At 35.4% G+C, this 72,089-nt stretch overlaps 2 protein-coding genes across 3 annotated transcripts; both read left to right on the top strand.

Annotated features, from left to right (window-relative positions):
- The first annotated feature begins 16,541 nt into the window (after nt 1-16,541).
- Nucleotides 16,542-68,075, top strand: Nle (notchless protein homolog 1). 2 transcript variants are annotated; one of them, XM_081771472.1, is made up of 12 exons: nt 16,542-16,676; nt 34,043-34,197; nt 36,482-36,642; nt 41,122-41,258; nt 42,435-42,609; nt 47,670-47,862; nt 51,079-51,211; nt 51,851-51,982; nt 57,772-57,889; nt 59,063-59,166; nt 61,293-61,419; nt 67,997-68,075. In XM_081771472.1, exons 2-12 carry the CDS (start codon nt 34,060-34,062, stop codon nt 68,007-68,009), a joined length of 1,431 nt encoding a protein of 476 aa, XP_081627598.1. In that variant the 5' UTR covers nt 16,542-16,676; nt 34,043-34,059; the 3' UTR covers nt 68,010-68,075. The 2 variants fall into 2 exon arrangements, with proteins under 2 accessions (XP_081627598.1, XP_081627599.1); XM_081771473.1 differs by lacking the exon at nt 67,997-68,075 and having other exon boundaries at nt 61,293-61,423.
- Nucleotides 68,076-71,109: 3,034 nt separating this feature from the next.
- On the top strand, nt 71,110-71,751 carry LOC145660925 (uncharacterized). The gene has a single exon (XM_081726361.1). The coding sequence runs from the start codon at nt 71,110-71,112 to the stop codon at nt 71,749-71,751; it is 642 nt and encodes a 213-aa protein (XP_081582487.1).
- Nucleotides 71,752-72,089: the final 338 nt, after the last annotated feature.

Genomic DNA, 72,089 nt, shown 5'->3' with positions numbered 1-72,089 from the left:
GGAATACTTTTAGTGTTGCTCACGAGGGTGCACATTGCTCGTTTCTCGTCTCGTCTCGATAGCGAGACCACAAGAGATTTTTTATAACAAGCTCAGCTCGGCTCGACTCAACTGAGAAGATGGCTCGAGCCGGCTCACTTGGGGTGAACCATCGGCTCGAGCTGGCTTGGTAGGGATGAACCATCTGCTCGGTTCGGCTCAACTGAGCCGACGGCTCTAGTCGAGGCGGTTGGGTGAACTGTTGGCTCGGCTCCCTTCTCGGTTCGGTGAATGAGCTGTGAGCCGAGCTGCTCGAGTCTTTGATAACTCTAAACCCCGGCCGAGCAGTTTTGAAGATATTTGGCCAGTGCTCTATATCTTTTAACAGTGTTTGGCTCGAGCCCAAATACTCAACCTAGATCCTCAACCCAAATTCAGAAGCTCGTGAACAATGTCCTTGACTCCTACACTGACAAGTAAACCTTACGTTTGAGTGAATCGAGTTGCTGACTGAGACACATATGAAAAAGTAGTACTAAATGTGGTTAGTATTTCAGTGAAGTTTTAGGTGCGAAGCTTCTGGGGTTTAGGAGATACAGCTACCAGAACATCACATGGAAGTACAGAATAGTCTTCATACAGTTGGAGGTAAACGCTCTGTAAGACCTCTTGTAACGACAAAAGATGAATAACAAATATATGGGTACATATTAGGACTAGGGGGAAGTCATATAGTAAGGGTATACCTGACGGCGGCCATCTTGAAATCCGCCATTTTGAATTAAGGTTAAGTTTTAAAATAGGAATAGGGTCATGTGATACATGATTTAAGACGCAAATTTAATCAGAAGAACAATGGTGATGTTAATTTTGATTTACGCGCAATTGGTAAAAAGTTACAGGGAAATTAAATATTGTTGCAGTATATGTATTAGTCCTTTACCCCACCTTGTAAATTTTGTGTTAATGATAATAATTAAATAAAAAGCAGATGGATAAATATTAGGTCTATGGTAAGAGTTGCCTTGATGGCGGCCATGTTCAAATCCGCCATTTTGAATCAGACAAAAGTTTTAAACAAAACGCATAACAGGGACACCTTATTAATAGCAAATTTTACCATAACTCCAACGGTATAACCATTTTTGCTTTATCATTAACCAGCACAAAGTTAAATGGATTGCTCCTTACGACTACTGCTTTGACGGAATTGTTAACGACAAATGTGTCAAGTGTAACTCGATTGCCTTTGTCAGGTGTGCTCACTGTGAGCAAAGCATTTGTGCAAGTCATGCACTCTTTTCTGAACTACATATTGATTGTACTAATTGAGGACTTTTCTGGAAGAAACACCCAAGTTCAATTATGACTCAATTCCATTTTGGTCATTTTTCCTTAAATTAGCAATCTGTTTATGCGATAACAAGTGCTGGTTAATGATAAAGCAAAAATGGTTATACCGTTGGATTTATGGTAAAAATTGCTATTAATAAGGTGTCCCTGTTATGCGTTTTGTTTAAAACTTTTGTCTGATCCAAAATGGCGGATTTGAACATGGCCGCCATCAAGGCAACTCTTACCATAGACCTAATATTTATCCATCTGCTTTTTATTTAATTATTATCATTAACACAAAATTTACAAGGTGGGGTAAAGGACTAATACATATACTGCAACAATATTTAATTTCCCTGTAACTTTTTACCAATTGCGCGTAAATCAAAATTAACGTCACCATTGTTCTTCTGATTAAATTTGCGTCTTAAATCATGTATCACATGACCCTATTCCTATTTTAAAACTTAACCTTAATTCAAAATGGCGGATTCCAAGATGGCCGCCGTCAGGTATACCCTTACTATATGACTTCCCCCTAGTCCTAATATGTACCCATATATTTGTTATTCATCTTTTGTCGTTACAAGAGGTCTTACAGAGCGTTTACCTCCAACTGTATGAAGACTATTCTGTACTTCCATGTGATGTTCTGGTAGCTGTATCTCCTAAACCCCTGGAGCTTCGCACCTAAAACTTCACTGAAATACTGACCACATTTAGTACTACTTTCTCATATGTGTCTCAGTCAGCAACTCGATTCACCCAAACGTAAGGTTTACTTGTGAGAAAAAAAATTGTAGGTGGCGTACTTAAAAAGATAGGTTACATGCGTAATTTCTGTAGTTTTTGGACTTAACGCACAGCAGACGTATAAGGGCCATTCCATCGTCACGGGCAGGACATTTACACTACATTTTTTATGCTTTAAAGTTGTATATTTCTAAAAGTACAACATAAATTCTGCTAATTGTATGATATATGAGCAGTACAGACTTAGGAGTATATGTAGTTGATGTGGCGACAAAAAAGAGAAGTGACTTTCGACACACCAAGTGAATCAGTGGCGTAGGGAAGGGGGGGCCCGGAGGGGCCGCCCCCCCCCCAAAGAGGTCCGACAATGTACTTTGGTACTTTGATGTTTGTAATTTTTTATATATTTTTATGTTTATAAATTTTTTTGTTTGTAATTTTTCTATATGTACCTATAACAGCACTTGGCCCCCCCCCCCAAACACACATCCTGGCTACGCTACTGAAGTGAATGTTACAAAACTCTGTGAATTCTTAGCTCAAAATGTTTTTATTTAAACGGAAATGTATAAATGGTGAATTTTTTTAACAAACTTCACATAAGAGAAATTTGCCAAATATTTATTTAATGAATAAACTAAACTTTACTGTGTCACGGGCAGGACACATGGTTGTCACGGGCAGGACAGCGTGTGAACCAACACACAACATCTCAATAAGAATGATTTCAAAAATGAAATAAAATCGAAAATAAGTCAATTTCTGCTGTTCTGTTATAGCATTTTACACAAATAATTATATTTACTTTACTTGAGGCTTGTTTTTATCACATAAAAATAATATGATGCCGTACACTTATTTCTCACCACATACAATTTAGAAAATGGTTTTATTTGACCATTTACACCCACCTTGTAGGGAAATTCGTACAAAACACTAACAGTATATAAAATAGGTGCTGGTATCCAGTGCCCGTGCCGTGGAAAATCAGTGCCCGGGGCGAGAGTATACGACGCATTGCGACAGCGCTCTTGCAAATATGAGTGAGGTCGACAGACCAGCCGCAAAGCGTCACCATGGTTGGCGCGATGCGTAAGAAAATTTTCAAAAATAAACCCTGCTTTTCATTGATTTTGAACACTTTGTAATACTGTTTTCCTTCCACTTTATATATATTCCACTTTATAGGAAAAAATTATATATATATAATTTTTCCTTCTGAATTTTGCGCCCCCTTACTTTGACGCCCGGGGCCGTAACCCCGCTCCCCCTCCTCCCATCCGGGGCACAGCACTGCTGGTATCAAAGGTATTATTTGATCGAAATGCACGTAAGACACATCTCCAACAGTCCTGAAAATTTTACCGCTTACGGTCTTCATACGAATTTCCTTGCCTTCTTCGTCCTCTTCCACTGGGCTTTGTGCAATAGTTGTATGTCTATGTTTTCTTTTTCTGTCCACTAGAGAAAAATTCCATCATCAAAAATGTTTTTTGTGTTATATCTTCAACAGCTTGTCTAACACAAGCCTTGTTAACATTCAAACCTAAGTCGTCGCTCAGGATAGCTTCATGGCTTTCGGAATCATCATTTTCAGAATCTGAATAAAAGTCTGTTAGAAATTTAAAGATTTTATACGGATGAAGCTCTGATTTAAAAGTTCGACTAACTACCAAATTTTCGCTGTCAAATTGCAGGAAAAACTGTTTTGATTGGGAACATTCAATTGACAAGAGCATTTCCCGTCTTTTATTCAAAACGTCGTTTTTTTTTTTTTTTTTTGTTTTTTTTTTTTCAATTTCTGCTGATGATAGTAGTAAAACAGATATATTTTGAAACGAAAAGCTTAAAGCTGCTACGAAGTCAGCAGCACATTCTACAATTACTATCTTTTGTTTCACAAAGTTCCATACTAGCCACTTTGTACGTACTCCAATCCCATCTACTGCTTCCTTGAAACTAACAGACAGGTGACGCTAATGATAATATTATATGACACTTATTTTAAGTTAAAACATCATACTGACAGTCATAGATAATCCTCTGTTTAAGTGTATAATGTTCATGCTTAAAAAACGTTATTTTAGTACACATGGAATAATTTTCTATCGTGAATAACCAATGTACACAAACTATCCCACCAGTGGCATGCCCACTGTCACGGGCAGGACAAGTTTTCAAATTGAAATAAATCGAAATATATTGTTAGCATTAGTCCAAAATTTGGTAAATGTGAAGTACACGTGCAAATTGTTACTTCTACTAAGTACGAACTACATTCAGAAATTTAGTAATTCAGTACAATAACTTTTAATTTAGTAATTCAGTACAATAACTTTTGGTAGTTTTCTGTCACGGGCAGGACACTCAAGTTGACGTTTATATCTATAATGATATTATAAACAATTTTTATCCTGTAAACACTTTCCAACTGCAGCTTGTAGCAAAAAGAAGCATCTTGAATAGCTCGAAGTTACTTCAGCCAAACATGCATAACATACCGTAAAATGTTGCCGATAATAAGAGTAAAAAAAATCCTCGCAGCTGACATGTTACAAATTCACAATTCAGACTTAAAATTTTACGTGAATTCTAAGTATAAATAAGTTTTTCTTTGTGAAAAAGTAAATTTCGTTCTATTTACTTCATATATACGTAAAAATGCATTCGGTTTTGACAGTTTTCGAAAATTTGAGTTCAGGCTCACTTTCGCGTGGAATGGCCCATAACTGAAAACACATGTTTTATAATACTTTCTGTATAGGTGTTCCATCTATACGTACTTTCGTATGAAACAATGTAGGCGGTCAGGATCTCACATACAAATGGACGTATATAGTCTAACATATAGCTGACGAAGGTAACATAAGTATATGCATGTGATATACGGAAAACTGTTGGATATCAGACATCCTGCAACGGCATGATGTAACGTCTAAGGGCAGTGCCTATGTAGCATACGGATAACGTATGCTCCGTATTGATTTCTATAGTAAGCAAGAGAATACCGTATATTTGTACAATATACCGCTGTCCGGAGAACAGATTTTTCTCTGTGTAGACTTCACGACTACCGAGGTTGGCAATCAACTAGGTATTTAGTATTCAAATACAAACCGCGTATCTTTCATTTTTGTATACAGTGTTGTTATAGTTATTATTATTATTATTATTAATAATAATAATAATAATAATAATAATAATAATAATAATAATAATAATAAGTTGTTGTAGTAGTAGTGTGATTGATAATAATTATACTGTCTATGTAATATGCTTGAAGAATGTACTCGAAACTACACACCGGATTTGGCTCGACTCGACTCGAAACTTGACCCCAATTCGAGTCGAGTTGGAGGAAATTTTTCGATTCGAGTTCTCGGGTTGAGCTCAAAGATATCTGTTTCTAGTCGAATCGAGTTTCAAAGAAAACTCGCTCGTGTCCATCTCTACGAGTATCGCAGTATGGCATTTTTTCAATGTTACATTATAAGGAAATGTTCATATATCAAGTAAAAATTTGTCCTTGCATTTACATAAAGAGATTCAGAACATGCAATAATAATAATAATAATAATAATAATAATAATAATAATAATAATAATAATAATAATAATAATAATAATAATAATAATAATAATAATAATAATAATAATAATAGCGGTAGTACGGAAAATTGAAGTCATAATTTTTTTTCACATTTTAAAGTTTAGGACCTAAAAGTAATTCGTTAGTAACGCGTTACTTTCGAAGTAAAGTAACAGTTACTCTTTGGGGGCAAGTAACGCGTTACTAACGCGTTACATTTTAAGAGAAAGTAAAGTAACCTGTAACGCGTTACATTTTTACAAGTAACTTACCCAACAGTGCTAGACATATATATAATTGCGACGAAATGAGCTCCCAATTAAACTCGACCAGAAACAGTAATTGCTGCAAAAGGGTTCGAAATGAGTAAATCAGGTAACCTCAGTTGAAAAAAGTGAAACTAGCTTGTTGATTGTGTGTTGCACGCAGAACGTCATTTTCTACCATTGAAGTATTTTGAAGGGAAAGAATAAAAATCTGAGTGGGAAGATGGTCTTACCATTGGTGCACAAATCGTTATGAATCAGATATCAGTGTATGTGAACTCTTGACATATCTATGCATAGGTTGCAAACACACTTCATTTCCAGAAATCCTCCCGGACGTATGATTTTGGTGTTGGAGGGCACTCGTCACATTGTACTGATCCAGACATGCTTCAAACAGCGTCAAACAATGATGCAATATTATTGTTTCTTTCGAGTTATAATACGCATTGGTTACAACAACTTAACCATTTACAGCCACAGGCAGGCCCGTGCTGGCCCACCGGGACACCGGGACATGTCTCGGTGCGCCCTCCGAAGCATCACAGTGTAAATAAAGGTACTAGTTTTTAATAATAAATTCTTACACTTTTATTGGTAAAGAACCCGTAAGAACCCTTTTACATTAGGTGCTCTTGCGAAACCACATCAAAGATGAACTATTTTATTTATTCTTCTGTATACCATAGTTCTGTATAATAAGTACATGCAGTTACTGTTGGTAAAGAACCCGTGAAAGGTACAGTGCGCCCTTTACAGAAGGCGCCCTGCTAAACATCACATTATACGTATATAAGTGATTTTAGTTGTTCTGTATACCAGGTTTGTATAATAAATTAAAATAGTGGCTGTTAATAAAGAACCTGTGAAGGGTACAAGGCGCCCTTCACATAAGGTGCCCTGCGAAGTATCACATTATAGATAAATGTTTCTTTAAAAAAAATATTCTGCTGTATAATACTCGTAGTTCTGTATTATAAATTCATACAGTTGCTATTGGGAGAGAACAGGTAAAGAGTATAATCACTTACAAAAATATGTATAAAGTTACTTATCTATAAAACAAACATTGTTCGAAATCAAGAATAGTCCGGATAGTCAAACGTATGATATGATGCATTCATTAAATGCTACATTGATACTAGACTTTGTTTCTAATTACGATTTTTACAGCATCGAAGCTTATACATCTTAATATGCATCTACTTATTCGTGCATACTGATTGTTCCGGTGTGTTTAAAAAACAGTGTTCGGGTAATCAGTGCCTATTGCATTGCTATTAAATATAGCTATATAAATTTCCGTGAAATACGGTCTTCCTGTTATCACGGCATGGCGCGTTCTCAGGTTGTGGATCGAGGAGAAGGCCTCTAGATCGCGGACAGCTGACGACAAGGGTGGTCCTCCAGCTTTTGGATTTGCTGTGAGGCTAACAACCTAATCATGTAAAAAAAATGTTCAGATACATTCGCAGAATCCTCGGATCAAGACTGATAACTTGGCACTAACTCAACAAAGTAAAATCGACATTAGAATTGTAACACAGAATATGAGAAGTCTCTATAGGGCAGGTGTGTTAAAATCTATAATGCCGAGTTACAGAAATAAAAGATGGATCTGGTAGGATATTAGGAAATTGGATAGGAATGAAATGGAGCAGCCAGATCCGGAAATTTTACGTTCTTTTATGGGGAAGGAATGAAAATTTATCAACTAGGAACAGGATTTTTAGTTCACAAACGAATATAATCAATTATATGTGTTGAATTTGTTAATGATAGATTTAATTTTATTTCTCTTAAGAGTCAGTAGTGTGATATTATTGTTTTAAATGTACATGTCCAACAGAAAATAAGGATGATGATATAAAAGACAGGTTTTACGTAGAAATAGAACGAGTATTTGACCGACTCCCACAATACCATATGAAAATTCTATTAGGGGATTTCAATGCGAAGGTAGGATGAGAGGGTATTTTCAAACCGATTATACGGAATAAAAATTTACATAAGGAAAGTTGTAAAGACGACGTTAGACTCGTGAACTTCGCAAATCCAAAAACCTTATCGTGATGGTTACAAAATTCCCACATCGCGACATTCATAAATATACTTGGATTTCACCAGATACAAAAACACATAATAAAATTATTCACGGTTTAGTAGACAAGAAAACAGTCTACCACAACTGATGTTCGGTCGTTCAGAGAAGTTGACTGTGATACTGATTAAAACCTAGTAGCAGCGATAATAAGAGAGAGACTATCGTTGAATAAAGGAAATATTCAATATCTGAAAACGAAGAGGTTTAAAGAAATTAGAGGAGAGCCAGATGAGAGGAGAATACCAGATTGAAGCGTCGAATAGATTCTCGGTTTTAGAAGGTTCGGAGTGCACTAGTGTTCAGAATACTTTGGTTGAAATTAGAGATAACATTAAAATTTCAGCAAAAGAAAAGATAAATGCATAGGAACAAACCATGGTTCGAACAGGGATGCATTAAACCAACAGAGAAGAGAAAGCAGACGAAACAGCGTTGGCTACAAAATGCGAACGAAATAACTACTGTACACAAAATTTCGTTGTCATCTGGCGGAAAACTTCCAAAATTTTTAGAGCAAAGAAACGTGCTTTTTTGAAAGCTAAAATTAAGTAACTTTAAGATAATAGTAGAAACAAAAAATTTCGGGGTATCTATAAGAGCATCAACGAAGTCAAGAAAGAACACCGACGGAACAATTATCACTTATACAGATAGCATCTTGAATAGATGGAAACATTTCCTTGGCGATTTGCTTAACACATAGCAAAAAAAAAACAATGTTCGTGGAGAAAGTGAAATGCATACAGCATGACCGTATATTCCAGAACCTAACCAAACAGAAATAGAAATCGCTATTTAAAAAATTAAAGAAACAAAAATCTACCGGGGTAGACGAAATTCTGGTTGATTTAATTTTAGCTGGATTGGAAAAATTGTGGAATAAGATACACGAACCCATTCTCCTTATCTGGAACACTGAGGAATTGCCACAAGAGTGAGAAGAACCAATCATTGTTCCAATTTACAAGAAAAGCAACAAAACTGTTTGTAATAGTTATTGAGCATTTCTCTTCTGTCAACATCCTATAAATCCTCTTAAACATTCTATTAGCAAGATTTACTTTATACGCAGATGAAATTATTGGAGATTATCAGTAAGGAATTAGGTGAAATCGATCAATTATCGACCAGATATTTTACCATTGGACTAATAGTCGAAAAGAAATGGGAATACAATATTCCGGCACATCAATTATTTATTGATTTTAGAAAGGCCTAGGACTCGATTAGGAAAAAAGCATTGTATAGCATCCTTACAGACTTTGGAATAGCGAAAAAGTTAGATAAATTAAGATATCTTTAAATGAATCCCAAAGTATGGTCCGAGAAGAGAAATCCTTGTTCACGCGATTTTACGTTGAGAATGGTCTGAAACAAGGAGATGCGTTGTAGCCATTATTATTTAACTTAGTTCTGGAGAATGCTATAAGGAAAATCAGACAGTAATCAGGTCCTACAACTAAATGATATTTACCAGGTTATGACGTATGCTGATGATGTAAATATAATAAGGGATGATAGAACAATAGAAAGAAATGCAGAAATCTTAATTAGCACTTGCAGGGATATGGGCTTAGAAGTAAATGCAGAGAAAGCTAAAAATGGAAGTTCGTTGGGATAGTAATACTGCAAACTATGGGTGCTTAAAATACCAAATAATAATTTCAACAAAGTGTATATTTTCGAATATCTAGGATCATTATTAACTGACTAAAACCATAATCACGAAGAAATTTGATGTCGATTGAAGGCAGGGATTTCGTGTTATTACTCAGTTAAATTTTTGTTTTGTCGTCGCGAACTCTGTCGAGGAATCTGGAACTTAAAATACATAAAACGATAGTCATGCCTGTTGTGCTACATTGTTGCGAAATAAAGCCGCTTACTCTGAGGGAAGAGTGTAAACTGAAAATATTTGAAAACAAGATTCAGAGACGAATATTCGGACTCCAAAGTGAACAGGAATGAGGAATGGCGGAAACTTCATAACTAGGAATTGCATTATTTATACAATTTACCAAACATTGTTAGGGTCATCAAGTCTAGGAGGCTCTTGATGGGAAGGTCATGTAGCCAGAATGGAAAAAAATAGGAATGTTTTAACAGTTTTAACTGGAAATCCAAATAGAAAAAAGACCATTAGGAAGACCGAGGTGCAGATGGGACGACAATATTAAGACGAATCTCGCAGAAATAGGAATATAAAGTAGAAACTGAATCCAGTTGGCTAAGGACAGAAATCAGTGGAAAACGTTGGTGAAGACGGCATTGAACTTCCTGTATCCATAGAACCCTTAGAGCTGAGAAAAATGTTATTTCTAGTAAGAAAGATTTCGAGGTTTTCACAGTTTAGCTATTTACGTTATTAAAACAATTTTGGTGATTTTGATATAAAATTGCACTCAAATATACAATATATATATATATATATATATATATATATATATATATATATATATATATATATATATATATATATATATATATATATATATATATAGAGAGAGAGAGAGAGAGAGAGAGAGAGAGAGATGTATTCGCGTTTGTATATGCGCCCTTTTAGTACACTTGTCCACCGCCCTCGTTAGTGTCCCAGCACGGGCCTGGCCACAGGTCGTTTCTCATACCTCTGAAGCACTTTTTTTTTTTTTTACAATTTTTTTGCGAAATTGGCAACGTACTCATTCCAACATGCAAGTCACTCCAGCGCAGTTTCCTTCACTTTTGAGGGAAGCATGGGTGAAGGCACTGCTTGTGGGATATATCCGTACAATCCTGAAGCTGTACCCGATGGAGCTTACACATTTGCAGACCTGATAATTCCTGAAGGGATGTCAATCATACAGAACCCGTTTACGTAATAAGAGATATCATTCTCAGCATCAGAGATATCGAGGAAAACAAATTAAACCGATTCCAAGCGTATCTTCAGGAGTTCCAGTGGGTACTACATCTATAGGCCTACGTACACCTTTACACTCTAGTAACCTTTATCTGCAAGTAGTAGCTCTTCAATTAGAACAAACATAGCTGTCTCTTCACGCGTGTACCTGAACCAACCTTCACTAATTCTCAGACAAACCGCAAACGCCAAGTTAAAATTCTTACGTTCTCAGATCACAGGAAAACATCTAAGCATTGTAAGGAAAGTAAGACGAAGAAATCATCTCGGCCTCAAACTAGAACAGACATTACCTATTTCCCTTGTGAAACTACAAGTAATGGAGATCAGTGTTCAAAAGAAATTACACCACCACGTGAACTTCAAGTACCTTCGGAAGAATACTGTACTTTCTACTGGCGATGCTATTATAATCCCAATGCTCCTTCGGTTGAGTGGCAACAATGCATTGGATGCAAAGTATGGTTACATGAAACATGCACCAAACAACCAGACATTTGCGATGTTTGTTTCAAGAATAAGAACGCTGAAAAACGTAGTGTAGAATGTTTGGCCAAAAGTTTCAACGGATTATATATTAATGTCATGGACATGAACAATAGACTCTAAAACTAAAATAACAAAACATTATGTCATCTATGCTACTTTATATGCTAATATGTTTCTAAGGAGTGTAGCGTACTTGTTCGGAACAACATAAATATGTATTTTTAGTTCAGTAGATATTTTCTATCATGTAATCTCTTACTGTAGTTCAACCTTACTTTGTATTTTACGTTTTTTTTTTAATTAAAGGAGAGTACAAACATTCATTAGTTTATTGTAAATAAGTGTTTGAATCATATATTTTTATATATTATATCTATTTATTTCCTAACGTTACACGATTCCAATTTCTGAGCCATTTTCCCCCGATTTATGAGGCATTTCCCCCGCATAGTTGGGGAAAGATGGCAAATTGTAATGTTGTGTTTGTCCTCTTTCAGCGTATTGACTATGCAATGTTCTGAAACGAAACTTTCTGTGAAGGTTATCAAAGGACCAACCTTCAAAGTTGTAACAATTGTTTTTTCTGTACATAAATTTCAACGAGCTATGACCTCTTAAACATAAAATTAGGGCGTCTTCCCCCGAAGCACTCTATGTATTAAGTGTGTAAACATGAAAGGCCCCCTAGACCCTCCTAACAATAATCCTAGCTGGGCTACCAACCACCAGAAACTCACATTTCATTTATCCTCCATTCTGTACCAACTTTGAAATAATTTGTCGATAATATATGGGATTAGTCATGTTTAATTGAAGCAGTATATACAGTATATTAAAAACATTTGTTAAATATTAATCATATATTTATACATTATAGTAGTTTGAAATATCATTATACCAATAATACAGCATACCTGATACATAAATGGACCTATCTTGTTAATTTACTATTACTAGTCTTATTTACATTGTGATTTTTTAATTGATTATATTCATCTGTTGTATGGAAGCAATGTGACAATAGGCAGTATTTTAATTTTCTTTTGAATGCAACATTAGACTTGATTTCCTTTAATTGTTTGATAACTTATTGTATATCATAATGCCAGTATATTTTACTCCCTTTTCGTACATTGCTGTTCTATGGTTTGGTGGATGTAAATAAGTCTCTTTTCTTGTGTTGTAACCATGCACGCCCCGATTTGTTGTGTACTCATTTATACTAGATCTTAAAAAATTCTGTTAAGCAATATGTATACAAACCTGGTAAAGACAGTATAGCTAGTTCTTTAAAATATTTCCTACAGGGCTCTCGCGCTCCTACACCAGCCAGAATTATCACAACTCTTTTTTGAAGAACAAATATATCTCTACTTTTTATAACATTTCTCCAAAATATTAAGTCATATCTTAGTATCGATTCAAATGAACAGTAATATCATATTTATGCTGTATTTCGGTTTATACTGTTTTTAATGGTTTGTAAGGCGAGACACATTTTTCTTAACTTATTCGCAAGTTTTTCTGTATGATAATCCCATTTTAAATTTTCTGACATATGAACACCTAAACATTAACTAACTTGTTTTATTTCGTTTTCTCTTATTTTTATACTTCCTTTATCTAGATTGTTGTTTGTTAATTTAAAGCTTATTGACAAGTTTTTTTCTGAATTTACTATTAATTTATTATGATCAAACCAGTTTGTTAGCTGTTTTACGGTATTTTTATGTTTGTAGCTAATTGTTGTTGGTTTTCGACTGTTGTTGGTTTTCGATTGCTACACTTGTGTCATCCGCGAATAATATGAGTTTGCGATGTTTCAATTATCCGGGAGATCGTTTATATATATCAAAACAGTAGTGGCCCAAGAATTGATCCCTGGTGGTGGCCCAAGAATTGATTGTGGTACGCTGCATTTTTTAAATTTTTGTTCATTGTAGATGTGAAAGTTGTTACTTTTGAATTTCTCTCATCTTCTCTAGTTATTTCTGCCACCTGCATTCTATCTGTCAGATTTGAATGAAACCAGTTTCCTATTACTCCTCTTATTCCACATTTCTCTATTGTATATAAACGTTCTCTATGAGGCACTAAGTCAAACGCTTTAGTAAGGTCTGAAAACAATCCTATTCACTTATTTCTTTTATTTAATAGTTCGCTTACGTAATTCAAATATTGTAAATAGCTGTTTTCATTGATTTTCCTTGAATAAGTTCATTTTGATCTTTTGAGATTGTTCCAGTACTTTGTAAATATGGTGTAACCTATTTGTTCATTGCTAATTTTAATATTTTCGCAAATGTTGTAATAAGAGAAATCGGTCTATAGTTACCTATATCCATTTTATCCCCTTTTTATAAATTGGTTTAACTTTGGTAGCTTATCAGAAATCTGTTTGAAAAGAACTCCTTTTAGGAAGAGAGAAGGGTTTATTAAATAGCATAATACTTCAGCTAGAGACCTGTTTACAATTTATTTTTATAAGCGAAGACGGTATTTCGTCAATACCTGCTCACCATTTATTTTCCATTTGATTGATAATTTTAATTACAAAGGTCACATTTATAGGATACATGTACATTGAATTTAGATTATTTTTTATGTTAACTTTCCCAAATTTGTTGTTATTTTTGTGTTCTCATATATTCTACCAGGGTGCGAAATCTCGGGGGGGGGGGGACGGGAGGGATTTCCCCCCCACCAAAAATTTTACACTTGCTTTTCCCCCTCACCAAAATCTGTAAGGGGGGACACCTTAATAGGAAAATATAACTAGGTCTATAAAGAAAATTTTCAGACAAACAATAATTTTAAATGCATGCGGTTTTAAAAAACGTTTATTTGTAAAAGGATCAAGTGTTTAACTTTTTCGGTTGTTCGGTTGTTGACGAGATGAGGATCTTTAGCTTCTCTAGCTTACCAGTTGCATGCAAAATTGGTAAAATTTCTCAAACAAACAGATTGTTTTTCAATTTCAGTGGACGAACCTACAAACAGGTTTGCGGATAAGCACTTGCTGTTATATGAACATATGTGGACGAAGAAAATAAACCTTGTTGTCGTTTTTATAAATTAGTGCCTGTAGAAAATGCCGATGCAAAATCCCTTAAAGAGAAAATTATTCAAGCATTTTCCGAAGATGGCATAGATATTTTTAATTTTAAGGAAAAACTGGTTGGATTTAGTTCGGACGGGGATGCAGTGCTTACTGGGAGAAACGAAGGTGTTGCTGCTCAAATTAGAAGAAATGTCAACCCGTGCCTAATTAGCTACACTGCATGGCACATCGAATTGATCTTGTTTCTGAAAGAGTTTTTGGTGTTGTGAGTGCTGTTCACAACTTTGCATATTTGTTAGGCGAACTTTACCAGGTGTTCAGTAAGTCATCTACAGCTGCAACACTTAAAAGTATCGCGACAGTCACAGATCCACAGGACAAAAATTTGAACGATTACAATGGTTCGGATTTCACCTTAAACTGTAAGTCCACATTTCATAGCCTCGCTGCTGAAAAGGGTCATTAAACTTAAATCAGCAAATCAATCGTATTATAGTGTTTGTGCTTTTATTTTCTAAAGTTTAACGTCCTATGAATATTCACCACGGCTAAGGAAGACGGTCATGATGAGATGAATTATAATGGTTGATTAGGATAGTGGAAGGAAGCGAGAGGACCCCGAGAAAACCCCCACACAATTGTTTGTATACCACAAGCAGAAGTTGGCGCGAGCTAGGATCCAGCCGATGATTCCACGCACCTGAGGTGAGCGCTCTACCACTGAGGCAACACGGCTTTTTGTTGTCTATCAAGTATTTGTATTGAAATCATTATTTATAATAATATATTCTTGCTAATAATACAATATAGATACATAGTATTATTTAGACTTACAAAGGTGACCGTATACCTGAACGACCAAACTAAAACACTACGTACGTAGCGAAGAAACGAGAATTTCATAAATAATAATAAAAACTATACTCTGACTCTACAGCTCATGAGGATGTATGGCTTGCCAGGTGGAGCGCTTCAAGTTAGTAGTTCTAATGCTTGGTTAGGACATCGGTTCTCAGGGACTATTATTTCTGACTTATATATCTCTACTGCTATTTTCGCGAATGCAATCTTCAATATAATGGTAAACACAAGGTACTGTGCTCCCACTAGAGTCTAACCCTGGACCATACGCACCGAAGTATATATTAAATGCAGTAGATAAGTTACCAATTTTGGTTAAATGAGTAAATAACATTAAAGCATTTTTAAATAACAATTACGACTAGTTTGAACATTTATTATTATTATTATTATTATTATTATTATTATTATTATTATTATTATTATTATTATTATTATTATTATTATTATTATTAATAATAATAATAATAATAATCCATTAATATTTCAATTTTTTGGAGGGTCCACGTAGCATTAGTGTGGATCACTGAACTTCTTCCCCCCCCCATTTTCAAATGATTTCGCACCCTGTATTCTACTTAAGTTTGTGTAATAAAATTTAGAGTGTCTGAAATTATTTGTGGGTTATGGATTACTTCGTCATTGTCTTTTAGTTCAGTAATATCCCAATCATATTATATGGCATTGAACCAGAGACTCCTATTTCCAGAAGTAAGTATTCTACTAATGACCTACCGTTCCTGTTATAACTGCTTGAATTGGAACTAATTCGATTTTCTGACACGTTGAAAATATATTTGGTTATTTGTAATATAAATGATAAAATCCTAGTGGTGAATAAATGTAGGTCTGGAGTTTATTAAGTTAATTTGTAGTTTAACGTCCCTTTCAGCATCGAGGATATATGAGACGAGATTAACATGGAATCCGAACCACATGTACTCCCGCCGGGAATCGAACCAGGGTCTCCCGCTAACCGCTTAGCCACAGGATCTCAGGCCTGGAGTTTTTTTTTTTTTTAATGTAGAGGTAAATCCTATCACAACGGCTTTAAAGGAATACTATGAAGCTATATTACCTGTTGACTTTCTAATTATAATGAAGAAATAGTTTCACGTGAAACAAAACAATTAAACCCGAAAAGCTTAAAAAATAAATTCGAATATGATTATGAGTTTCCATGATTCGCATTCTACAAAACCACAACTTTTCATGATCTGCCTCCTCTGATCAATATGAAACTAGAAACAACAGAAAGTTGCACATCGATTTGCGCCTCAATACTGACATGTGTTAGTATTATTGTTATACAAATGTAAAGCATAAATCATAGATAACGTAAGTATATATGTGGTGGTCAGTGGTCTTACGTGCAAGAAGTATGATTTAACACATATTTAGAAGTGATTGTTCGGAGTCAAATAGAATAAGTAATTAATTGGATCGATGAGTAAGAGTTCGCAGAATTCATTGCTCACAAAAAGCAGCCAATGTGCTCTAACAGTAAGGCAAATATGGGTATAAAAGTTTAGCATAATTATAAATTAGATGTAACAAGTAAGGGTAATAGTATACATGAAAACCCCCTGATCTTCGTTTCTTCTGTGTTCTATTACCACTTCTACATGAAATACCATAAATTTTCTACGTAGTGCAATAGTAAGAAGTATCCATGTGCACAAGACATGCGATATGCGTTGAACCCCCCCCCCCCACACACACACTTAGTCATAGATAAAGTACAAGGGCACTACACATGCACATATAAAGTACAGGTCGTTCTTTTTTATTTTCGTATCAGTCGATAAGTAAATAAAAGTCGCTTTGTTACCCCCTTTGTAAGTTCGTACATACTCAATGAATAATCCCTACAAGTATGAGCGTCCTGCGACTTCGGGAACTGATGCAGCTTCATGTATACTATATCCGCAAGGGCTTTACGACTAGTAAAGTAAGTGGAATCAGATAAAAAATGGCTCTATTAGATGCTTTTTTCCAACGGCGGCATATTTCTCCACAGAGCCTAAATGCCGCAGATGGCGGCCCTGGAGAATGCCGAAATGAAGCTGTTTTCAACGTTGTAATAGTTCTTATTTGTTGTTACTGTAATATCTGACTTAAAATTAACACTGTTTCATTTCAGACCTACATTGTTCTCTATTAATCAAAAATACGTGCAGGTATACTTTGGGCGCACCACCCGAAATAATTGCTCAAACATTAGAATTCTTTCACTAATTTCCTTCGTATTGTCTCCTAGAAGGGGTTAAGTTCCAAAGTTTGACGTTCGTTTCCAGCAAGTCGCAGAAAATTTACAGGGAAGATTTGGATAATTTGATCGTTTGTGTGCTTGATTATCAAGAAATCTGTTTACTTGTTATATATAAGCAGTTATAAACATGGGACTATACGGCGAGCGGAGGGAACTACTTGGCGCAAGGTAACCGAAGAGTTGCATTGTGGGAAAGTAACGAGCATTTATGTTATCAACATGGCGGATGTACAAGGACTGTGGACTAACAGTTTTAACATTTGTGAAGCAATACGTTGATAACGAGCAAAATCTTTAAAAGTTTGTGAAGAGCACGGATTAATGAACCTAATAACAAATTGCAGAAAATGTGGAAAGGAGATGACACCGAAAAAACGTGTCGAAAGCGGACGTCCAACTTAGGAATAAATGCCCCTCGAAGATTTACGCTGGGCGAAATGAAAATATCTCACTTAAAATCCAGGTGGGCCATGATAAGCAATTGTTGAAAAATTACAATCCTTTTACGATTTGTGTTTAAATACGGAGTCCGGATATATGTATAAAAACTGCAGGGTAAAGGACGCAAGAGAACCGGTGCTTACAATGGTAGAACGTTCACATGTGGTGCTAGTGGTCCCGGGTTCTATTCCAGCCCCCGCCAAGTGGACTTTGTGGTAGACAAACCGTGTGCGTGGGTTTCCTCGGGGTTCTCCCGTTTCTCCCCACTTTCTTCATTCCACCATTTCATTCACTTCTCATCATCACCGTCTCTTTCAGCCTACCCGGCAAAATCGTGGGATGTTAACCTCAAAAGTTTCATTTCATTTCAACGTGTGCCAGGTGGTGACTAAGAAGCACGAATGCCATCTAACCGAGTCAGGGCAGGAGCGCAGCAGGGGACCGAGCAGCAACAATGTTGTGCGTACGTAAGGAGCAGGCGTCAGCGAGCGTGGGTATATGCATAAATGAGGATAGTGAAAAACACTTTATACTGCATAAACCAATGTACTGCCTCACCTCATATCACATCAGTCCGCGAACACATACAGTCCACAATTTAACTTAAGTTTTCTCCCTTGTTACCCACCCTACAGTGATGAACTTTCTAACGTTTGTTGCTCTCATTATCACATTTCGTCTGATTCTGTTCATTTCTCCGTAAATATTGTATAGTGGCTGCGATCTGTGGCAGTTAAACCTTGCACAGTGTACAGAACCTTTACTTTATGTTTATAATTGGAGCGTTACTAGTATGAAATCATAACAAGTGCTACTGAAACTCGAATCATTGCGAAAACACTTCTTTCAACACAATAAATTTAGGATTTTGTGTGAAAATAATTCATAATTAGCTGAAAATTTCAAGATTAGTTCCTCTTTATATGGAGAGTGAATCCTGAAAATTCCCCTAATTTTCCATTCCCGCTTCCATGCATAATGGCGGTTCAAAGATGGCTGCCAAGCACTTTTGTCTTGTTTGATATTTTTCCACATATCTAAATTAAAAATACACAGATTTCAATTATGAAAAACCTATATATTCTACAAGCATTACTACTTCGATATATATCATAAAATGACCAATAAAACAATTCCATATGTGTAAATATTAATTTCATTGATGCCGAAAGGCAACATTTTTCTACCCCTAAGATTTAGCTGAACTTATAAGTTGGGTATGTTTACAAATCGAAAAAAAAATGTTATTAAAATGTTTCTTGTAGGGCTTTTCTTTTTAACAGTTTATATACGAAAAATATTGGTCAATCATTCAACATCAGCATCGAATCCGCAAGAGGGAGGATCTGAATTTTTACTGATCTCTCCTAAGAAAGAGGTGCAAAACTTGGAACACTGCATGTCTGCCTTTTTGCATTGACATGTTTTCGTCACAGTCCCTTCTTGCTGTTATTTTGCAGTCACAAGATATTAGGTCTAGAAGTTTTTTGGAATCTGCGGGAAGCGTTGAAGGCACTGCTTTCCTTCATGAATCATCCTCATTCAGTAGGGTCCAGGTAGTTCCCTAGCCACTGCTGGACTTCAAGTTAAACCCGAAGTGAATGTTGTGAAGTTGCTGCACTTGTTGGTGGAAGAGTTGCCAAGTTATTTGGAATAACTAGTTTTCGTTACGTCCTTATTCAGGGTGTCTACTGATACTGGAATTTTGATCCACATACTGGAAAAATGAAACTGGTGGTTTGTCAATACTTTCTATAATTGTTTTAATAGTCTTAGAAACAATTTTGTATTCGTTGAGATTGTAAATTTTCCAAAACAAGAGTTGTATAGATTTTGTAATTAGGCATTTAAAGCAGTGGGTGTAGTGGAGGGCTGTGAGGGGTGTTGCGAGGCCCTTTAAAAGATGTTAAAAATCATTTATATTTAAAAAAATAAATTAAGGCTAACTAAATTTATTAAAAATAGTATATTCTTTTGATGATAAAACAATTACAAACCTGAAGACATTAAAAGTGTGATTATTCCTAAAGAACGTTAAAGAAATCATTGTATTAGGTACTGGAATTTTGTTGATACTTATACTGAATATACTGGAATTTTGAAAATGAAACTCAGTAAACATCTTTTTATTGTACCGGATGTATCGCAGATCGTCCAGAGAATTAATTTGGTCTCCTCGGAAAAGATATTTCAAAAATGCTTTTCCAATTTCAATTACCTTTTGGTGATCAAGTTGTGGAATATTGAACTGTGAAATCCGTCATTTTGCTTTATCAACTTGAAAGTTGTAGATTTCTCCTTTTTGTATATTGCGGACCAGGGTGGATTGATTTAAATCAGTCTGATTTAAATCACTTGATTTTTTAAATAAAAATCGTTGATTTAAATCGAATTCCAAAATAAATTAATTTAAAGTGAAAATAAGTAAAATCCCATTTTTGCTCTGTTATTTCGATTATGGAAGTTAATAATCATAATGCAATGAGACTCAAATGTACAGTATAGTATGAAAACAAGTGTCATGCAGAGGATGATAAGGGAAAATCCCGTTTTGAACAGGTAACGGAGCAATTCTGCTTTCTTCTTTTCGAACATTGAGTTTGGATTTTAAAATCGTTAACTATTCCAACGGAAAAATCACCATCGACATTTAAGACAAAAATTCTTTTTTGTGCGTGTCGGTTTGTTCCCAGATAATATGGCGTATTTAGAGGGATGCTATCCCGTCTCCATTTTTTTTTTTTTAAATATATAAGGTTATGAGTGTTTCTTTTCTGATTTTTTTATAGTTTGTTATTATTGTTATGCAATTGCAATCAAAGAAATTCTAAATATTGTTTTGTTTTAATAATGTTTACTATTACTACATACATTGAAATGCCGTACTGGGGGGGGGGTGTACAAACAAACCCCACGAGAGGCTTTTATTGAAATCAGAATTATCTTTTGTAACTATTTATGTATAAATGTGTCAGAGCCAAAGTGGACTCAAACAATTCGTATCTTTATTCACTTTTCTTACTGATCTGCAAATTAAGTCGTCATATTTCTTTAACTTGGACTAATAAAAGTCGTAGTGAACTAACTTGGACTAAATTAGTTCTTCTGTACTATGCAGTACTTTGAAATTGTCCATATGTAATTCTGTATTATGGTTTCACTTGTGCAACTGATTATCCTTTTTCCTTCTGAAATGACTCTTGACAGTTATATTAACAAGTATGTAAAGATTAGTACAACATACGAGGGCTATCCAGAAAGTAGATTACGTTTTCGTCTGTGTCCGCTAGGGGCGGGGCTAGCGCGGCCATCTTGGGGTCAGAGCGTTGCGCAGCTCAGTCGGCATCTAGCCGTGCTAGTGAGAGGTTCGTGCTGTGCTCCGTTAAGATACTGTGACGGTTTGAAATGTCTGCGTTAATTGAAAATCCCGCGAGCTGCGAGGTGCGTGCAGTAATAAGGTTTCTGACAGCAAAAAACTGTAAACCGATAGAAATCTATCGGCAGCTGTGTGAAGTGTATGGGGACAACATTATCACTGAAGGTGGAGTGCGACAGTGGGTCATAAGATTTAAAAATGGCCGAACCAATGTTCACGACGAAGATCGAAGTGGGAGACCCAGCAAAGTGACTGCCGAACTTGTCGAAAAAGTCGATGTTAAAGTCCGTGAAAATCGAAAGTTCACAATAACGGAACTTTCTTTGAGTTTTCCACAAATTTCGCGAAGTTTGTTGCACGAAATCATCAGCGAAAAGCTTGGTTACCACAAGTTTTGTGCAAGATGGATTCCAAAAATCTTGACAGAGGACCACAAAAATCAGCGAATGGCTGCAGCGTTGCACTTTTTGGACGCCTACAATAAGGATGGTGACTCTTTACTCGATCGCATCGTTACTGGTGACGAAACATGGGTGAAACACGTGAACTGTGAAACGAAATTGCAATCAATGCAGTGGGGGCACACAGGTTCTCCCCAAAAACCCAAGAAATGCATGCAAACAATGTCGGCAAGGAAGATGATGGCGACTGTTTTTTGGTACAGAAAAGGTGTGATTTTGGTGGACTTCCTGGAAAGAGGCACTACAATAAACGCTCAAAGGTATTGCCAAACTCTGCAAAACCTCAGAAGAGCAATTCAAAACAAGCGCAGAGGAATGTTGAGCTCTAAGATCTTGTTGATTCACGACAACGCCCGGCCCCACACGGCAAATGTCACGCGTGAAGTTCTTGAATCTTTTCAGTGGGAGTTGTTTCCTCATCCGCCGTACAGTCCCGACCTGGCACCGAGCGACTTCCACCTATTCCCAGCAATGAAGAAGTGGCTGGCTATGCAGCGTTTTGATTACGACGAACAGCTGCAAGAAGAGGTAACGAAGTGGTTGAAGTCGCAGGCGGCCGAATTTTTCGACGAAGGAATTTCCAAGCTCGTACATCGCTACGATAAATGCCTTAATTTGAATGGTGACTATGTCGAAAAGTAGTATTTGTGTGTGGCTTTCATCTGTATATAATAAAATTTGTTTCCTATACTTTGTTGATTTTTTATTCCAAAACGTAATCTACTTTCTGGATAGCCCTCGTATTTTTTATCAGGAGTCCTTCGTGAGTGAGTCGGCAGACGTATTGCATTTGTGGCCAATTAGTCCCGGTTCAGAGTTCAAACGGAGGATAATTTCTCTCGGATGTAAGCCGAGAAGCGGTTTGGGTTCCATTTTGGGCTTATGTGACCCCTTGTAGCATAACCCGGTTGTTGCATAATAACACCAAGGGAAAAAAAAACTTGTTTCTATCCATATGTGATATAAGTGCGTAGAGCAAATTATTTAAACCGAAAAAACCGGGTTTAAACTCAAAAAACCGGTTTTCTGTTTTTTTCAATAAAAATAATGTTTTTTGCCAACCCTGATCCTAGGATAAATAGGAATGTCTGAGAAAATTGTTATATTACATTCGGGTCATCTGGGACATTGTGGAGATTGTTCTTAGCGCATTGTTAAATAGTTTCCTCACCCTTACTTCTCAAGATAGAAGCTTGAAATTTTGTACACACATTTAGTACACCCCTTAGTATTTCCCAGTTAATTTTGAGATCTGTGCTTTAATACAGGGGAATCCAGAATCAAAATTTTAAAAAAATAAAGTTAAAAAAAATGCCGATTACTCTCAAAATTTCTTACTTCAGGGAAATGATACGGAAATCTGAATGTTACAGTTTCAAAAGCTGTTCTATTTTAAAGAGAGTGATGTATGTACCATGATCATAGGATAAATAGGGATGATGCTGTAGCTGCTTGACTGAAAGTCTATAGTTTACCTTTAAAGAGAGCCATAATTTAAAAGGGTTAAGAAACATTGTTTGGGATTGATATAGGTTAACGATTGAGGATAATTCAAAATTCGACCTCAATACTTTCACTTAAATGGCATAATTAGCATTTAATACTAATTCCTAATGCTTTCTCTTCAGTTCGCGACTTGTATTATACGAGGAGAAAGATTTGACTTAAATCAAAAAAATCGATTTAAATAAAAAAAATCAACAAAAATTATTTAAAAAAAAAATCATGATTTTTTTCCACCCTGTTGCGGACGTAGTGTCACATCTAGTAGCTGTGTGCAGGAAGAGAAGGACGTCCTTCATCGTCCTTAGAGCTTCTTTTATTTCGGTTATGTCGTAGCATTTTTCATCGTAGTTAGTTGATTGAGGTCGTAAAAAAGTACTGTCGAGGTGTTCCTAGAATACTTCGTGCAATTAGAATTGTAAGGAGATCTGTATCAGTACCTATTACTGCAACTGATCTGGCACTGGTCTAACTTGGATTATTGCAGTTGAGCAGATTAGTATATCTGCGTCTCCATCCGCTTGCATAACAGTTATTCCTTCAGAGTGGAAATAGCCATCATCATTTGAATTAGTCTTGATTTGTTTCCGGAATTTCGCAAAAATTAGCTTGTTTAGTCGTTGCTACTGTGTTTTCGTCAAAGATAATAGTTGCAGACATTTCTGACATCATTCTTCTTTGCCTTTTCACAATTTTAGTTGATAAATCGCATAGGTATATCCATCACAAACCACTGCGTCACATGGAGAGAAGCGTCTCTGCACAATTCTAACATATTTCAGGTATATATCTCTGCAGGTGTCAGATCCACTCCGAGCCACTGCGTGCAGAAGAAATCCTTCATCTGATGGTGCCTTAGCATATATCTGAACTGATTCAATGAAAGCTGATTTTGCATTCTTCCTCGAGGAAACATCAAAGAGCGAGGGTGGTTGAGCAGCTAGTTCATATTTGAGAAGATCTCGTAAATTCTTATATGACTTGAGCACAGCAGCAATCTTGATAAACGACTGTGAAGGATTGAATACTATACTTTCATTCCGATCATCAATGTATTGCTCGTGGCAGATATTGGCATAGCTCTTTTTTCCAATGAAGTGTAACCTTCCCAAAGAAATCTGCTGCAATAGAGGAAAGTAGTTTTTCACCAACTTCTTTTCCAATGTCACAAATCGTTTTATCATCAGCAACCAACCCGCTGGCTGTATGTATATAAATAAGTGCTTAGGACAATTGACATTAAAAGGATTGTGAAGCGGTATTCAAGTTGATAGCCTTGTCAGATCAGAGTTATCTCATGACTGGATAGCCGAAATCCAACATGTTCTGAAGATGCAAAACATTTTTCACAAAAGTCTTCCAAAATTTCTAATACTTTCATGTTTATAGGGCATGAGGAAACCCATCTTGATAAAGTAGAACTAACCATTCCTCGATCTCGTGTTACTCCCCTGTTACTTTCATGGATTTCATAAGACCCTGTTCTATTATCATATCTGGCGATACTCCACTTCATACTTGGTCTTTTCTTCGAATAGTAAAATAACCTTCAGTAAATTTTCTGGATACAGCGTTGTCTATTATTCCATTCAACTCTTCCATTTGCTGTGCATCTAAATGAACACATTTGGCATAAAAAATGTAACCTGCTGCGTTAAAGTAAGGAACATTGATATAATACAATGTAAATGTAGTTCCCAGTCCCCAACTCAATGTGCTTACAATGTCGATTAGTTGTTTGATGCTGATGTTCCCTTGAAGATTTTCAATAGTTTTTGAATTTGCCACCACAAGTTCATGAACAGTATAAACTGAGAACTTCAGTATAAACTAATAATTCCGCACTGTTTACAACCAATGTTGTTGTTATGGAAAATTAAAGAAAATACATTTTCGCTTGTAGTTCAGTCATTGTTTGTTCACGCTTGAGGCGGTTTTCACTGGAATATACACGAAACATTCATAGATGATATTAACATGGAGGCCACCTAAAGTTCCACTTATCGCGGAGAGCTTCTTTAAAAACTTCGAAACCGGATCTGTTTTACTAGAATAGATAGCACGATGTAAGCAGGCCGGAACTGCAATGTAGATGGGAAGGGGGGTTGCAATGTTTTAGAATTTATGTTTTTAAGAAGCCACTTCAATTAGAATTGACATATGAAAAAATAATGTAGAAACATTCGTAATTATCTATCAAGTACCTAACTGTACACAAAAAAATCAACATTGAGATCACAATGATCGTTTCAGTAAGAATCAAATATGTCAGCCATTTTTAAACATTCGTCCGAAAACGAAAATACCAACAACTTTCGAATCACTTCTTACGAGTTACCAATTGTTTCAAAGTTATGAGGCTAAACAGATTAACATTAAATTGCAAACCAGAAAATAATCACACTTTCACGTTAAATATCAATCTATACTAGGCCTACAGCTCGTTTACAATTCTTCCATTGGATAAATCTATGTTTAAATCACAACAGTTATCTTTGCAGAGTACACATATAACAAATCGATTTCTTTGGTTATGTCTTAACATCAAAATAAATAAATCCTGGCTGAACGAAGCCAATTATAACAACTCGAGTTTCCAGGAATAAGAACATCTCGGAAATAAATCAAAGATCCTGGATGCTATCGCCAATTATAACAACACGTTTTCAGGGTATTGAAAAAGAAAATCAAGGTTATATTAGATTTAATGTTCAGGTTGCATTAACTTTAGCAAAAGAAAAGAAAGACACAACGATAAAGCTATTATTTATCATCAGAAGTTTCCAGATTCTTGTTTTGTGGCCAACCAAGAATAAGAGTCAACATTGTTCAGCTTAATTAGTACTTTTAAGAAAGAAAAAAAAACTTGATAAATTCTAATTGTATAGATTATATTTGAAATTATAGAGCTAAAATTTTTATTGACTATTTATTCGTGCCAATTTATTAACAATTTACATCATAACAGATTGAAAGAGGAAAAAAAAAAAATTAAACATTTGCCTCCATTGTGGTATCTCTAAGATACTTTATCAACATTTTGTAAAATGATATTGTTATACTGTTTTAACATATCTAGTCTCCAACATGATTCTCAAACATATCTCATTAATACACATAAAACTCATTATCAATCAAAGAATTGGCGATCCATCCCCTCTACTCATGTAGTTACAGAAGATTCTTTTACTTGGGCGTTCATTGCTTATAATGTCCCTGTCATTCATCAAACAATATGCAAGTTATGCAGACATAGGCAGTATCATCGCTACTACAATTCCATTTTTCAATAAAATAAAAAAAAAATACGAGTAGCGTCATGTATTACTTTACGTTAGCCTATGCGTCATTCGCAATAATATATCTACTATGAAAGCACCACTACTATTAATGAAAATGATATATATATACAAATGTCTAGCGAGAACGAAAGAAAAGAGAAAAAAAAAATCTACATATGCTCGACAGGGTCCAATTACTGAAACGCCTCTTTAAAGAATTATTATTATTTTTTTTTTTTAAATTACTATCTCTGTTTACAACTAATTAAACTCACAGAGGGATGGATACGCTCTACTGGAGAATAGCAAGTTGAAAAACATTCCAACGTTATTGGTTTCCAACGAGGCAAATATCAATGTAGGCATGAACATTTAATTCCGCACTGTAATTATGGCACGTTCAAAGTAAATATCTACCTAACTGAAAATAAACAAACATAGCACGAAATAGTATTTTGTAAATAGTAATGTCGAACTCCGGAGGTATGTCCAGAGTAAAGTTCTCCCACATCGGCACAGATCTATTACTCGCACTCATCAAGATACGATATTAACATCGGAGGATATGTTATATTCAATTTTTCCTAACCTACAAAACTAAATATATGGTGCAACGAAATGAGATCATACATACGAGAGAAAATTTTAAACCACTAATGTATTAAGAGATACTATAAGAGGGCACACGACAAAATAATAATAATAGACACGTTTGAAATGCGATTTTATCGACATTACACGTATTGAATATGCACATGACAAAATATGGCAAGCACGGATACAAAAATACATTACAAATTAATATCAAAGGGACACACGACAAAATATAGGAAAAGCACGCTCAAATCATAATTGTTACCGGTTCTACACGTAATAAATGGGAATTTTAGCTAAACCTACATGCATGTATTACAAATACGATTAAAAGACACGTTAATATATATATCAGAGCACTCTCAAAGAAATTTCATCTTAATGTTTACGACTGACATACATCATGAAGCAATATTGAAGCGAACGAAATGAATTACGAAATACTTAAATTCTCAGACACGGAATATTCGTATGTGCGTTCATGATAAAGGTTTCCCAACAAAATAGCATATATTACATTACAATATATAAAAGACACGTATTGAATTTGGAAACACGGGTAAAAGAGAATCTAACCTAACCTACATAGATATTATGGATCACACATTTGCAAAATTAGACCTAACTTAACCTACAGCAAATATTTCACAAAATAAGGCATCATCACGGGACATAATTCAAGGCATAATTCAGTAATGTATTTAACATAACCGATCTAATCTAAATATTCAAAATTTTCAAGGTACATTGTCATCGAAAGGTACGTACAAAGTAAAATATTACCCTAATATCAACATACATATTTTCAAATTTACGTAGAGGCACACATAAGATTTAATAATTCAATTATACGTGCTTGTAGCATAAGTGGATAATGACGATTGACAAGTTCAGAGACGCGTAACGCCCGTTGACTTAGTTACACATCCTGATTCTTGAAGATGCCATTTGCTGAACTGCTATACTGTTTATAAGAAAAATAAGAAAAGATGTTACCCGATTATCCGCAGGTTTCACCGAATAATAGTCCTCAGGTTGAGCTGGGCGATCAAACTTCGCAAAGTAGGTTTCATCTACTTGCTTATCTAAAATCGAGAGATGACTCCTTCGGTACACCGGCTACACACTCCACGAACGTAGAATATCTTTCCGGTCCGCCGCAGCAACCAGCTTCGATAAATTACATCTCCCATTCCATTACTGCATATGTCTAGTAATGGCGGAGATGACATTCGATGGCTTGTAGCCGAAAAAGGTTTTTCACTAAATTTTGACTTTTGTTAGACTCCTCCGTATCTATTTCTTCCAAATAACATCTTAGGTTAGTCTAAACCATGATTTTGACTAGGTTACAGGCCGAATTACACTTTTAGTTACAGAATTTCTAAAATTTTTGGAGGAGCTAACAAGCCATCGTTTTTCCACACTGAAATCTACTAATCCACTGCGTCATCATACACTCGTAGCCAGGCCTCTATAAACGCGGTTTCTACTATTATATCTTTGATTATAATTTGCATAAATTTTCCATAAATACATATCGATACAAGAATCTAACTGTAAAAATCATGAATTTCTATATCTATTTTAATATCTAACTTACCGAAAACTCTATTCAATGAATAAATAATTAAAAGATTATTCTCTCCAGTCAATTATTTAGGTATTGTCATAGTGACGGAGGACTTCTTTTCACCGCCGAGCCGCCATCTTTTACACTGTTAGTTCCACGTATAGCGATTCGAACGCCCTCTTGCGGCAATAACCAGAGAAATCGCCATGTCAGCAGTAATATAGTGTAACAAGTGAACGTCGAGATAATTCACAAACGAATGAAATCTAATAATAAAACTATATCAAAATATCAATATTTTTTGGTTAGGTTAGAGTTTTCAGGGTGATTTCTCCAGACAGATTTCTTATATTTTCAGGTCAGGTTAGAGCTGAAATACAGATAATAATTCTTACGTTCAAAGCGGTTTCACTGCTTTTCCAGGTACAAATAGCCCACTGCGAGGGCAAACTCGTGGACACTTTCACTACCATTCAAAATCCATTTCAATATGCTGTGCACTGACAGAAATTACTTATATTCACACATTCATTCCTTCACGGAAATGTTTCACAATTTATTTTACTTGTAAATTTTCTATTTGGTAGAACCGTCTGTTCAAGTAAACCCCAATATTGCCTGACAGTTACATATCGAAGATACAACTCAAAGCAGTTTCTCTTCGAGTTTATTCATAAACCGCAGTAGGCTTATACACTGGAAGCTTAGTATAAATAACCGACGGAGAATAGTGCCTGCTGATAGTTCCTTAATTGCCATATCCGTTAATTTAATCAAAACTTGAAAACGGTTATCTGAATAGCGGAATTCTTCTGTCGTATAAAGTTACTGCAATATAACTTATTAGATACTTAATAAGTTGTGGAGTCGACAACATCGTGGAGTTGTACAATATGCCATCAAATTAAAAAAAAAAAAAATCTTCACTTTTCTTAAATTAGGAAGATTGTTACTTTAGTCGTTTCGTTCAATGACTCGATTCGTAGGAAATTAGCTCGTCGGAAAAGTTCTTCACAAATCGAATGGGATAGAAATCATGGTGGTTCCGATAATGTTTCTACAATTATTTTAAACATTGCCTCGGATTCATTTAGAACCGTGTTAACTTCCCATTGTAACACAGTTCTAAATTTATCATAACTTGAAATAAGCAAATATATAAAATAAGAAGAAACTACAGCAAAAACCACCATATTTCTCGTCTGTTATAAAGGACACACAACAGACAATAAGAAACTCTAAAGCCAAAATAGAAAAGACAAAAGAAAATGAATAAAAAAATATGAACCTTATATTAAGATTATGTGCATGAGGGGAAGCAAGCCCCCTAACCTCCTTGAACAACAATTAATATCAAAAAATAAATAAAAATTTAAAAAAATAGAAGTAAATACCTGAAATTTTAGTGTGTTAAATATAATTCGGCAGCTTGATTCGTGAATAAATGTTTCGTCCAAATGTTATAACAAAAGCAAAATTTCCTACTCCATGTATAATAGCCGAACTGCATTCCCATATTAATGTTTTCTGTTGTATGCCCCACTAATTGGATTGACGAAATTAGAGGAGTGATTCACGGTTAAATGTCTTCACTGACCATTAAGCACGAATAACCACTTGAAAATAGTGTTAACTTTAATCAGACATACTAATGGTGACAACCAATGTGGAGGAACATCCACCTAGACATGTGTCGCTAGAAAAATAGCTTAACACACACAAGAAAGTATCACAGTAACACGCGCAAAATTCACCTCCAACAACGAAGCAAAGCACATGGTAAAATCATAAGCAAGACCACATGATGTCAGGTCAGATCCACATTGCCGCACACAAACATAAAAGCAACAGTAAGTGACTCGATGCCAGTAAGGAACTAGAAGAACAGATACATTCTCAAATCCGGAAACAAAAGATCCAAATCACAGAATCGTATAAAGTGAATGAAAGTTTTTTTTTTTTTTTTTTTTTTTTTTTTTTTTTTTTTTTTAAGTTGTCTTAAATTATTCATTAATACATTTTGCTCTCTTATTTTCCTTGCACATGTGCACATGATTGCTAATATGCGTGCAACTACCCCATAAAAACGGTTATTCATGTCAGAAACGCACGAACGTGTGCTTTTCTCGTTTTAAACGATTCCCTATAACGTCCTACAGCATTACTCAAGCAGACAATTCTACCAAATTTTGATAGATTTCTTACATTTTTAGGTTAGATTCGTTAGGACATTGCTCGAGCAGACGGATCTTTAAATTTTCTATTTGATAGAATCGTATGCTCGAGTGAACCCCATCCGACATTCTTATTTTCGCGCAGCAGCCCAGCGTAGTTACTAACGCTAACGCCTTTGATCGATAGACACGCTCGGTCGGAAAGCCTTTGTGAGCTAGCTATCCTGAGTAATTTTTTCTCATACACACTAGGCGAATGTCGGGATTGTGCCGAACTTAAAAGTCCAGGCCTCGTGTTTTGTAATCACCGAGGGACGTTATCCTTCATGCGTGACGGGTTTAAAAGGGCATAGATGCCGAACACCCAAGAACATGTAATCTTAATGCTTATCTTATTTACGTGCAGATTTATAATGTGCGTGCAAACTGATATGCCATAAAAAATAATGTTCTTGCTCAAAATACCTGCGAACCTGTGCAAATTGGCCACTAGGTACTAGTGAAGAATTGTCCGCCATTAAAATGGTAATTTTACGGTTAAAATGAGCGAGTCATGTTTAAATTAAGGGAGCCAAAAGTAGTTCAAAAATAATAAGTTATGAGGAGAAGTAAGTTAAAGTAAAGGAACATAATTAATTTATAAACGAAGTAGTGGTACATTTTGTAGAAATGAAAAATGCTGTAGAGTCTATGTGCACTTAACCGGAAGCGGACATAAGGGAATATGAATACAGTGATTCTATTCCTTAGTCTAACCTAACTTAAACTAACAATTTAGCAAAATTGAAACATTTTTTCGAAGAAAGAAAAAAAAAAAAAGATAACCCCCCCTTCAGCTAAACGTTGGCCGAATGAACATGTATATATAAAGTGTTACATCCTCGTTCATACGTGTATCAACCGTCTTTGACGTATCCCCGCGCTGACGAGGATTAGATTGCTTGCCTTCTTTATTTTGTAGAGTAATATGTGATTTCTACTTTATATTAAATCTGTTCTGACCTAAGGGTTTAGTAGTCTATCTTGTCAACTTGCTCGTGTGCAAAGAAATTCAATATAACGGTTATTTTTTATATTTATGTAACCTTTGATCATTTAAACAGTCAAAGATTGTAGTAATTTTTTGTGCTATTCCTTCGAATGTTATTATTAGGAGTAATATTTCTTTGTTGTATTGTTTCCAGAAGAAATTACTCTTGAGAATACAACTGAACTTCCAGATAATACATTGCACTTGTTATACTTTCTGTCGATTTATACTACTCCCCCACTGTAATGAGAGTCTCGATCTCCAGTTAACGCGTACTTCGCAATAGTATTTTTTGTTTTGGTCATCACTGATTTTCTGGTTTTTCCATCCTTCTGTGATGATTTGTGATTTACGCATTGCAATTGCTTGGTGTCATAGTGTTGATCTTCTACATGTACATGTTCTATGTGGTGGCACTAGTGTGAGGTAATCGCTTACCTAATTTGTCACTCATCATGTTAAGACCTCATATTTCTCCTATTTTGTTCTTGTGTAAAGGGAGAGGGCTTTTCACATTTATTTAGTGTAATGTGAGTATTGCGATTTTCATGTTCTTGTTTTATTTTTAACATGCATATGTAGAAATGAGTTCGTTAAATAATGACAATGGTGTTTTAAATATATTTTATCGCTGAAAATGACGTAATTGCCACATTACAATTTTATTTTTATTTATTTATTTATTTATTTATTTTACTCCGCGATTTGGAATTAGTTTATTTCTTTTTCTTTCTTGTTTTATATTGGTGATTTTCTTTCACAAATATAAAGTAACTCATCACTTTGTCATTTTTCATTTAACCGAATTCAAGTTTTGATTAATTATAAAGTATGCCAACTAAGGAAGTTTTCATTTGATTATATTCAGAAAAAAAAAAGTGTGACTAAAGTTATACACAGTGTTTATAGACATGCACGGAATGTTCCCTTTCATCTTCGCGTACATTTCGAGCTACTGATTGTATATCTATAATAGCCTGTATATCTGTTGGGTTCATTTTACGTTATTTTCAAGTGCTATCCTTGCGCGCACACGATAAGCAACACTGGGTTTACTTTCGACCATACATGGAATTTAGAAAAACTACAGCTGTCGGAATTAGTTTTTCCAGCGGAAGGATACTAATGTAAATTTTATCTCATGCCGTGAATTGATTCCACTAACTCGTCTAAAAATATGTCATTATTATTGAGAATATCAAGATAGTGATTGTTGTAGTTGAACGTGTATGCTGTAAAGGGTTGTTAACTTAAGTCGCTCAATCAATAAAATTTACCAAGTGTTTCCACGTCGTTTTCAACGAATTTCACGTAGAGAAAAGACATATTAAGATGAAGGACTTATATTCTACTTCGCAGATGATTTATTGCAGTGAAATAGAAACTATCCGTAGTACCTACTTATATAGTGTGTCGTACTCATTCTTTGAATATCGAGACCGAACTTAATATTTCACATATTTCACATTGGTAAATTGTACATACTTATTAAACAAATGATCGTATACGCATATATCGTCGTTCGTACTGCAATATGTCGAATATCAAAGAACGGTCATTTCCACTTTAACATGACCAATCCAAAGTCCCTTGACAGTGGATGTGTATCCAATGTAAAAATAACTCTTGCTGTTGATCCGAATCATGCTGGTTCTTTCAGAAAGCTGCTGCCGGGAAATTCGATTACAAAGTTATGTAAAACTGGAAATGACTGTTGTCTGACATAGAACGTATTGCGGTCAGTATCAACGACATTTCAGAAGAGAAATTCGTTATCTGGTATATATATATATATCCATCTATTTTAATGTGCCAAGATATGTTTGTTATTAAAGTAAATTAACCCATAAAACCGGTAAGATTGCTCAAAGTTCAATTAAATAAAATTACAGAAATAATTCTTTTCATCTATTTAGTTAAATATGCTTGTAAATGAAATCGATGTTATTTTATTTAACCATTTTATTTAGATTCTGTCTTTATTTATGTTTCTCTGTAGGTTAAAAGCTATGAAAGATGGACAAGAGTGAAAATCGTCACATTTTGTCACGATTCAAGTCAGAATCAGGGGAAGTGGCGGGAAATCTTTTGGATTTACCTCTAAATACAACTGTAGAGCAGTTACAGTTAATATGTAATGCCATATTACAGCAGGTAAGCTTCAGTGTTGTCAATTTAATTCATGTAACTCCAATAGTTTGTAGATTTTCTTTATCATTACTGTTGATAAAATATTGTTTCTTTGCTCACTTTGACTTACTTCGCTCATAGTTGTAAACTTATGGACACTGAACTAAGTCCGGAAAAAAGGGCATGAAATATACGTTTTCACGCGTGTTGAAAGTATTTTTGAATAATTGTTTTCTATTCATCTGCTCTTCAAATTATTTTCTGTGCCTATTACACTTCTGCGTTTTATTTCTTTCTTCTTAAAACTAAGTAGTATCCGTGATGTGCTGTACATCAAGTTGTATTATTCCTACATGGTATATACTGTGTTTTTTACGCTTATCGTATGTTTGGATATGATGGAGACTAAGATTAGTTAAGGTGACAACTTGAAGAACTAAATTGACTCATGATTATAAATATTCACTTGGGTTAAACTTAGTATACGTGTGTCACGTAGTAATTGCAAAATGTTTAAATAGAAGCTTCCATCTTTCTCAGCGGCGTTTACTTCCAAGCATCTACAGCAAACTTATCACATCATAGATCATCCATCATTATAATATAAAAAGATCAGAACAAGAATGTTTCTTCTAATAGGAATATTTGCAAATACCTCGATATTTTAAGTAAGAACAATTGCACTCTTGAAATTAAAAATTTGAACTTTCACAGAACTCCTCGTAAACTTTTCTTGATATCACTCAAAACGTTCCTAAATAGTGTAGATGTACTATGTGATTGTCGCCTTGAGACTATGAACCGTGCGAAAGTTCCGCTTAGAAATAAGGTAGTTATTTCAATAGGTTTTCTACTGCTTTTGGCTTCCGTAAGTATCCACTTACTAATAATACTATTCCATCCATTTTTTTTATTTTTCACACAATATAATTTGTCAGGATACCTTGTAACGTTTCAAGATTTATTTTCATGTTTCGTTATTCATTTGTTTTCCAAAAAAAGTTTAAAATGTTGATATCTATGCTCGAAAGATTGTTATTATACTAATTCTAGATGCCGACTTAAAACGAATGTGCACCTAAGAAATTTTGTGTATAATTGGCAGCAATGGCATGAATAAAAATGCTAGAGATTTTGCATGCTTGAAGAAAAAGGAAGTAATTAAAATGTATACAGATTGACCTATATATTATTAAGAAATAAAAGTAAAAATCTAATTATTTTCGCCATTGAAAATAATTAATTTTCTGTATATTAGCAGAACGATTTATACAAATTTCAGAGAAGTAATCAATCTACGTTTTGAAAAGAAAGCAGCTATTTCCATCTTTGTTTTTAATTTAAAATTAGTATATGTTGTTCTGTAAAAGGGAGATGGAATCGACATTTGCAATGATTTTGTAAAGAGTAGCTCTTTGGTTTTCACAAAGCATGATCTCTGGTATTCATCATTTAAATATGTAATAAGATACCATTTCTTGCCAACTGAATTGGAGTAACTAATTTATTCAAAGAGAATAATATGTTCCAGTTTGAAGTAATAACTGAAGCTTTCTTGGTATCGTGATGAATATAGTTGTTCTTGGGCGATCAGCCAGGTGAATTCCACGTCGTCCAACGTTTCGAGAACTGACAACATTGTTCTCGTCTTCGGGGCATATTTTAATTCGTTGAATTCACCTGGCTGATTGGCCGGGAACAACTATATTCATGTTTGTAATACATGCTGTTTTAGGTTATATTTCAAGCAAATGCATTCTGGCTATTGCATCTTATGATCAAATGTATAATAAGCAATATGCAAATTTTGTCGATGTTCTTCATCTTAAACCTGAATTTATATTTCGTTTGCCAACTTCTAAATCCATGTTGAGTAGTCATAACGGTATGATTCCCTAGTACAACATATCTGCAAATAAGGAAGTACTTTTATTATTCATTAAAGAATTACATTAATTTTTCAAAACACCGAATTATGTAGATGGATCTGGTAAAGATTTAGCAGTAAGTTCAGATAATATATAATTAAGAAAAATCTCTGTGACTTGGTCGTTACTGAAAATTTTCAAGAAAGAGGCATGATTTTCGAAAAAAGGGTATAATATCAAAATCTGGATGCAAGATTTACAAAACAGTATTTAAACTTGGATATTACTTTGCCATTATTTTGAAAACAAGGTTAAAACAATGGTTTTGCACAATCCTCATAATGTTTTCATAATACGTTGCTATAATTTTGTAACGTTTATAATGTTTTCATAAACGAATATAAATAAGATAATAATCTCACTTCATTTATTTTGTAAAGGCAGAAGAAGTCCCGTTCGTGTTTTTTGTGAAAGAAAAGGAGATTACATCCTCACTAGAGGATGCACTGAAGGATGAACATCTAAATACAGAAGAAGTACTTGATATTGTCTATCAGCAGCAGGCCATCTTCCGAGTGCGTGCTGTAACTCGGTGTACAAGGTATTTGTTTCATCTTTTAAGTGCACTGATATATACAAAATTGTACTCACCTTCTTATATTCCTATGTAGTCTTTTGCGTATAGAGGGCCACATGAAGAGGAACTTCACAGAAGAGTCTAGTATTCTTAAATCCCTCAAGGTATAATAAAAACAGGGTAATAGCTAATGTATTAGGTGTGCTTAACGTACTCTCAGGGATATTATTGTGGAGTGACGTATAGGAGTGTGGTGCTCCTAATATATTTGTAGGGTTTTTTATTTATTTTATTTTTTTTTAATACTTCGAATATATACACCAAATTCATAGAACTTTTAAATTCCACTGATGCTGGTGCACAAAGCATGTGAAGAATCTATTACTTAATGTGATTTGAACTGCTTTCGGTCCTTAAAAATTGATACTCGTTAAAAGTATTAGAAATATAGAAAATTACATAAGTTCTTATAAGAATATAAAAAGTTACTGTAATTTTGTATCTTGTGTAATGTTTTTTCCATACGTTCTGTTAACAGTTATATTTCTAGTTGATATTTTAACAAGAGTTCTAATTATGTTAGATTCTTCTTAACTAATAAATAATAGATATTTAAGACAAATAAAGCAGCAGTTAATAATACGTTAAAATCGGAAAGAAATTAGAGTATTAAAAAAAAGAAAAAAGAAAAAACCAACAACAACATGTAAGGTGTTGTTACATCTCGAAACTTTTAACACAAACTAAGACTAGACTTTTAGCCTTTCTCTCGAGAAGCGACATTATCATTAAGTTACACTTTCACTCTTATTATTCTGTCGATTTCATAGAGGAAGGTTTTTCTCTCTCTCTCTCTCTCGTTAAAGCTCGTATTTTACTGTTTTAAACTACTGTTTCAGTTTACATTACAATACGTAATGAATTGAATGTAAGTTTGTAACAAATCTTAATAATGTGTGTATGAGTGTGCTTGTTACGTTGCTGATATTTGTGTATTTTCAACATAAATCCAACATTAGACGAATAATAACCAAGATCGATTGAGGTTCATCATTGTTCCTCTGTAAACATCTGTTACTACTAGTTACTTTTCCCTAGTATTGCCCAAGATTCTACATAACTTACATAAAAGACCTTTCGTGACTAACGTGTGTGGTTTCTATACATGTCCCGATTTCGATCCTGTTTGGGGATACTTGCCATGGATACTAATCCGACTAGTAATTTTAAGCGTAGTTATAAGCTTTTCATGTAGCATTGATGCTGGAACGCTAGCCAAGCAATAATTACTCACAAACTTCAGATTATGTTAAATATTGTTAATAACTCTAAAAGAGCTAAGTAGCTTATAAAGTAGAGGTAAAAATATGCACTCTGTTCAGGGGAAATCAATATTGCTGACGGACAACATGAAGGTAAAATTCCATTCTACCATGATCTTGGGTCGTAAAAGAGGTAATGCTGCTGACTCCTTTATCCTATAGGTTTCCTGAAGTACCTCCCTTAACGGACATCTTCATAATTCGAATAAGCTTCTTTGTACTAGCAAAAATATTTATTATTGGAGAGAAGTCCTTTCTGCGGTCTTGGTGGGCGCTCATGTGGTTCGGATACGACGATAAACTATATGTCTACGTTTCATATAGCCTGTAGGCGATGAACGGGACGCTAAACTCCAAATCGACCGAACTCTTTTCTACAAACACGGACAAGAATTGTTCTCAGCTAAAATGTATTTAGCACAGAAAATACTTTCTGCAATTTGAGAATAGTTCTTTAATTTCACCCCTTCAACTAATCCAGCAGTTACAGACAAACTTCGATCAGAGATTAGTGTCCGTAGGATTACGCGGGAACAACTATTGCATACTTTTTCCCTAAGAAATTCATACAGCGTTATGATCAACTAGTTTTCTGTACGTGCTCAGTATTTAGTAATAATGTTGCACTTTCTTATTGGGTTACCTTTTCTTTTAATACAAGGACTACCCAGAATGTGTTCACGTTTTGGAATGAAAAGAAAAGTGAAAGTGGACGATTTTTATTATGTACATTTTAAACCGACACTTGTACACTAGTTTCCGACATAGTCGCCGTACAAGTTGAGGCAATTATTATAGCGATGAACGAGCTTGTAAACTCCTTTGTCATAAAAAGTTGCTGCCTTATGTCGTCTTCAAAACACTGCGTTCCTAGCCAGGTCTTCATATGGGTAAACCAATGGTAATCATTTGGTGCGAGATCCGGACTGTGTGGTGGATAGTCGAAAAATCTTATATATAAAAGAGAACGTACAAATCCTTTGTTCCCTCATCACGCTAATACGGCTGAACCAATTTCTTTCATTTTTGGGGGGTTATTAGGATTTGGACCCTAGATGGTTTTTATCATATCACTTTAATTTTTAATTACCAGTGTCTTGAGATAATTGACCATTCAAGTGTCCATAACGTACAAATCCTTTGTTAGTTCATCATAGGTAAAAATAAACGTATTTATATGCAACCCGCATGACCGTGTCACTCGGCGGGTTAACATAAATGACAGGCGCTATAATGTTAACATTTACTGCAATCACTTGAAAGCGAAAAAGTAAAAATTATCTAAGTAACAAAGTTTATTGCGTTCCGGGGTGACCGCAGCGAAGCGGGGCGGGTTAACATAAATGACAGGCGATATAATGTTAACATTTACTGCAATCTTCTATGGTTTTTATCATATCACTTGAAAGCGAAAAAGTAAAAATTATCTAAGTAACAAAGTTTATTGCGTTCCGGGGTGACCGCAGCGAAGCGGGGTGAACGCTGCTAGTCTTCCAATAAAAACCTTGTAAGAGTTTCTGAATCCGCTTGACTGAGTGCGAACGGGCTTTGCTATGAAACAGCAAGACTTTTGCACTCTTGCACTCTGTAATATTTAACAATATTGTGCAGCTGTGGTTGTTGCTCCACGTTTCAAAAAGTAGATTAGCAGTACACCTTCTCTACCAAAACAGAGTAGTCATAAATTTTCTTGCAGACTTTTTTTTTTTTTTTTTTGGAACTTGTGTGCTTCCACTCCATGGACTTTAAAAAAAAAAAAAAATCCAAGTATAGTTTCCAGTAACGAAATTATGAGTGAAGGAATTGCCGTCTTTGTTATAAGCTTCAAGGAATTTCAACGCGGCCGCCATCCGCTGAGTTCTGTGTTCCTCTGTCAAATTTTCGGAACTGATCTTGCACAAAACTTACGGTAGACTAACTGTTCGGTTACAACTTCATACAATAATCTTTGTGAAATTTGCTGAAACTCAAACGAGAGCTCTGTTATCGTAAAACGGCGACACATGACCCTTTATTATTATTATTATTATTATTATTATTATTATTATTATTATTATTATTATTATTATTATTATTATTGCCACCAGTTCATCTATCACAATGCTCAGTCGCCCACTTCATTCTTTATCGTGAACGTTTGTGCGGCCATCCTTAATATTAGGTACCAAATTCTCTCTCCGTTTTTACTCATTACGTCTTTATCGTCATTCACACAGTTGTCGGTGAATGACAATTGGTTTAGTGTTTTTTTGCCAACAAAATTCGTATGATTGACCTCACTTCACAACTGTTGGGATTTTCAGATCGGAGCACTATTGCTAACAATAAATTATGAACAGAACAGAAGCAACACAAACTACACACGTCTACAGCTGGATGCGCGCTGAGTGGACGGAAGTTCCTGCAGAAAATGGCGGCGCTCGCCCCGCCCCTAGCATCACCCCGCCGAAACATGACTTTCTGGATAGCCTTCGTGTAATCAATAAGCCAATTAAGGAACTTTGTAGAGGTTCGACTTATACTTGAGGAGAAAATTATTACAGAATATTTTGCAGTAGACTCCCATATAAACCTCCCCCAGTGGTACTTTTGTTTCTTTACAAAGGTGGATTTTCTTTTCATTCCTCAAGTAATTTGAACACTGAATACAGTATTTCGATATTAGAATATTTTTACATTTATGACTAATGCATTTACAATATTGTACTGTATTTCCTGTAGCTGCATACAATTTCTACATGAACCGTGAGTAATCTGAAAGTTTTGTAACCTCTCTGTAAAGGGCTTCTCATTTACGGAAAATAAACTATCATAACCGTGTCCGTAACTACCTATGTCTAACTATTTAGAGGCTTCGCTTTACTTGTTTGACAGATTTGATAGAACTTGAGAATAAATCCCGACCCTGTCGGAGATCGAATCCGGGCCGTCGTGATTGCTCCGAGAGACACTTTACAGAATATATCATTCTAAATCTTAGTAGCTTGTAGTGCAGAAATAAGTCAGTGTTATAAAATTTGTTACTTTACTTTCTTTGTTATAAAAATGCATAAGCATTTACAGTGTACGTACAATGCCCAATATACATAATGCATATATTATTTATTAAATATATTACAATGTGTACACTGCGTTTTTTATTGTATTTTATTGTTTTTACTTTTTACTTTCTGTGTTGCAGTTCTCTTCCGGGTCACTCGGAGGCTGTCATCTCTGTAAGTTTCAGTCCTGATGGATGTCGCTTGGCCTCTGGTTCGGGGGATATGACTGTTCGTTTTTGGGATATTTATACTCAAACTCCTCATTTCACCTGCAAAGGTAACTTTATCTCCGTTTGAAGTTAAGAAAAATTACTTCCAATTAAATTTGCTGTGTTCAAAATAATCTGTGATATTGGAATTTTCAGATCTGTGTTATCAGACGTAACTGCATAGTTTCTTTATAGTTTTTTTTTTTCTGGAATTTTGTTTTCGTTAGCTAACAGAAACATTTGGTCCAGAATTTTTGTAGAACGTAGCTGTGAAGACAACATATATATCGTGTTTTTAAAGTCAATTTTAATAATAAACTTTGTTAAATATGTATAAAGATTTTCTCTGAACAGCTGAGAAAATCCATATCGACATTTGTCAACACTGCGTGTAAACTTGACACATTTCACAGTCTGTGGTCCGATTATTCGAATAGGGCAGATATGTGTAGCACGTGTACTTCTTGTTAGGTAAAAATTGAGTGAGCGTTGTTTCTGTACCTACAAGTGTTTGAGGTTTGGTTTTAGAAAAAAGTGAAAAGAAATGGTGCTACAAACGTAAGAAATCTGTAGGAAAAACTTTTCCTCTTCTGGAGGAAAGTATAAAGCTACAATTCACAATCGCGGCCAATGCCTATGGCAAAACATGCTTGCCTGTCACAATCAGCTGGAAAACGCATGTTGATTGCATTCTTTGACTGTCGAGGTATGATTTATGAACACATTATTCTCCCAGACCTGCACTAAATATTGATCATTACAGAACAATGCTGCAGACATTGAAGAAACACGTGGCACGAAAACGAACACACATAAAGAAACAGTCGATATTGCATTATGGTAATGCCAGATCACATATGATCAAAAACAGTTGTTTCTTACTTCAAGAAGTGAATGTTTCAGTAATTCGATATTTCATGTAGTCGAGATTTGTCAACACAATTTAAAAAAGGATGACGTTGAACACGTTTTAAGACTGATCAATAAACCATAAGAGCTTGTCATGGGTTCTTAGACAGCATCGTACAAGAAGAATTCAGGAAGGCATTTGAAAAATATCAGGAACGTTGGGGCACTTGCTTTCGATTCAGTGGTCAGTACATCACGAAAGATAATCACTTCCTTACTGATTAAGGTACCTATAGTTTCTTTCAACACTTTGTTAGTTGTTTTGAGACAACCTTTCTGTTTTGAAATATTTTGTATTTCCACTTCTTTTATAAGAACATTTTCGTAAATTTCAGGACACAGACATTGGGTTTTATGTATTTCTTGGTCTCCCAATGGTAAAAAGTTGGCTTCAGCGTGTAAAAATGGGGAAATATTTATTTGGAATCCAGAAGATGGAAATCAAATAGGAAAACCACTTAGAGGCCACAAACAGTGGATCACGTCCTTGTCGTGGGAGCCAATACACAGGTAAGCAATGAATTTTGGATTTAAACATAAATATATATATATACTGGAGTGAATGAACTATATTTTTGATGTGCTAAGGGGAAAAAGACACAGACCCATCATATGGAATATATGCATAGTTTTCAATCAAATTCCAGCTTACACATAGTTTTGTTGGAAAATAGTATGGATCATAGAGTTATAAAATAAACTCTTGAGGTACAATTAGCACTGCAAACGAGTTGCCCTTAAACCATGCGTGAGTATGGCAAAAGCACGCTTGCGTGGCATTGTGTGTTATGAATGACATTGGTTTGAAGGAAGAAAATCTCAGTTTCTTGTGCGGCTTATCGCTGCATAGAGACATTTAAAAGAGAAAATGATACACCGTTTCACGCTGAAGTTTCCCATATCTTTAGATATGGGAAAATTATTTATCTGAAGAAGTATTTTAATGTATAAAACTATTGTCGTGGCCCACTTCCGGTTCCTCGAACTGCAGCGACCTTGCTCACGTCAGCTACCTTAAAAGTTAAAGTTCGTATTATTTTAATCATGTATGAGGAAAGGTTAGAAAACCTCAAAGCAATTGATAAATTATCTACTGAAAATTAGTGACAGTTAGGGACGTACCAGGGAGTTGATCCAGGGGGTTTGGACCTTTAGAAATCCCGACTTTTCTGTAAACATAGTGTAATTTTAGGAGTAATTTTATAAATTTTAATGTAATTTATCCTCATGTTGAATTTGGACGCCAGAAAAGTTATGAACCTCTCGAAATAATTTCCTGTGTACATCCCTAGTGACAGTAGCCACGTAAAGCTGACATGAAGTGTAAGCAAGATCACAAGTTGAATGCATGGTTGCAAAAAGGAATAAATATGTTTGTTTAATACAGCGATCATTGTTTATTATTAATTAAAGCATTCAGTACATTTTTAAATATTCGCACATCATCACAAAGTGATTGAAACAATAATATGAGGTATCGTATGTACTACAGTTTAATCTTTGCTGTCACTTTCTGTTTTATTCCGCTTGATCTAGATGAAATTAAATCTAAGCAAAATATGTCTGTGCATTAATCATGCTGCATAAAACACACACTAAAAAATATGTATCACATAGCCTTATTAATATATGCATTGTCAGTTGATTGATCGATTGGACTTGGTTTCAGTTCCGGGACTAGATGAGACGGACCACTTTCTACAGTGGTATCCGATCCACTACTCGAGTTTGTACTGGAGGCAAGCACTTAATTGCAGATCAAGTTTTTGAATTTTAATTTGATTTGAGTTTAGCGTCCATTTCAGCTTCGAGGCTATATGAGACGTGGACCTAGATCTCAACGTGGGATCCAAACCACATGAGCTTCCACCGGAAACCAAACCCGGATCTTCCACACCATAGATCAAGATCTAACCAAACTCAGAGCTCTTCGTGGCAATATGGTTAGCAGATGCGTCTTTGGCATGGGAGACCCGGGGTCGATTTCTGGAAAGAGCTCTTGTGATTCGGATCCCATGTTAAGCTGTAGGTCCACGTCTCATATACTGACTCTCTTGCTACTGACACGGATGCTAAATTCAAATCTAATCAAATGTTTTAGCCACTTGACTCCAAAAGTTAATATTTGAAAGTGCCATGAGTGCTTTATTGCATTGTTGTATCTTGTCAAACGTTTTCAGTGTATCCTTGATTCTACTAAAGTTACCTGTCAAAAGTGTATTTATAGATTGGTTTGATGTCTGTTAACAATAATGATCTCGTCATTATTTCTTTCAAGTGAAAACGTAAGCTTGGAACCTATTGTGCAATTACGAATCACTCATTAATTTAAACTATATCGTACAAAGGAATAATTCTAGACAGTGATGATTTCAAGGAGTTGGCCCTAGGGAAAATTTTACTTCCGGAGCAAAGAAATTCCCTGGGATATTTCTCAGTTCGGGCAAACCAGGTTACCACAATTTTCGAAGTACTAGTTTCGTACACTGTTTATTTAGAGTTCCCCTTCGTTTGAAAACTAAAACCCTTACTAATTCTATCTGCTAAAGAAAGAAAAATCACAATTTTCCTCTGATCAAGAATTTGAACACAAAAATTCCAATTAATGTTTTGAGAAGCAACAGCAATCTCATTTTTGTACTCTAAATGACCATGCACTTGATAGTTTCCTGAAAACCATTAATCAAACTTGTAGTCAAGGACCATAAATCTTTCTTTCAGTTTAATGTCCCATAATTTTCCCTTTAGGCTAAGGGAGACGATGATTAAGGCAAGAGAACGATGATGGAAGAAATTGGTGGAATAAGAAAGTTGGAGGAAACGAAAGTGCCCCGAGAAAACTCACGGACACGATATTGTAAACCACAAACTTACTTGGCTTAGGATCGAACCAGGGACCCCACGCACCAGAGGTAAACGCGCTACCACTGAGCCACCGTGCTCTCCAAGGACCATTCATGTTTCTTAATCAAATCTGTCAATCAAATCGGATGAGTCCTTCCTTCATGAACACCAGTCCCAACTTCATTTTCTGATGACTGCCAAGATGATAAAATACTGATTTGGTTTAACATGCATCAATGTATTTTTTTCTTGGTATTCGTAATAATTAAATTACGAGTAATACGTTAAAATTTTAATGTGTTACTTGCGCTTATTTCAACGACGTAATTAATTTTCTAAATAAAACATAATTATTATTTAGGAGCGTAATTATTTTTAATTCGTAGAAGTCTTCTGGGAACTATATTGTATGATAGAAATAATTATTATTAATTACAAAGAGAGATTACCACTCATCCTCCAGGTAATTTGCATGTTAAGCTTAGAATGTTCACGACAGTTAAAATGATGCTCTTTTAAGGGATATTTCTCGTACTTAGCAGAAGTATGTATTTTATTTAATTAATTTATAGATTAACAGGGCAACCATAAAGCAGTAAAAGCATAATGGAATTTTTCACCTATGGTTGGTATCATATCTGTGATTTTGACCATTTTGCATATCCAAATTTGCTAATTTTATAAGCATAATAAAGCATAATTTACAGAAATAAAGCATAATGCTTAATGCTTTTTATTCCAGAACCTGTATATGTGTACATCAAACAAAAATATGTAAATATATTTTGTGTCAAAGAAAAAATGATCAACAAAGGCTGTTATCTATGCCGCAAACAATGGAATTCAACTACCTTTACGCATAACAATGGAAAGTTTGAATTCCTCCTCTCTCCGCACTTTCCGCTCAGAAGGATTTTTTCCCCCTCACTTTGTGTTAGAAAGGCAGACCAGGCTGGTTGTGCTTATTCCAAGATGCCAAAATCAAGAGTTTATGCGATCTCAGAGAGTAAGAGAATTCTCAACTGACCATTTCAAAGTACAAGGTGGTAATCTACTTTGTACTCTTTATTCTGAATTCATTAAATATGAGAAGTCTACAGTGCAGCTACGTGTTTCTTCTTGGAAACATTGTTTAAGGAAAACTACACAAAATGATGTAGTATTTATTGATGTAATTTTAGTGGGAAAAATTAATAGTTTCATATACATTTGTAATAGAGATGCTTAGAAATGAAGTATAATTGAAGAAACAGCATATTAAGGCATTATTTAGGAAAATGCATAATAAAGAATAATGTAACGAAAAATAAAGCATAATATACAGTTGTATAAAGCATAGAGTTGGTTGCCCTATAGATTAACATATTTCGCGTAGACACAACATACTATATCTTGCTTAGATTTGGTTTGATTTGATTTTCAGTTAACACCCTTTCAGCAGCGAGGTTATAGGAGACGTGGACCTACAGCTGAACGTGAAATCTGAATCATATGAGCTCCCGTTGAGAATTGAACCCGGGTCTCCCGTGCCAAAGGCGTATACGGTAACTGTTTAGCCACGAGGGAGCTCGTATATCTCGCTTAGGCGCAATTATATATATATATATATATATATATATAGATATATATAGATATATATAGATATATATATACCTAAAAAACCATTGCGTTATTTCATGCACCGAAAATATTATACTCTTTTAATCCATCAGTAACATTGTGTTTTAAATAATTGATAAGCGAGTTCTAATCAGAAATCTTGTTTAAATCTTCACTTGATAACATCGCTTACAGATTGAAACAAAGAGAAAGCGACTACCTTTCGCCATAGAAATGGAAAACAAATTACTATTCAATTGGTATACGTTAGTAGCTGGAATCTGATAGTGGCGCCGATTGTACTTCTATAACTCTGTGGTTTGAATAGTCAGCATTCAAGTTTGAAAAAATACACAAGGACAGTTTCTGTTTGTTAATCCTCAAATTTATTTATTTATTTATTTAACAGTCACCAGATACAGCTCAGATGCCATTTTATACTGGATATTTAACAACAATAACAATGGAAAGGATTTGGGAAGGTATCGGCCAGGGCCTGGTTTTGGTAGGTACCATCCCGGCATTTGCCTGGTAGGACTGAGGGAAACCCTAGTCAGGATGGTCGGCAGCGGGAATCGAACCCGCGATCTCCCGAATGCGAAGCAAACGCTCTACAACTTGAACTATGGCTCAAACTTGTTTTATAAAGTGATCAGACGCAATGAAACTTCATTTTCGTCCAGAATACAGTAACAAAAAATATGTAAGATAAAAATTCTCATTTTTGATCTTAAGTTGGCAACAGTGCTAAAGATAGAACATTTTTTCTGTTAAGTACATAGTAAACTTCTGTGTATCCGAATGGGTAGCTCATGAACCTTTGATATGCGTGATTTTCTCATCGATTTTCTCTGATATTAAAGTTTTCGATGCTGACCAAGCTTCGTAAAGGAATTGGACTTGGTTTGAATTAAGACATTGCTAACCCTAATTTAAGAAGATAAAAACAATAAAAACGACAATTGATGCCGTGATGTATCACCGTAATTAGACAGCGGTCGTGCTTTTCAGATTCATTCATGTGTAGTAGTGTCATTGATGATGATGGTAGTGAATAATATTATTAATAGTATTATTATTGTAATATTGTTACACTTTTCTGTTAACAGACGTATTTCTTCTTTCAGAAATGCTGAATGTAGAAGGTTAGCCAGTTCTTCCAAGGATGGTGACATCAGAATATGGGATGTAATATTGGGGCAGACACAAATCACATTATCAGGCCACACTAAAAGTGTGACGTGTTTAAAGTGGGGTGGATCAGGGCTTATTTATTCGTCTTCTCAAGACAGAACTGTGAAAGTTTGGCGAGCAGATGATGTGAGTAGTAGAGGTTAGTTTATATTCATTTGATAGATTTGTATCCTCTTAATGTAAAGATGTAAAGTCAATTCGATGTTGAAAATTGAAAGTGAAAAATTGCGGAATAATCGGGAAGTGAATCCGGGTCTCCAGCTTATCGTTCGAGGGCTCTAACCACTACACTTGCAATCTACTCTTTAATGTAACCCGTTCATGAATATAGAAGATTGATCGACTTATAAATCCAACAGATTTTCAAAGTTTATTTACCCTGTGCAAAACTATGCTTCTATTACAAATTATTTTATATCGGACCACGCACAAACTACTTTGGAGCAGAGACATAGGAATTCCATTTCATTCTTCCCAGCTGGTTTTTCGTAGGCTAGTGAGAGCAATGTTGTAGACTTCAGACCAAACATTTTTAACAGACCAAATGCACAGAAACCGATTTAACTGGTTTCAGGACTTTCAGATAGGAATATCTTGAAAAGAAGTAGCACGGATTCTCGTTTCACACTGTCCATGTGGATTCACACCTGATTCTTAAACGAGAGATGTCTTTCCGATAGATAAGGGATCATGATGGTTTCCTAGAAATAGACAAAATTCATATTCACTTTTTTGTCCGCTTTAGGTATCTTCCCACCGTAACCGTATTTTTCTACAATCACGATTCCCTGTAGGGAAACTCGCTGCATTAGCGGTAAAACTTGGTATGTCCCTCGTCAGATGTATCATGGTTTGTAATTGCCCGAATGTTACAATTGATAGTGAGAAATATAGGACTCATCTAGTGTTACAAACGTTCTAACGTTCTTGATATTGCCAAGTGCGTTTCGTAGGGTTTTGGGGCAGTTTGTCTTAGTTCAGCAATGTAGCCTCACAGGATATTGTGAACTTGGCTCTTATGTACGCACCGCTAGCTAAGACGGCGACAAATGATTTGGCAGACAATGGCCTTCGCTATATTTTATCTTTGGGCTGTCATGTGTAGATGATGGGTGTTGCTGGTCTACCAGTTGATGAATTCCACGAAGCATCTGACGCGACACTTTTCGCTGTAACTACGAAGGGGGCCCATTTTTGTTGGCGAATTTTCTGTTATGTGTTTGCTTGGCCAAGATATCTTTACCTGTACTACTCCGACAGATAAACATTTTCCCGATACTTAGTATTCGGTTGTATGAGAAATGTGCATGGAAAAGAGCCGTGATTTACTCTTCCTAATAACAGCCCACTTTCGCTGGCATTTTACGAGTACCAACACATCGTTTTCACGCCTGCAAAATTAGACACCACACTGAAAGCGACGCTGATTTCATAGATCTGGCTTAACTACACAGGTAGGATTGCTAAATCAGTCAGATACAAACCGATCAACCTTCTGTATAAACACTGGATTGCATTGTTCAGACTCAACAGGAGTTGTGATAAAGTCCATATGGTATGGAAGTACGAACACCTACCTCAAGAATGAAAGATATGTGACTGTTCAGGAAGCGGACTGGGTACATAGTGAACAGTGCACCAGTATACTAAACGCAAGACCTGATTCGGGCTCAGTCTCGAACTTTTTTACTCTCAGAATATCAAAGAATTTCATAATATAAGGAGAATGTATTGATTCCTTCAATTTTCTCATACAGTTAAATATTTTTTATACTGAGGAACTTAAACTAGAGAGTGAAAATGGAAGACCAGGTGTAAATTAGTAGGGGAATAAAGTAACAGTAGAGTGAGAAATATAGAAATGTATAAATTGGCGACTAGCGTCGGAATAATAAAATCATTTTGGCAGGTCCCAGATTTAATATTCTGTAATTTTCCTATAGTTTCGTTGATTTTTCCCAGCTGCCTTATACAAATAATAATAAGAACTTGACGTAGTAGACAATCCCAATTCCTTTTCTATCTCAGGAAAAAAGAAAAAAAATAATGTAAACATACATAGCCCAAGAAGTTTTAAAATAATGGTAAATAGATTTCGTGGTGAAGTAGTTCTATCAGTTTTGTAGTGGAAGTCCGAGATTTAATCTATCTCATGCGCACATAAAAGCATGTGTTTGAAAGGACCAGAATAATTATGTTTTAATTTGCGGCCAGATTAATACTTACACCCTGAAATACTGGAAGAATATTTATGGGAAGCATGGTGGATCACTGGTAGAGCTCTCAGTTTTGATGCGAAGAGTCCCTGATTCGATTTCAGATCTTTCTTTTCTTTGTTGTAATTAAAAGAACAAATGTGTAATCCAAAACTCTGTGCAGAAGAAAATAGAGTAAGCTATATTATAGGGTGTGGTATAAACTTTTGTTTCGTTTATGAAATGCACTAGGTGACTGAATACATTTAAAAGAAATAAATAATGGTAACCACAATAGTATTCCCCTTTCAATTCGAATGACAGAATTTATGTATGATCTTAAAAACAATTATATTAGGTATCGATTACAAAAATATGAAAGAATACAACCTGAAAAAAGGTAGCGACGTAATTCATTTAGTTACTTCGTGAGCACACAGTTTCTTGTAATTTAAAACTTACTGCATCTTTACTCTTAGTACATCTATTGACAGTGGTAACTTTTGTGAGTATATTTATAATACATTTTTGTAATGTTGGGAAATATAAGTATTTCTGTCCTTTGACGAGGAGACAAGAGTGCTATCTTGTATCATTTTATTTATTTATTAATCAGTTAAGAAGTGTGGAAGTGTTTTTACCATGTGATGGAAGCGCAGTTCACATTAGGGACACAGGGTTAAAGTATCTTTTGTATTGTAGAATAAACTTAGTGAAAAATTGTGTCGTTATAATAAAGTGTCGCTCTTCATTTTGAAAATGAAGCTCGCCTCATAGTCTACCTTCCTGACTTGTTACTGTTATCCGAAACTCTGTCATCTTATCGGGGCTCAGTTTCTACGTTAAGGAAGAACCTCAACGTAGAAACAACCTCAACGCAATAATTTCAGAGTTCAAAAGTTAAGAAGGAACATTTAAAGATTCTTAATTAGATCTTGCGATATTACTTCTAGGATTTTTAAGATAATCATGAAACCTTTACTTATCTAAACGATAGGGCCTGATGCATTATATTAAATAATTATTTAACTTCTCCAGTAAGGACTCCAACTTACCGAGGAGGGCATACAAATCTGACGAAACATTTTATAAAAGTTCATATTAAATGGACCTTTTTTTCTACAGGGTACTCTTAATATCATTTCAGGGAATTCTTTGTCGAACACTTCAAGGACACGCTCATTGGGTTAATACATTGGCGTTAAGTACCGACTATGTGTTAAGAACTGGTCCTTTTGATCCTGTGACAGAGAAGAAGGAACAGTATCGACCTTACAGCAGTAAGTACTTTAAAAGTTCGTAGTCAAGAACGTTAAGTTTTGTTACCTAAATTGTTTTTCGTAATATTTTTGGACGTAGTTGTCAGAGATCTTAGTATTATTTATCTGTTATTAAAAGGAAAAAAAAAAAAGAGTGATTGGGTCGATGTAGAAAAAATATTTACCATATAATTTTCGTCCAATGAATAAAAATTATTTGTCGAATAAACTACATGATATCTTCGGTTATTATGGTACCCATTTCACATCCTCGTTGGTACAATACTCTTCAATTTACTTTATAAGGAAATTTCACATCGTTACACACGAAAATGTTCTTTGCTAATGTTTAGTTTTTCTACATGTAATATTTATTAAGCATTCAGCTGTTAACGATATTAACCATTTCCATTGTTTTCCTCTATTTTTAATATAGCATTTAATTTTATCCTTTTGTGTTCTCTTGAAAAGTTTAAAGATTTTTAAACTACTATAAATCTTCAAATGTTTTTTATATGAATATGTTTTGTCGAATAAGTGTTCTTTTGTTTTAGATTAATTAATTTATTTCAACGTACGCAAAGAAAGAAAATGGCCATTTTTATATATGTTCATGAAAAAGTATAGTTACTATAATTAGTATGCAATAATTTGTTTCAGATGAAGATCTTCAGAAACGAGCACTAGCACGATATTCTGCTGTATATGGCGACAACGGAGAATATCTGCTGTCAGGTTCGGATGATTTCACACTGTTTTTATGGCATCCAGAAAAGGATAAGAAACCTGTAGGTGAGTTCTGGTGTAGAATATTTAAAATTAATTATCATTACCTTGAATATCCGGGAGAAACAATGTTTATAAATATGATATTGTAAAGTGACACACATATTGTTATACTGTTCAAACTTTAAGCATGTCACACCAAACAACGTCTTGTATATGGTGTTAGTTCGGGTTGCGTCTTACACGTAGATTGTAAGGTTAAGGAAAGAAAAGGTATAAAAATACATTTTAAATAGTATTAAACCTTGGATAGTAACAATAGATTTGAGAGCTTTTCTAAAGTGAAAGAACAATGATGTGAAGTTGGTTTAGCCACCTTAATTCACTTCTACCACTGGGGTCCACCGAGAATAATATACGTGTACAAAAAATGCAATGTTCACGTTAATTTTTCACAGTCAGTTTCTGAGTATAGATGTGTACATGTTATAAGTTGTATATTTTTATTTTTTCATAGCACTGAAACGAAAATCATAGTGCCTGGTGACTTAGCCTGTCCTCGACATCCAGTGGGGATCGTAGTAGAATTGGAGGATCCCAAGTTACCCAACTTGAGTTGGTAGTCTCGCCTCGGTTCTAATTCCAGTAATGCCCTTTCGATCTTCACCTCTGCTTTTATGGGTGTGACTCCAAGACACACACGTATCCCATGAGAGTGTTTTTGGAAAGTAAGATTCTTCTAGGAGTGAAAATTATGAATTCTCTCTCTCTCGTGTCCAGTGGTCTATCTTAATTGACTGGCTATTGGAAGAAAATAGCTGACGTTGATTGGGACACATCGATTGACCTCGTGTTCCCAAAGTTGCTATTGAAATTTGAATGCTGACTCTGGCTGATCTTCTCTTCTTACGACCTTGCATCTGGGGTTCAGATATAAATGACAGATGTGTATATAAAATCACAAGGCGGTGTAAACAATTGTTTACCTGTGTGACTTCAGTTTAAGCTCTCTGGTATTTTCTATTATTATAATATAAGAGTTTGAAGACACTTGTCTGTAAGCAGATTTTGTTAGGGGAGGCGAGGGCTATTTGAGCATAGTAAGAGACAAATCGATTTTCCTCAAAACTAATGCAACAGACGATCTTACTTGTGATCTGAAAATGTTAATAAATTATGGTAGTATAATATATTTTTTTAAAATTGAATATCATTATAAAACCGCTATTCAGAAAAAATATTAAAAGTGAAAATAGCAGAAAATGAAATTTGCGAAATACACGGGATTATGGAGGGGCTGTTTAAGTCATTATTGTGCAGTACGTACTTTTATTTTATTTTTATTTTTAAAAAATATTGCTACCTACGTCTCTTATGAAATCTACTAGAGAATATTTATTTTTGAGAAGGTTATTTTGTTCAAATTAGAATTTTTTACGCAATAGTAAGTTAAAAATCAAAATCATCGTACTACGAAAGTTACGAACCAAGAGACCTTAAAAGTTATTAAAGAAATATTCACTTTACAAGCACTGAACACATAATTGTTTTCACCCGAAGGTTCTACACATCTCGTGATGTAGTAGCCGCGGTGGCTTAGTGCTAGAATGTTCACCTCTGGTGCATGGGGTCCTCGGTTCGATCCCGGCTTGTAACAAGTGAGCTTAGTGGTGGACAAACACCGTGTGTGTGTGTTCTCGGGGTTCTCCCGTTCCCTCCCACTTTCTTCATTCCACTATTTCATTCATTTCTCATTATCATCGTCTCCTTTAGCCTAACCGGCATAACCAAAAAATTCAATTTCATTTCATCTCGTGATATCACTGTTTACATGCTTGGCAGCGAATCTATTCTTATTTTTTGACAGATTCATGGGATATACGTAGATATTAACTATCATCACTTGACACATTTTTCTCTGATTCATTTACATCGTAACATTTGTCGTGGCTATTATTGGTTGACACGGGTTGTATAGGGAATTTTTAATGGATTCTCTTTGAGGTAGTCGTTTCTCTTTCCAGTATAATATGAAATATTTAAAAAAAAAAATCCTTCTCAATTTTATTGTTATTCGTCTTATATGTAAATTCCACTTTATTATTGATAAAATTCCGTTAATTGGTTTTAAACCGCTCCGTCCACTATTTGTAGTTAGCGGGCACTATGCTATGTTAAAATTTCAGTCTCGTGCTTCTCTCAATATTCGATTGATTCATTTGGGGCCACGCTGGCTCAGTGATAGAGCGTTCACCTCTAGTGCATGGGGTCCTGGATTCGATCCCAGCTCGCGCCAAGTGAATTTTGTGGTGGACAAACACTGCGTGCGTGGGTTTTCTTGGGGTTCTCTCGTTTCCTCCCACTTTTTTCATTCCACTATTTCATTCATTTCTCATCATCACAGTCTCCTTTAGCCCAACTGGCATATCTGTAAAACTTACAGATTTCATTTCATTTGATTTCATTTTCGATTGATTCATATAGCCTCGTTATTTGTTTTTGCGAGTAAGGAATTGTATCCGAAATATAATAACATTGTCTTAACACATCCAATTGCTTCATTAAATATATCCACTTAAACAGCTTTCTCACCTTATTTGCACTATACATAATATATCATGTCAAGAAAATAGGTGTTACATATCACCTTGCCAAGAAAATATTCAGATTCCCGGCAAATTGAGAAGAATAAAAACTCCAACCTTCTACAGGAACAACAATTCAAAACAGAACAGAAGTCTGATGCGGTACTGCACACAGTAACAATGAATCTTTTTATTATTTTGGCCCAAATATTCCCGATCTCTCCTATACAGTAATGAATGCTTTCTGTAAAGAACGAAAACTTTAGATAGTGATTTCCCATTTGCTGTTTCCAGTACATCTCGCATCGTCCCAGAGTCGATAGAAGCGTATTCGTTATATGTATATCCTGTTTTAGTTATATACTGTCTGAACACTAAATTATATTGGAAAATATATATATATATATATATATATATATATATATATATATATATATATGTGTGTGTGTGTGTGTGTGTGTGTGTGTGTGTGTGTGTGTATGTATGTATGTACTCTCTCTCTCTCTCTCTCTCTCTCTCTCTCTCTCTCTATATATATATATATATATATATATATATATATATATATATATATATATATATATATATATATATATGTGTGTGTGTGTGTGTGTGTGTGTTAGAATACTAGTATTAACTTGTTGCAAGAATGGTTAATCGGTGGTAATAATATTGAGTTTCTTGCTATAGGGATAGGATACTCATTTTGTGAAAGGATGCTATTCTTACATTCCTGGGCAAATTTGGATTGCGTTCTCATAACAAAATTTCTTTAATAGTTCCAAACAAATGAGTTTCGTTTCTCATTGTGAAACTACAATTGACTTCCAAATTATGCAAATTCTATATTGAAACTCGAAATAGTAGGTCTGTAACTTTAAGTTGTACAAGAGGGGTAAATGAGAGAAGGAACTTATTCTTAAGACGCTGAAGTCATTATCAAAAAGCCAATTATCGCAATCTTTTACCGATTTTGCTCTATGAAAATTAATATTGAACTGAAAGTGGCAGATTTCTACCACTTTCTATTTTAGAAAAGAGATAAGAGAAGATATTGGACATATTCTTAGGGTACGTAGTTGATTGCAGAAAGCCCCATCTGGTCATCTGTTACCAATTATGCTCTATGGCGATCAAGGTTGAAATCTTACATGGTAGAATTCTACCACTTCCGGTTTGAATAGTGAGTTAAGGAAGAGGGACCTATTCTGAGGATGCTAAATCGATTCCAGAAAGCCGCGTCTCGATATCTCTTGCCAATTTTGCTCTTATACTTGTCGACAGACTGACGAATGGATAGACAGGCATAAGACATTCGATACGTATGTACACTAACATGTAAATTTGCAAAAATATTTTAAAGAATACCTAGCAGAAAAAGATCTCAGAAAGGGAGGAGAATAAAGTAGCAATCATAATGGTTCCTCTTCCAGTCCTCGGTACTTTCTCTTATTGCCTTACTATTTGTTCTTTCATCTCGCTTACTCGCATTCGAACTCCCAATATTAGGTTAGTAAGTATAAATAGAAGTAGTTAATAATTCGTCATTGTAAGAAGTTGAGTATAAATTTCCAAATAGCGTTGCTCTGTAAATGAAGGACACTTCAGTATGTCTGATAAATAAATACTTACTTTTGTTAACTACAGTTGTGAGTATCGTCACGGTAACTTTGGTAATTGTTTTGGTGTTTAACGTCCCCTCAGCACTCAGGCTATGTGAGACAATGACCAAGAGTTCATTGTATTTGGTCTAGGAATTAATTCGTGCGGGTGGACAAGAGATGGCGCAACGAACGGAGCGTCCCACAGTTCCGTGTATCCACACATGTGTTGCAAACCCCTGTCATCGCGTATCGTTCGTAGTATAGGCCAGTGGATTAAAGCGTCAACAACACCAGTTTGTAGTTAAGTGAACATGACGCAATTTGTGCCTGATAAAGTGTTTTTGCGGGGTGTCCTGCTGCATTACTTTAACATGCAGAAAAATGCGACTGAAAGTCATCGTATTTTGGTGGAAGTGTATGGTGACCATGCTCTAGCTGAGCGAACGTGTCAGAAGTGGTTTGCACGGTTTAGAAGTGGTGATTTCGGCTTGGCAGACCAAGAGCGAGCTGGACAGCCAAAAAAATTTCAAGACGAAGAATTGACAGCATTGCTCGAGCAGGATTCGTGTCAAACGCAGGAACAACTTGCAGCAGCATTAGGCGTTGATCAAACAACAGTCTCCAAACGCTTGAAAGCCATGGGAATGATTCAAAAGATGTCACATTGGCTTCCACATGAATTGAAAGACAGAGACGTTGAAAGACGAAAAACCATTTGCGAATTGCTGCTTCAACGACAGAGCAGAAAGGGGTTTCTGCATCGAATTATTACGGGTGATGAGAAGTGGATCCACTACGAGAACCCTAAACGAAAAAAGGCCTGGGTGAAACCAGGTGAACCAGGTCCATCACAACCAAAACGAGATATTCACTGTGCAAAGGTTATGCTGTGCATATGGTGGGATATGAAAGGTGTGGTGTACTATGAGCTGCTGCAACCGGGTGAAACTATGAATGGAGAACGTTATCGACGACAATTAATGCGTTTGAAGCAAGCTCTGGCCAGAACACGACCAGAATGGGAGAACAGATATGATAAACTTATTGTTCAACATGATAACGCTCGCCCACATGTCGCAAAACCGGTCAAAACCTATTTAGAAAATGTCGGATGGGAAGTTTTACCCCACCCGCCGTATTCACCAGACGTTGCTCCTTCGGACTACTACTTGTTCGATTGCATGAACAACGATTTGATTGGACAGCGGTTTACTTCTTCAGAAGATATCGAAACATGGGTCTCTGACTGGATCGCTTCCAAGGATGAGGACTTCTTTCGCCACGGAATCCGTACATTGCCTGACAGATGGGCGAAAGTGGTGGCTAGCGATAGACAATATTTTTCTTAAGGTATTTATGTATTTTGTGTTTGTACTACAGCTTCAATGTGTGCGTACCAACCGCACGAATTAATTCCTAGACCAAATAGATGCAAACCACTTAAGCTTCCAGTGGGAGTTTAACCTGGTATCCCCGCACCAAAGGTTCATGTGCTAACCAAATAGCCGCAAGACAGACAATGATGTAACCACATTAGTTTACATTTACAATTAAGCATAATTTCAATGCGGATACCAAATTTTGTAAGATGTATCTAAAAGTTAATCGATTTACTTTACTGAACATTATCATGTGTGCTTTAATATATTATATATTTATTTTGTAGCAAGACTTATTGGTCATCAGCAGTTGGTTAATGACGTGAAATTCTCTCCAGATGGCAGACTTGTAGCTTCCGCATCATTCGACAAATCAGTTAAAATTTGGGATGGTAAAACAGGAAAGTAAGTAGTAAACTCAGCAACACTTCCATATTATTACTGATAGTTTGGTAATTTGTTTCTGCTCCAGTAAACATCATCCTGAGGAATCATAAATTAAGGAGATTACGAATATCGAATTACTAACATTTTAATTGTTCTGCTATTTTTGAAATGTTTCCTAGCCATAACAACTGAATACGAGATGCATACACAGCAGATATTTATCGTAGGGCTTCGTTAAAAGTTTTGATATATTGAAATTTTAAGGAGATGGAATATCAGAGTAGAAAAATGCGATTGGGCCGAAAATAGAACCCGGGCCTCCACCTTACCGTGCTGCCTAATTATTCGTCAAAACACACATTTTTAATTCTTCAGGTTGATATTCAAATATTGTAGCGCGGTTGTTAATGCACCGGCACGATAAATCAGGGTCGTGGATACGATTTGTGGCCCAATCACATCTTTGTATTATTTGAATTTCACAAAAGCTACACGTATAGAGAATTCGGTGTTTAAAAATGTATTTTACAGATAATGCTTATCTATCTAACTATAGCGAGATAGATATATTAAAATGCAACGTCAAGATATTCATTACGTCTAAAAACAATTTATTGTCTGAACAACTGTTTTTAAGCTGTGATACGGTCTGAGTTGTCAAGATAGCTGAGTACTGACTTCAAGAATGAGAATGTGTAATTTACTTGAGAACGAACTAGAGCTTGATAGTTAATGTTACAGCATGTTAAGCAGGAAAACCAAATTAAATCGCTCTCAGTACCACTGTATTACACACCTAATTTCGTCAGTTTCTTTCCTCCATTTCTAATATGTAAATATAAACTTTTGTAGTTAAGACGTACGTTTTCAGTATTACACAAGTATAGCAAATTTGCGTTTTCGTTCTCTCTTAGGTTAGGTTAACAGTTTGTTTCCTGCTTATAACAGTTTATTCATTATCAAGTAATAATTATAACAATAATTTCACTTTACTTGTGCAGAGTAAATAGCAACTCTGCTATAAATGTTGGATTTCTGGTTTTTATATTAATCAAAAATTAATATTTTTATGATGAATAACCCTATTTTAGTAATTGTGATCACTTTGGGTAAGTATTTTATTTTAATTTCATATTAGGTTGCTCTTTAAAAACTGAGAGTAACGATTTAATAGATGTTTTAACTTAACAGATTCATAACTACTCTGAGGGGCCACATTCAAGCTGTATATATGGTTGCATGGTCTGCAGATTCACGTCTGTTAGTTAGTGCAAGTGCGGATTCAACTCTAAAAGGTAAGAGAAAAATTTCTTGAAATCAGCTATGTAGATTGACTTAATTGCATAATTTCTGCGTTAGATCGAATGGATTTGCGTAAACCGTGATGGTAAAATTACTTGTGTTCTTTTTATTTGCTAAACGTGACATGTTTACAAAATTATACCCTGAAATCCCTTAATACATTAAATAAAAGTAAATATCAAGAGTGTTCATATTGTAGCAGTACTCGTGTCATAATAGAGTTACAGTACTGATTAATAATTGTAATTATTCATACCATGACTTCCTTTCAGAGGTATAAACTGCCGAAAGTATGAAAACTTTTTAAAGTGATCTATCGTGAAAAGTGGGATTATAGTTCCCTTTCTTACACCATTCTGGTACGGCGCAGGCAATCCCACAATAAGTGTTATTATTATAAGATCAACTAGAAATATGTTGATATCTGCTTGGTTAACATTAAAGCATCGGACTTCCGAGTGCTGGTAGGATAGGCAAACAAGGAAGGAAACAGGACATAGAAACTGAGTAAAATACATCAGGAATGGGTACGCAATATGATAAGTAAAATGACAATGAAATTAAATGCAGCTTTTAAATGTTGGTCAATTTTATTATCCTTGCTGCATATAGCGCACAAACAGTTGTCGGTTCATCACATGAGTTCTATACACTTAAGCCAGTACAATTGCAATAAGGTACAATATCCACATGCACATCGTTACTTATCCATATCAACATCCAAGTTATGTAATTAGCACTCCTCTTTCAGATATGAATCACCCACCATTATACATAATTAACATTTATTTAATATACTTCATCGTATCCATTACATACGTGATCATTTAATTCAATTAAAATCGTCATATCGTCATTAATACATTAACTACATTAGCTTCGTCGTATAACAACAAAAGGATGATCATTTAGTTAGAGGAGGGAAGTAAATCATTTGGTATGAAATACATACATATGTAATAACCTATTAAAAATTAGATATGTTCTTGAATATGTACAAGTATCTGTTGGCTCCTTTGTAATGAATTTAGTAATGTATCTTATTCTTCCTGATGTGAAAGATGTCACATATATATATATAAACAGGAGAGAAGACAATCCCAGGGCTCATAGCGAGTCACTTTTTTTTTTTTTTTTTTTTTTTTTAAACTAAAAGTTACTTTTTTGGGAGGTAAAGTAACTTTTTCGTGTGATTTATGTTGTGCTTTGGCAGTTTCCTAAGAAAAATATAAAAATAAATGGAAAAGGGCAGAAATATGTTACTCATTACTCTTCTGAAAGCTTCAGTACTTGCTGCCACATGTGAAACAGTCAGCTTTATTCTTTCTAAACCAGAGTGGATGGTTGGTGGATGCTTAAGCTCTCAAGGTGGGGCTGAGAACCCTTCTGTGTCTATTCTTTCTAATTTTCAAACAGGGATAATTAAAGAAACATTATCTCTGGTTTTTCTTTCTTCTGCACTTTTAGTAGCTTGTAGTTCGGTAAGGAAGCAGATTTTGATTCATGTTCATTACACCTTTTCTGTTATAACTCAGTGTTGGCTGCTTTAATGACAGTTTCTTTTTTTGTGGGAAGTTCACCTTCAGTCCTAGTGAACAAATACTGCAGTAGCGCAATATTTAAATTCTGTGATAGAACTCTGTCTGACATTTTCTTCTTCATTGGTGCTAATTTCCAATTTAAAACTATTGAAACTGTATCTAGTATCCCGTAAATAAACAAACATACTTACTTCTGTCGCTTTCTTTTCGGTTCACATTTTTGTTCATAATTTATTCTGTTCATGCATCATAATTTTCATTAATTTATATGAACATTGTGTCAAATGACTTAAAACGTCGTTAAATACATAGTGCAAAGTGACATGCGAATAAGATGTTCAAGTTTCAATCATAGTATCTATTTTTACTTTCTTCCTTTTTTCTTCAGCACATTAAATTCAAGAAAAATTTGAAGAAAGCATATGTTCGTGATCATTTAAACATCAGTAATTTTTTCGTTTACAGAGAATTTCACTAGGTTTTGTGTACTCTCTGTACAGAAGTAGTAATTATGCTATATTTTCAATGATAATCGTGAATACATTGCGTTTCTATGATTTGTTCGTTCTTTTCTGTAGTATGGAGTCTTCAAAAGAAGAAACTGGAAATTGACCTTCCTGGTCATGCGGATGAGGTTTTTGCTGTTGATTGGTCTCCAGATGGTTTACGTGTTGCTAGTGGTGGACGTGATAAAGTATTGAAACTGTAAGTATATGTTTAAACTGCATTTGGTGTATTTGTGTGTAAGGTTACAAATGACTTACCGAGGTTTTGAGGAGAGAGAGGGGGGGTCAAAAGGTGTCCGGTCCTTTATCACGGTCATTTGGCACGTTTTGATGGACTGTGGGGAGGTCAGTTCGGAGTGCAGCCGTAAGAGGAAAAAAGAATACTAGAAAGGGGAGATATGTCTGACGATGTTAAACTACCACTGTATCTGAATTAATTTTAACTCTTCCACCAGCCTAGCGTATCCATGTCTCCGAATGAACTTTGTATCGATGGCTATATGAGGTATCCCTTTATGCAAGGCGACCCAGTAGAGGCGTTACTTTTACACTATGAAACCGTCAATGCATTCAAGAACAGTGGAGTGGGATACTCTGCACCCAGGTAGGGACCTCCGAGTGCTTGTGCAAGAGTGGAAAAACGATAATAGATAACTGTAACCAGTTACAGCGGATATGGATTCAGCGTTTTGAGCAAATATTTTATCTTTGCCATTATTCTTTTATGCAAATGGAAAATGCTAGAATCTGTTACCACTTCCGATTTCAATACTGATTGCCATAGAACAATACCATAAAAGTTAACGTGAAATGACTTTTTAGTGTAGATAGAGAACCTCAAAAATATATTTATTTCATTCCTGATCCTGTTAAAACCGAAGATGGTAGATTACATTTCCGGCTTCACTATAGGATCATCGTGAAGCATAGCGAGAAATAGCTCGAAGTAAAATTCAACGTCAGAAAGGTAAATTCTATCTAAATCCGTTACCACTTCCATTTTCAGTATTGGATTTCTATATAAATCATAAATAGTAAGAGATAACGAAACTTCTTAAATATGGATTTAGATTCAAAGAATAGGTTCCATCTTCTCCCGTATAACCCCATTGAAACCGGAAGTAATAGAAATGTCCAACTTCTGATTTAATACTGGATTTCTTAAAGCTATAAAAGATAGCGAGAAATAGAGATTTTGATATAGATTCAGCGTCCCAAGAACAGCTTTCTTCTTACCCTTATCTTTCTGTTGAAACCAGAAGAGAGAACTTATCGTTTCGGGTAACAATATTAGATACCTGCAGTTTGGAAGTCTACTGTGGTTTTGTGATATGAAACGCAACCCGTTTATTACAAACATACATTTAATTCAGAGTTATTTCACATCTGTTATATTTAAATACTGTTCTTCATATTTTCTATTATTTTGGTAATTTCTTCACTAGTTCATGTAACTTGATTCCCATTCTTCCACTGCTCTATCTACTTACAGTCTGACAACATTATATTGCGACCCCATTCCAAAGTAGAACCCACCAAAATAATGTTTCTATATTTCTACTTTTTGATTTCTTTCCGTCCCTAACTGACGGAGAATTTAGCAAAAGTGCTTATAATTAGGGATGGACAAAACCGGTTTTTATAAAAACCGAAATCCGAAACACTGTCATTTCGGTTTTCCAAAACCGGTTCGGTGTTCGGTGAAAACTTTTGGAAAACACATTTCCGGAGAACAACGAAACATTCATTCTGGTCAGAAATAGAACCAATTTTGGAGAAAACCAGAACCGGATCTGGTGAAAAATCAAAGAAAATCTTTGGAGTAAACTGAAACCGGTTTAAGTGGAAAACCGTTTTTTTGAAAAATTTCAAAACCGGTTTTTGTGCCAACCACTACTTATAATGCCCTTTTGTATGGGTGATTATCTTCGTAATTTTCTGGCAAGTAATTACTGTTTGTTTCTATGTTATCTAAATATTGAAAATATTGACAGTGGGTCAATTGGGATTATATCATCATATAGCTTTAGTTCTGTTCTTCTAATGGTGTGTATTTATACCCTTTGTTATTCATTTAGACAAATTCGAAAAGCCTACCTTGTGGGAATAGCATACGCGCCTTTGGCGCGGGAGAAACCTATTTGATTCTTGGTGCGAGCTCATGTGGTTCGGTTCCCACAGATAAACTGTAGGTGCATGTCACATAGAGTATTAGTACTAAAATCAAAGATAACTACAAATCAAGCGAATTCCGAAGTTGCTTGAACGAAACTTAAGTTAGGGAAAACGAAAGTTAAGGAAGGTTAATTCATAAGAATATATTCGCTGATTATTTTCCACTTAGTTATTGTTCATGCAATATAAATTATGTATGGAAATAAATACGCTACGAATATATATATTAGGGTTATGACTTTTTTGAAACCCTATGTTCCTGTGTCTCAAATCGATGAACTTTTGTTCAAAACCAACGAAAAAGGCATTAATTCGATTTTGTTGTCGAAAAAGGTCACCCCCAAACCATAAAAACGATTTCACAATATACGTGTATATTGTGATGATGATTTTTTCTGCCCTAAGGCAGGTCTTTGACCCGAAGGTCCCTGGGCAGGATGAACCAATGGTGGTTTCCCATTGCCTTTCATGGGATGATGACATCCTACGGACAGACCTACAGTTTAACGTGGGGTCGGAACCACTGTGCTCCCACTGGGAATCGAACCCGGGATCACGCGCATCAGAAACGAGCGTGCTAACCATTCCGCCACGAGGGAGTATTCTGTATATGTAGTTTAGAGTTATTTTGTATTTGTATTGTATTGTTATTCTATATATATTATTCATTCTACATTATTGTATTGTATATGGATTGTTTATTGTATATGTATTATTTATTGTTATTGCATATCATAAAACATTTAAATAAATTGAAAATTACAATCTTGCATATCAATTCTACAAGTACGAATAGCATAATTGTAGCATAATGAACAATTATTATGTTTTGTTAGACAAAACAAATGTAAGCTTAAGTTTATCCTTCATTTTACAGACGTCATTAAGATCTTGGAGACACTTGATAGCTCGTTCTGTACATTGAATTGTTCTGGGAATTCTTGGTCTCGATGGCTCTTGATTCCAAAACTTTTTCACACAGTTTAATGCTTTTTCATGAACTCGCAAGCTGCTACATAACTTCTGATAATCACCCACACTGTAGATTTGGTCAGAAAACCAGTGGTCTGCCCATTTGTAAGAGATGAATCTACAGATTTCGAGTAGAGAGTCTCTTCTCTCTAGAGAAGAATAAATGCCGGAAGAGCTAGTATTGCTCGAGAATTCCATCTTGCATTACTCAATTTCGGTATTTTCTAAAACTTTACTTTAGGAAATCTTCCAGTTGCTTCAAAAAACCGGAAAACTCGAGTTAAATGAAGTAGGAACTTCATATCATCACGCCATCCAGCTGTTTCTGTTATTTCTTCTTCACCAGTCTCAAAATTAATATTAAGCTGTTCGCAGTTCTTTACAGACTCAAAGATAAATGGATATTTGATATTCGGCAATGTGTTGTTTCCTCCAAATTCATCATCCATCACAACGCGAAGCACTCGGTCAAGAACATGGTGTTGACAATAATCATCTTTATACTATCCCATAAATTGTATTCATCGAGAAATCTGATATTCTTTTAACCACAGTATCTGCTCTTCCGTTTGGTAGACCTAGCGCTTCTAACTTAACTTCTCTTCGTTCATTCTTCAACACTAGCACTTGATATTCTTGGCCATCAATACGTTTACCATCAAAATGCAACGCCCAGTTTTCTAAATGCAGTGTTTTCTTCATTTCTTCTTTAACAGCTTCTTTAATAGTAGACTTGCAAATACCAGATTGTGAAGGCGTCTCAATGTCGATTCCATCTTGAGATAACTGCCGGCAAATGGTTGCTGCTTTGCTGGTTGATAACTTGGAAGATGTTACTAATTTTGTTGCAGTTTGGTTTTGTTATACTTCTTCCTTGTCCATATGGAGGGTTCATCTGAAGTTTGGGCTTCTTCATAATCACTCTCAGTATCTGATGTTTTGGAAGTTTACGTACTTGTTGTTGCTGCAGCTGCTGGTGAAGTAGACTGCAATGGCATCTTCCTTCGTTTGGATGGATGGATAGTTTGGGAACTCGCAGTCTTCCCAATTCTATAACCAACATGTCCTTTGCTTTCTATTTGAATTTGATATAATCTTTTATCCTCACTACACAGCCATTCACCATTTTCTTTTGTGATACCAAAAATTTCATCCAATTGATCGCATTTTCCTCGTTTTACACATTCGTCGTAGGTGTGCAGCACCTTATTCAGTTTTGCTTCTACGACTTGTATAGATACACTGGGAAAATTTAATTTATTTTGCCATAAATTTGTTACTTCTTTTGCTGTTATATTTACATGTTCTTTCCTTACCTTGATGGATGCTCCAAGGAACAAATAGGACCAACAATTTGGATTTTGAGTGGTATCCTGCTCTTGTTTTCCATTGATTGTTCTTTTTGTGGAACATATCTTTTCCTTTATGATTCTTGAAATTGCACTAGATTCTTCGTCCAGATTTTCTTGTTTCGTAGAAGCACTTTTCTTACGAGACATTTTGATTACAAATGGTACTAGGAGGTTTTAATTATTGCGGAATAGTTTGCATGGTTTGGTTATATACAACACAATACATCACAATGCGACTCAGAAAATCACAGTCAATCGCGCACACTTCTTCAGTTGTATATATTCTTTTGTTCCTGAACACGGCACACAAACAAATGTTTCACAATAACTATCTGTACAACAGGGCTCTTTTCCGCTCGTTGCAAGTCACTATGCCGAAGCGATGTTGTATATTTCCTTCTAGCTGCAGGCAGCTTATTCTTTGTTCTCAGATATCCGGTTATTGGATGGCGCGCTCCAAAATAGAAGACAGCGCTATCTACCGGAATCTTCTAACACTATTTTCACACGTCTCTAACTTGTTTCACACGTCTCTAACTTAGAAATTTTGTTTTGGGGTGACCTTTTTTAAAAACTAAACAGAATTAAAGCCTTTTTTTTTATTAGTATTTCACAAAAGTTCATCGATTTATGATACAGGAAATCAATTATTTTACAAAAAGTCATAACCCTTATATATATATATATATATATATATATATATATATATATAGATAGATAGATAGATAGATAGATAAGAGAAGGTCTCTCTTTGTTTTTCCTTACTAGTTATACATTGCCTCATACGTAATTCTCTCTCTAACCTTTTCACAGGTATTGAAATCGTGTTAAATAATATAGAATTTTAAATAGTTCCAACTTCAGCAATTATTTATTTATGTACTTAAAATTATTGTAGTAAAGGAGCTTCCTCTCCTGATCTTCAAGGCTGCACACAGCCATGAAATGCGTGGACATGTTGATGTGGAGTTCATGCTTACTTCTTTACTACAGAGAACTCTTTATATATGTATGTATGTCGTATTTTATGTCTTCCTTATACGAGGGCTGCTGGAAATGTTTCTACAATCAATATGAAGTTCTGGAAATGGCTTTTTTGTTTTCCAAAGTATTCACCTTGAAGATTGATATGCTCAAACGAAATTTCCAAGCTTTTTTTCTTTTTTTACATTCTGAGGATGCTACCTGAGAAACCTCTGTTTGTAATGCGTCAAGAACTGTTCCAGGCAACACAAATCGCTCACCACGCATCTTATTTTGCATGTTGAGGAAGAAATAGAAGTCATTCGGTGAGTATGGATCTAATGAGTAATTAATTGGACATTTTTACTGACCAGCAGCAGTTTAGTGTGGTAATTTGGAACAACCGTTGTGGTGGTGAAAAATGATACGACGATTTAGGTTTGTTCCACGGAATTCACGGATCACCTCTGGCAAACAAATCGTTGTATACATTTTATCATTTACAGTCCTTCAATCTTCTAAAGTTATGGTTGCCACATGTCCGGTATAACCGAAAAAACATGCAATCATTTGCTTGGCAGCACTCTTCGAGCGAGCAACTTTTATTGTATTCAGGTTCGTATGAATAGATCCAAGTTTCGCCCGCGTGTAACAATATAATACATTACATTTGTCATTGAATTTTTTGAGCATTTCTTTACACCAATTGACACGAGCTTTAGTCAAGTTGTGTGGGATCCAACGGCGTGTAAGTTTCCGTACGGTCAGATATCTATGCAAAATCGTATGTATTGATTTCATGTCAAAATTCAAGGATACCTGAATATCATGGTGTGTCACATGCCGATCTCACAATCAATTCAGGACAGCATCAGCATTACTGGCAACAATAGAATGGACGACCTTCACAAAATTCGTCACTGAGAAATGTGTTACTATGCTGGAATTCGGAAAATAAATTGTACACAGTCATATTGGATTGCGCTTCATCCCCGAAAGTCAAATGAAGGCGCTTGATGCATTGTTTTTGTGTCAAACTACTATATTTGAGATCATTAAAAAATCATTGCCCGAAAGTATTCACGAGAAATTTCCATATCTCACACAAAACTACTACTTAAGACTGCTGTGAAAACTAAACGAACAGGCGTAAACTAACAATTAAAGATAGTTTAACGTAAAAGGGTCTGTTCTTCCGTATTTAATGAAAGCGGAATACTTGCGCCATTGTAATAGAGTTTTAGAAACTTTGTCCAGCAACCCTCGTAGAAATAGTGCTGTATGAGTTTATTATTATTATTATTATTATTTCAGGTGGCAGTACTAACGACATGTACTCAGAAGAACAACAATTTTATTATTTTTATGTACAAATAAAATTATTCTGTTTTAATTTGTGATTATCGTTATTGATACCCATTTCAGTCTAATTCCTTTCCCTCTTCTGTAGTTCTTAAATTAAATCTGAGACATCGAGCAAATATAAGGAGAATTGAAGTTTTATATCGAAGCGAAAGAGGTAATCATAAAACATTTAAATGTAATTATTGGGGCGTAGCAACCATTGGCTTCGAGTGCAGTTGTGGGGGTTGCACAATTTTTAAAAGAAGTATAGAATTGCAAACATCTACAATGTTATTTGTTGGTTCTTGGAGAATGGGAAATTTATTTACATCTTTAAGACTGTGCAGTATGATGACACACAAGGCGGAATAAAGAAGGTGATTGAAAAGGAGACGGCTCCAAGAAAATTCTATATATGGTTTTGGTTTGCCTTAATGTTCATGTGGCATAATTTATCGTTGAATTAAGATTGTTACATACCATAAGTGAGTACTGTAGCATTCTGCCACCATGATACCTAGCTTTTCATCTGCAGGTTGTGCTAATAATGTTTCATTTGTTATTTGTATAATATTCATTCTAAAAAGCTTGAATTACGCAGTGAATCATCTTACTTAACTAAAGAATGGTATTCTTAATTGCTTTCGGCAATCTGTATAAGGAATACATGTATGACTAACTGCAACATACAAGATTTGTGAGTTAGTGACACTTTTTTTACTTTTTGGGAATCTCAATGATTTCCAAAGAGTACAAATTAAGGGTGCCTGGTTAATTGAAGCCGAGCTCCTTTCGTGACTAAGCAGTTAGCGTATGCGCCTTTGGCGTAGGAGATCCGGGTTCGATTCCCGGCAGGAGCTCATGTTCGGATTCCACATTAATCATTAGGTCCCGTCTCGTATAGCCTCGCTGCTGAAAGAAACGTCAAACTCAGAATTAACTCAACTCAATTGAAGCGCGTTTATCCAAGACTGCCAGTGAGGGAGATCTATCAAGAGGAACAACACAGAAGGGGGTGACTAAATACATAATTCGTATCAGGAGATCATCGAAGGGAAATAGTAGACGGAAACCGAGCGTAGATAAAAGGCATCAGTGAGCATTGCAGAGGATTGTGACAGTCATAGTGGATATGCAGAGAAACCGACTAAAGAACTCAGTTGAAAGTACCTGTTCGTACACATTACAGTCCAAGGAGATCCACAGGAACTCAGCTTGCGATTTCGATATCTCTGATCATCATCGCCAAAGAGGTGCCGCGAGAAAACATGATGCCAAGAAAATAAAAGGTGAATTGTAGATTATTGGAAGAGGATATATGGGTTCGATTAACTATCCTTCTTGTTTCCTGCAACGGGTCGAGTTTATGTATAACGAACGCCCGAAAAAAGCATTCGAACCGTTCACTTTCCACAGTCCAAAGCATTACTCCTCTCTCTTTGTGCGAGCCACAAATGTATGGTATTTCATTGATCGTATTATTTAATACTCTTCTAAGATGAATTACTGCCAGTGAACATATGGACATTTTAGGTAATAAAGAATATAGATTATACAGATGTAGCTCTTTAACAACGACACAACATTTCAATGTGCCAATACACATGACTACACTTGTTCATGCGTAGTTCGAACATCAGGCTGAACTTCAATACCTTCCCTGGTCCACTCAATCCTCTGACTTCAATATGGTCAGTTTTACAGCAACGAAACGGGCGTAATTTCCTCCTCCATTATCACTGACTAGTTCACTCCATGAAGAATGGCGGGTTTGATTCCCCGTGGGGACACTTATTCGAGAAAGTGTAACAGCTTTTTAGGCCAGCCATCCTGAGTGAGGTTATTCTTATTTACATCAGGCAAATGCCGGGATGGTACCTAACTCGACCCAGGACGCTTCTTTCCTTCCCCATTCTTTCCCCCCTAATTTCCCAGATAGTGTGAATGCCGAGATACGTTATCTCTCATATGTGACGGGCTAACATGGTCCTAGGGACCGAAAGCCCAAAAATTTAATTCGTAATCCTAATTCATAAAGAATGATATATTTTTGCTCTGAAAACCAGTAGCGAGTTATATGTCTTAATTTCAGTACAGGGTGTACTACAGGTCAAAGGTGGTCCAAAGCTGTATTAGTCAGGTAAGTTGGGATTTTTTAAAAAATGTTTCCATTATTTTGATGACTAGAGACCGGGGTCTTTATGCAGAGTCGTTCTGACGCGGAATTAGTGCCATACTAAAGATTTCGACTAACATATATTTTCTGCAGTGGTCAGGCCTTTAGTATGACGTTAATCACTCATAGAAACGAATCTGCATAAGGCCCCGAATGTTTTTTTGTTTGTTTGTTTTTTTGCAGGCACTTAAAATTTAAAAAATAGACATTAAGTAGGCGCTAAAATGTAAATCAAATAAAGGTAATACTCAATACAATTAAAATATAAATCATACCTGTTTGGTAGTATTTTCTTATAAACGAAGCTTGACATGTAGTCCATGTATATTTGGTAAGTACATTCTCTACAGCACTTTATCACTATACTTAAGACCAAATTTTATACACTATCATTACACTCAGAGTCCAAAATTTTACATCTTGTCATTACAAACAGCAACTGTTTCGGAAGAGGCAGAATCCTTTCTTGAAATACTAAATTATTTATTTTTTCCCCAAGAAAGTCTTATTTTGAAGGAAATGTATAGAATAGGCAACGTTAGGCACTGAAGAATTATTTAGGCAGGAATGGGCGATATAGGCAAAATAAAATTAACTTAAATTGAAACTGTAACCCCCAATGTAAATTTTAAAACGTTATTTTTGGTAATTTCTTTAATATTAATGAATAGGCATTTTGCCTAACAACCTGTTTCTATTGATGACTATATATACGAGGGTCATTTTAATTCCAACTGGCAACACTGCTATGATTGGAGTGTCGTGTGGACAGGAGACAAATGACAAACGTAATGTGTTCCGTGGATGTGTAAGAGTCAGTTCAACGCTGCTGTGTTTCCATATTACGGCGTGTGTGGCGAGTAGACATTGTTAAAGTGATTGTTGTGTGAAATACCGCCCTAATGCAATGTTCACGCGCGCAGAACAGCGTGTGTTTATGAAATTCCAGGTGGCACGAGGGCGAAATGCTAGGATAATTCACAGAGGGTTAGTAGAGGCCTGTGGTGAAGCTGCTGTACCGTATCGCACAGTGGCGAGATGGGTTGCAGCATTTCAGGCGGGACGGCAGTCAACAGACAAAATGCAGGGCATATGCGAACGGCTACGGACGAAATTCATCGTGAAAGATACGGACCTGCTTGACGGTGATGGGCGCTGGACTTCTAGTGAATTGGCGCTGGAGCTGAACATTTCTTGTGTTTTGCATGCTAACACAAGATCTTGGCATGCGGAAAATTGCAGCCAGATGGGTGCCCCATGCTCTGACCGAGGTTCAAAGTTGTATAGGTGGGAATGTTCGCGCATACACCTTCAACGTTACAATGAGGAAGGTGATGACTTCTTGCACCGCATTATTACAAGTGACGAAACGTGGGGAAGATCCTACGAGCCTGAATTGAAACGTCAATCGAGTGAATGGCGCCACCCAGAGTCTCCACGACCGAAAAAGCTTAGGCAAGAGCTAGCAAACGTGAAGGTCATTATGATAGTCATACGACCACGAAGGCATTATCCTGTCACATCAAGTTCCACCGGGCGTTACCGTTAATGCTGCATACTATGCTTCATATGCTTCATGCTGATGTCCTCATAAAAGTCTTAAAGGATTCTAGCACATGTGTTTTTGAAAGTAACAACTCTATTTTTCCATTTATTTCAGTTATAGTGATTCTTTCCCTAATTAACTTCAATACATCAGCTTTCATGTGTCTGAGAGAGTACGCTTGCCCCTGTGAATAGCACAGCTCCTGTTCCATAACCTTTCTAAATCACGTATGATAAACCTGCTCATTATCGTTCATCTCCAAATACTCAAGTACTCGCAAGAAAGCATTCTCTGTTTCAGTCTACATGGGCTTTCCTTTTTTCTTCGGTTCGTATCACCTG

Source organism: Thermobia domestica, chromosome 9, assembly GCF_964235325.1.
Source record: "Thermobia domestica chromosome 9, izTheDome1.hap1.1, whole genome shotgun sequence".
Taxonomy (NCBI): Eukaryota; Metazoa; Arthropoda; class Insecta; order Zygentoma; family Lepismatidae; genus Thermobia; species Thermobia domestica.
This window is presented reverse-complemented; position numbering and strand designations above follow the sequence as displayed.

Coding starts and splice junctions, on each gene's coding strand:
- Nle (XM_081771472.1), top strand. CDS start 34,060: ATGGACAAGAGTGAAAATCGTCACATTTTGTCACGATTCAAGTCAGAA. Junction 47,863..51,078: donor AAGTTTGGCGAGCAGATGAT/GTGAGTAGTAGA, acceptor ATATCATTTCAG/GGAATTCTTTGTCGAACACT. Junction 51,983..57,771: donor AAAGGATAAGAAACCTGTAG/GTGAGTTCTGGT, acceptor TTTATTTTGTAG/CAAGACTTATTGGTCATCAG.
- LOC145660925 (XM_081726361.1), top strand. CDS start 71,110: ATGTTCACGCGCGCAGAACAGCGTGTGTTTATGAAATTCCAGGTGGCA.